Below are 61,367 nucleotides of genomic sequence, written 5' to 3'. Positions count from 1 at the left end.
ACACAGAAGTTTGGGGGGGTTTAAGGGAACAAAACCGCCATAAAATTTGTATGGGGTGAACAAATTTCACTATAATTCTTTTTTAAGATGTTCCTGCTATAAGAATGCCGCATGTCTATTTTCAATAAAAAATCTCTAATAGTTTTCGATATATTCGAAAAAATCGATTTTCATTTTGTAACTTCAATGGGCTGTAACTTTTTTTATGTGCATATTTGTACTAAGGTAAATTAAGTTCATTCGAACTATTTTTAGTCTCAGAATATGCGATTTAATTTATGACCTGTATTTTCGTTACACCCTGTAGTATGTATACCTTGTAGGAAAAGCCACATTCCCGGACTCTGTATTGCTTTGTCGCTTGCTCCTCGTCGGCAATCTTTACATCATCCCGAAATGTTTAGCTTTTCCTACTAGGTACACAATGTACTATTTTCATAAATTTAACATTTTCCATAATTTCAGATTTCTAAAATTAAATGCAGGTTCTATGAAATCTTCACGTGGGTAAAAAACAATTAACATTTCGCTCTTAAATTAATTAAAACCAATAAATGAAAATAGAAAACGCATAATAGATATTATTACTGAGATTGGCAAAATTTAGATTTTTATTATGATTAACTTTTTTAATAATCATGGTATTCTAGGTATAAAAGAAAAACAACAACTCAATAATAGTCAGATAGGTGGATTTAAAGTTAATTCATTTAATATACTAGAAGATGAGGGTGGTCATTTTTGTCTCGATTATGGTAAGTCACACAATAAATTATTTTTTCTACGACCGTTTAATATTATGCTTATTATTAACTATTTTTAAATAGATAATAACAACCATTACTTCACCCATAAGTAATAGTTCAGTACTCATGGGTCTGCCTGCATGCATACCTTGTGACATAATATATAATCGGTGGGCTGAAAAGTTCGTAGGGTAACATAGAAAGAATTTTTTTTTTGATAAAATTTGATTTTATTATTCAATATAGATATCTTCGAACACGGTACAGCGATTATAGGGGTCATACAGCTGTTCAATGCCATTTTTATAATACAATAATTCGATACATCAGTATCAGACTGCACCAACTCAAAATTTTTCAATATTGAGATAAGTATGAGGAAATGGTTAAAATATGTTTATTTATCAGTTTCAAATTACACCATCTCAAAATTCCAACCCCATTGTAAAAAATTTTGACTTGTCAACATGCAGAATCCATAATTTTTTTACAATGTCCTAGTTTCATACCGCATCACTTTGAGTTAGTGCATAATGAAACTTGATCGGTATAACTGTTGCCAGCTACTAACTCAAAATGGTCTGTGAAAGCTGTTGCACTGACCGTTACTAAATTAAATGTTCGAAACAATTCAGTGATAGAGAAAGAGAAAAACTGTTAAGTATCTACTGGAGTCTCGGTGATTTAAATAGGCAGTGAGATTTTATAGTTAACAATGTAATGCCGGTTAAGCCAAAATATCAATATAAGAAAGAAGGGAGTCATAGAAGCGAAAATATAGCTAATTACTTTGAGATGAATAATGAAAAAATTAGAGTATGTAAAGTTTTCTTTATGAGTACTTTAAACATTTCGAATAGTATAATAATGAAAAAGCATGCACAACAATTAAAAAAACAGAGCTAGGTTTTGTACAGCATGACAACCGCGGAGGAAAAAAAAATGCTGGGCGACCAAGGGTGCTAGATGATGAAAAAGAATTCGTGATCAAATCTTTTCCAGTAAATGATTCTCATTATTGCGGAGCAAGAAAAATCAAATCTCTAAACTTAGCCATCGTGTACAGACTGTACCAAGAAAAATGTAGAGCAGAACTGAAAATTCCCGTAAAACTCCATTATTGCACCAAGATTTTCAACAGGGAATTTAATATTGCCTTTTTTCAGCCAAAAAAAACCAGCGTTGTAAAAAGTATTACAGTAAAACCTGTCAATAACGGTCACTAAAAATGACAGGACTCTTGGCCGATATAAAAAAGTGGCCGCTAATACCAGGTTTTATAGTCCATAAATTTTGGTTTGGGGAACTTTGAAACTGGCTGGCTAGTTCAGGTAGCCGGTTTTGACAGGTGGACGTTAACACAGGTTTTACTGTACAACAACTTAAGTATGATGCACATATCAGAGAAAAAATAATTAGATTCGGTTAGAGAAGGAGTTGGATATCAAAAATTCAAAGGAAGATGACAGTGCTCTGTAGTTTGTTGCTTTCATCTCCAACTTTATTATCACTACCAAATGGAGATCGGAGTGATTTTCTTTTTACATGAGACGCCTATCGTGTTACAACTTCACTATGTTTGATATTTCTCACAAACCTAGCTATAGTTTTTTGTGGCACGAATGTATTGGAAGCAGAGGTGTTAATGAAATAAGTACGTATCTTTGACAGTATCTAAAGAACCATGGGACCTCAATATGAGCACATATTTTATTCCGATAATTGCCTGGGCCAAAACAAAAACAAGTTCATTGCTTGCTTGATTTTATATTGTTGTCAAAACTTAGCAATAAAAAGCCTATCCCACAAATGCTTAGTAGTTGGACATACTCAAAATTGAGGGTGATGCGATGCATGCCCTCATAGAAAAAGAAAAAAAAGATACCTAAAAGGAAACCCTCTCTATATTTTATCGCAAATGGTTTTGATGATAATTAGACTGGCTAAGAAAACTTCCGATAAAAATATCGGAAAAGAAATGAAAGGCAGAATTTACAAAACTGTCATCAGACCAATAATTACATACGCGGCAGAAACACTACCCGACAGTGCCCGACACAGAGAGGACAAAAAGTTTGCTCGAAATAGCCGAGATGAACACCCTTCGAAAAATCGATGGTAAGACTCTATGGGACAGAGCTAGAAGTATAGATATACGACGGAGATGCAAGGTGGATAACATTAAAAACTGGGTAAGAAACATAAGAATAGAATGGAATGACCACATAAACCGAATGACAACAAATATAGTAGTCAGGACAGCGAGAGACGGTTTCCCAATAGGAAGACGATCAGTGGGAAGACCACGAAAACGATGGAAAACGAGATCTTACTAGAGGCACATTGAAAAAACAGACAGAGTCATATCTATACAAAAAGAAGAAAAAGAGAAGAATAAAACTGGACGGCCTGGTACGCTACAGAAGAAATTGCCGAAGTGTATAAAGTAAAAATTTACAAAAAATTGGGAACATTTTTATACAAATGAAGCCGGAGACCAAATAAAATGGACATAAATTCAAATTCTAAGAGTTGAGAAAAACCAGCCAAACAAAATAATGTAACAGAAGTCTTATTTTGACGAAAATTATAATGTCATAAATATTTGATAAAACAGAAAGAGCCTATGAAGAACCATCTCTCACCTTCTCCAATAAACCTCATGGAGTGCCACCACTTAAAAAATGTTATTTGTTGTCGCTCTGCTCCTCGGGTTGAATACCCAGAATCCACTGTGAGTTTTTTCAGAACTTACCAACTTCTGCCGCTACTGAAGAAAGTGACAATTCAGAATTATTTTGATTTTATTATATTTTTTCATAACAAGGAACAATAATAATATTATAAGAAAAAAATACTTAAATAATTTTATTTGATTTCCATACAAATACCCTATACAAAATGCACTAACTGTTAAAAAATGATGTGTCAAGAGTTTCATAGTGCACCAACTCAAAAAAAAATCTGAATTCTTTAAAAAAAAATTAATCAAAAATTATCATCTAAAAGAACCATAAAATAAGCATCTATTTCCCAAATTTTGTTCCATTTGAAAAACAAATGGACCATTTACAACAGATTAAAAATATTTGCTCCCAGAAAAAATAAGTTAAAGCTGATTTGTGAAGAACTATATTTTTTGAGTTGGTGCACTCTGATACTGATGTATCGAATTGTATTATAGGGTAAAGACAAATTATTTGTCTTTGCCCTCAAAATAAGCCTCAATTTCGGCGATTATCTCTTCATTGGTGATAAATTATCGTTCCAGCGAGCATTTTTTTAAGGTCAGTGAACAGGTGGTAGTTGCTGAGAGCCATATCTGGTAAATAATGTGGCTGAGGAAGCAATTCTAAAACCAATTTATGAAATTTTGTAATCGTTTTCATTGATTTGTGACGCAGTGCGTTGTCTTGATGAAATAGCACTTTTTTTTCTTCAAATGGGGCCGTTTTTTTCGCGGTTTTGTCCTTCAAAAGCTCCAATAACGCAAGGTAATAGTTGCTGTTAATGGGTTTTCCCTGTTCAAGAGAGCCGATGAATAATATACCATGCACATTAGGGTGCATCGAAAAAATAAAAGTTGGAAATGTTATATCTAATAGTGTGAAAAGTGGCTAGTGTTATTTTTCAACATATTAGTATTTTTAATTTTTTTTCTAAGCGAATCTTCTGCTCCCCCAACGACCTTGAATTTTATTAAATATCTGATTTTTATGGAAATTTTAATTTATATTATTTGAAATAAAATATGTGCTAACTTGATCTAAGATCAACTAAAGAAATCTTAAAATGTTGTCAATTACAAATTTAAACGATATTTAAAGCTTTATTTGTTTTTTCAGTCTCCCAACCCCCTTGAAATGTCCCGCTTCGTGAGTCAGTGCTTGTAATTTTCACTTATGTTTGGTGCGATGCCTTACTTTGTTATTCTTGTTGTTTGTAAATTAAAGATTTTTAAAATAGATAAACCAGGACCATGGGGAATACAATCAAGTTGTGCTGCGACCGCCCCATTTTTGGGCAACCACCAAATATACCTGAAAATGTTTTACCGAAATACAAACAAGCGATAAAATTTTGTGGCTGCAAGCGGATAAAAAACTCAGCAATAAAGAGCCAGAATTTTCTGGTATTGCCGAACAGGTTGCAATTAAATTGGAGGAAATATGGAAAAGGGCATTAATTCCAATAATTTAACATATAAGAATTATTCAGCTTTTAAAAACCTATCATGACAAATATATGAAACTTATGAAACCATTTAAGAACAGGCAAAACAGTGAATTTTACAAAAATAAAATTCAGTGCTTTAAGAACAAAAGTAAAACTACACGTTTCGATCATGCAGCATGCAAATGTGACACTCTTATTACCTAATTGTCTTTGTAGCAAATCTCAAAAAGTGCCTCTGGATGAGCGCGAATTTATATCAATCAATCAAAGAGGTCTCAGAAAAATTCTGATAAGCTCGATTGATAGGGAAAACAAAAACAAATATAATCAGAGATAGCAACGGTAGAAGAAGATAGTTACCGACGTAAAGACAAAACTTTAGCTCAAGTAAAAGCAGTATTTACCAAGTTTTATTGTCAATCGAGCGTAGAAGAACACTTAACACTTGTGCATGAGTCAGGGTGCAAATATTTCGGATATGGGTATCCCCTGTCTGGTATATCAGAAAGTATCAAATCCAGCTATTGCATGTGACGAAACAGTCATAAATACTGGCGTTAAGGGTGATGCAATACGGCTGTTAGAAGAACATCTTAAAAAGCCGCTTCAGTGGTTTGTATGTCTGCGACATTCAAATTATCTACCCCTTGGGCCCTTGGACATCAAAAGAAGTTTGCCAGTGACCAAATCAAAAAACGTGAGGGTCTTCAAACTTTCTCCTATAACAATTTTTATTCAAACGACTACTTTGAGTTAATTAACTAACAAGAATATCACCTTACAGAACCACCTATATCTCTAGATTTTCGAGTGACAATCTGCGAGATTTTATTAAGAACCCTAACTTAGACCCTTTTAACATTGAGATTGAGAAATATCACTACCACAAACAATGTGTGGAATGATGTGTCAAGCTTGTGACACAAGCTTTTCTAGCAGTTTGTGGAGCGTATTCGAGGGATGGATTTATGAAAACTCGAATTGATTCCAGAAAAACTATACCTAACTATGCTAAATCGGAAGATAGTTTCGAATAGAATGCTTTTACCATATTTTTTTTTTGTAATATTTATATACCTAATTTTGTACTTTGCTTCATATTTATTTTAGTATTAAAAAACTTGGGTGACGTCAGAGAGACGGATAAGTTAGTCTATTGTGTTATAAAAAGAATATTTTAGTATGCTTTTCTTAAGTTAAATTTTTAATAGCCTTGTGAAACCGGAAACTACATATTTTCCAATTTATACCGAATTTATTTATTCAAGCTCTATAAGCTATTACATTTCGCTTACAAAATAAATTCGCATATTAATGTATTTTTTAAAATTTTTTAGTGGGGGCAGAAATTTTTTTTTATTTCAACGCAATTTTACTAAAATACTAAATAGTGTGTTAGGCAACTTTTGTGAGCTATTACATTTTCGTTTCGAAATAAAATTTTTTTTCGTCTGTTAACATTTTTTCAAAATTTTTAATTGTCTTGGGGGGCAGAAGATATTTTCCAATTTCGAAAAAATTTTACCAAAATACTTAACAGTTGATTGGGCAACTTTTGTGAGGTATTACTTTTCCATCGCAAAAAAAAATTTTTTTTCGCCTTTTTCGTTGCACCCTAATGCACATCCCAAAATACTAATGCCATAACCTTGCCTGCCGACTGTTGCTTCTTTCCACGCTTTGGAGTCGGTTCATCACGTTCAGTCCACTCGCCAGACTGTCGATTGGATTGGTGTGGGATGATGGAGCCATGTTTCATCCACTGTAATATATCGATGCAAAAATTCGGTTTTATTACGATTAAAAAGCTTCAAACACTTCTCAGAATCATCAATTCGTTGTTGTTTTTGATCGATTGTATGCTCTCGCAGCACCCACTTTGCACAGAGCTTTCGCATGCTCAAATATTCATGCACAATATATTCAACACACAGCTATCTCTAACAACTTCACTTTACGGTCATCCAAAACTATGTTGTGGATTTTTTTCTTCCGTAAAGGCCTCTTTGGGGCGTCTACTGCGTGCATCGTCCTCGATGCTCATTTCGCTTCGTTTAAACTTAGCAAACCATTTATCAACGCTTGATTTTCCTGGTGCAGAGTCCGACTAATTTTTATCAAGCCAAGCATTGGCTTCAAAAGTATTTTTTTCGATAAAAAGCAATACTTTATTAATACATGAAATTCATTTTAATCCATTTTTAAACGCTTTTATTTAGTTTAATAGTTTGCGTCAAATTTTTAGACGTTAATTTGACTGTTTTTTCTTCAATGCAAATGAATGAAAATTTGCAGACATATGCATTCGCTGGAACAATACACGAATAGTCAATAAACAAAAATTTTTCATGTTTATTAATTGTATAAATAAAAAAAACGATTTTAATGGAAAACGCTTAAATTTTCTTGTTTTTTACAATGTAAAAACTTGAAACTTTTACGGAGTGTATAGCTAATGATATGAACAACACATAATGTCACTTTTTACGTTAATTGTTTACGTTGTGCTTCATTAATAAACAATAAAGTTTCAATTTTTTTGCCGATTCCGACTACTTTTCGTGTTAGTACATCATATATGTTTTATACATATGTATTTTAATAAACATGACAATATATTTTAATTTTAAACAGTGTAAGACTAAAAAGTAAAAAATTTAAAAAATATGAAAAAAAAAATTTTAAGAAACGCTTTTCTTTAGTTACGACTGACTAAAATTAAAAATATTATAAAAAAATCGACTAAAAAGCAAAAAATAAAAAAAAAAATTGAAAAAATCTAACACATTCGTTAAAGAAAAGCGTGGGGCAAAAACCGTTTATTCGATGAACACTCGCCACGCTTTTCTTTGACGGATGTGTTAGATTTTTTCAATTTTTTTTTATTTTTTGCTTTTTAGTTGATTTTTTAAAATATTTTTAATTTTAGTCACTCGTAACTAAAGAAAAGCGTCTCTTAAATTTTTTTTTCATATTTTTGAAGTTATACTTCTTTACGGGCGATATGAGGGTGAATTTTTATATGTTAAAACCTACGATCCCGGCGCATGCGCATTATAACTTTGTTCTGATTGGATGTTCAAATGACATGTTAAAAATTATCCAATATGGCAGCTGTAGCGCAGCTGTGGTTTGGACGGTTGACGGTTTGTTTATGTATGGTTGTTGCGTTTTATAATTTGTGGGAAGAGAAACAACAAAGGTTAGTTAATAGTTATACTGCCTTTTTAAATAGTTTTCATATTATATTTTTGAAGTTATACTTCAAAATATTTTAATTTATGTATGTATCAGTCCATAAAAAGTGTGGAAAGAATATATTAGTGTTTTTAAATATATTTTTCTACAAACGTGTTAAAAATGCAATTTTTAGGACTCCCGGGGAGCGTTAAAAATGCTACTTTAAGGCACTAGTGCTTTAAAATTTTTAAGGCACTGCAGTTAAAAGTGAATTGTCAAATTGTGAAACGTCAAAATATTTATATTTCATTTATTAACATTAATATTAATAATACAACTTGCGCAATTTGAAAAAGGTGGTTTAAAAGGTTTTTTATTATAATTTTGTGTCTTTGGATTTGTCTTCCTTGGTCGTAAAATAATAAAACATCTATTTTTATATTTCACTTGTCACCGTGATGTATAATTATGTATATCTGAAAGGTAAGTTGCATGCGGCTTGATAGCCTTGTTGGCAGAGCATAGGACCAGAGATCAAAAATCGCGAGATTGCGGGTTCAAATCCCGGACGATTCATATTTTTTTTCTTTTTTTTTTTAATATTAGGCATTGTTAAGTTTTGGTTCGTTTTTGGTAATTATTGTTAATTTTTTGTACAGAACTCAAAAATCAAAGAAGAATTAAAGCAACAGATAAACGGTAACCTAAGAATGTTGTCTACAAAGGAACCAAACACGCACGTAGAAAACAAGTGGCAAGACTTAAAAGAAGCCCTAATAAAACCCGCTCAGAGTATCCTTAGCAGAGGAAATACGACAAAAAGACAAGAATGGATGACAGAGAAAATTTTAAGTCTCATGGAGGAACGAAGACAGTTTAAGGGAAAATGCAAACAAAAATACAACGAGATACACAAGCAAATTAGAGATGAAATAAGGTCAGCGAAAGAAAACTTTTACAAAAGAAAATGTGAAGAAATTGAAGAACTGCAATTAAAACATGACACGTTTAACCTACATAAAAAGGTAAAAGAATTGGCAGGTATACAAAAAAGGAAGCATCCCAATGTGCTATACAACGCAAATGGACAAATAATAACTGACCTACAAGAAAAGCTTACAACCTGGAAGAATTATATAGAAGAACTCTTTGCCGATGAAAGAGAGGATCATGATATTGGTAACATACAAGGTGAGGAAGGACCAAAAATCTCTAAAGAAGAAATACTATATGCTATAAAAACAATGAAAAATGGCAAATCACCGGGTCCAGATGGACTTCCATCGGAACTTCTTAAGCTTGTGGAAGATGAAACAGTAAATGTTTTGGTTGACCTCTTTAACTGCATTTATAAAACAGGAGAAATACCTAAGGAATGGCTTCTGTCAACTTTTGTAACTATTCCAAAGAAAACAAACGCAAAACTGTGCACCGACCATCGCACAATAAGCTTAATGGGACACACACTAAAAGTATTTCTTAAAGTGATACATACAAGAATTCACAAAAAACTAGACGCTGACATCAGTGATACTCAGTTCGGGTTTCGAAACGGGCTTGGAACAAGGGAAGCACTATTTGCACTTAATATCATGTGCCAAAGATGCCTGGATGTTAACCAGGATATATATATATATATATGTGCTTTATTGACTACAACAAGGCATTCGATAAAGTTCGCCACGAACACCTGATGAGACTGTTGGTAGAGAAAAACTTGGATAAAAGGGACGTCAGAATTATCTTCAATATTTACTATAACCAGAAGGCGAATATTAGAGTAGAACGGGAAACAACCGAGGAACTCGAGATCAAAAAAGGCGTAAGGCAGGGATGCATACTTTCACCAACCTTGTTTAACTTATATTCAGAAGATAATATAAACAGAGCCCTTGCTGACCAAGATATAGGGGTTAAAATAAATGGCACTTTAATAAACAATTTGAGATACGCTGATGACACAGTATTAATAGCAGACACCCCGGAAGATCTCCAAACACTGATAAACAGAATAGTAGAGTGCAGCGAAAAGTTCGGTTTATCACTTAACATAAAAAAAACAAAAATAATGATGGTGTCGAAATCTCCACAAAATTTTTCTGACATAACCGTACATGATCAAAGAATTGAGCGTGTTAGAAAATATAATTACCTGGGAACTGTTATTAATGAAAACAACGACAACTCTGAAGAAATCAAGATCAGAATAGAAAAAGCTAGAGCTACTTTTACCAAAATGAAAACAGTTTTATGCGGAAGAGAGCTAAGTTTAAATCTTAAAATTCGCCTCATGAGATGTTACGTGCTGTCAGTTCTTTTCTATGGAATGGAAGCTTGGACACTGAAAAAGATCGATACAAGGAAAATAGAAGCATTCGAGATGTGGATGTACCGCAGGATACTGAAAATATCGTGGACAGAGAGAGTGACAAACATGGAAGTGTTGCGAAGGATGCAGAAAGAAAAAGAACTTGCGCTTACTATTAAAAAGCGCAAACTGCAATACTTGGGACATATAATGAGGGGACAAAAGTACCAGCTACTACAATTAATTATTCAGGGAAAAATAATAGGTAAAAGATCCATTGGCAGAAGAAAACATTCATGGTTGAAGAATTTAAGAGATTGGTACAAGTGCAGCAGCTGCCAATTATTTAGATCTACGGTATCAAAAATACGCATAGCCTTGATGATAGCCAAACTTCGGAACGAGGACGGCACCTGAAGAAGGAGTTAATTTTTTGTATTGTAACTGTTAAGTAGGTATATTTATTTCGTTGAAATTATATTATAATTATAATAGAAGTATAACTTCTTACGTGCGTACAAAGTACACACACATTCTTTTTTTTTTATTTAAAAACTAACACAAGTTGCTTCACTCAAAATGTCTGACATCGTCAAAGTTATACACGCATCCTTTGAAGGTTAGAGCTATATAAAATCATATGAATTTAATACCAGTAGTGCCATCTCTGTGTCAGCCTACGAACTTTTCATCCCACCTGATATGAAAGATATTGGTGGAAACCATAGATATATAATACTCTAGATTGCGCCCTGCGATCTTAAAATGGGTGACGGTTGCGACAGAGATAAATGAGCCTATTTGGTCGGTAGTCTCTTTTTAATTTAAGGGGAATATCGACTACGTGACTATCCACTTTATCCAGTAATATGTGTTGACAGTTGGAGCGGGTGGTGACGGGAAATGGTCTTTGGTCTTCGGACGTGGATAATCGTGGTTCGATTCCCATATTAAGTTTACCTTTTTTATTTTTATTTAATCAATATTGCGTTTATTAGATATTTTTACATCTGAAAAATGGACCTAAGTAAATCTAGCAGATAATAAATGTATGTATAGTAAGTTAATATTGGAATACATAATTTGTGAACTGCATAGTAAAATAAAAGTCATTCGTTTTATTAATATAAATTCGTCCTTATTCGAATGATGTGAATGTTTGTTTTGCTTCTACTTTTTTAAAAAATTGTAACAATAGTTTCATAAATAAAAATAATTTCTAATTACTTATAATTGAATCGGTCATTTCAAAAACAGCAAAGTCCACAATTTTCAGAAACTAACTTTTTGAGAGGAATAGACTCCTTTAAGATAAACGTTGTGTGCAAAAAAGACACCAGTCCAGTAAAAACATTAGGAACAAAACTACAATATAACTCTGAATTTTGATGTCATCCATTTCATCCATCTTTCGACTATATAGTTAGTTTTCTTTGCTCTTCTGTAAAATTAGGAATATGTGACTCATGTTGGTTTTGAAATGACCGATTCAATTAATAAATCGATGGTACATTATGTTGATATTAATTATTGGTAATTTTTTACGAATATTTTTAACAATTACTTTATACTATTCTACAATTAACTTATTAAAAAAATAACATTGGCTTTTATATTTTTAAAAATCTATAGGTACCTACACAGTTTTTCTTATTTGTTATATATTTCTTTGCATAGATTTACTTTAGAGATGTAATAATATCTAATAAACGCAATATTGATTAAATTAAAATTAAAAAAGTAAAGATTGGTACGGGATTCGAACCAGGATTATCCACGTCGGAAGACAAACGACCAGTTCTCGTCGCCATCCGCTCGAACTGTCAAACCATCTAAAATACTCGACGACAGAGTAGGATAGTGACGTCGTCGATACTCCCCTTGAATTAGAAAGAGACTACCGACCAAATAGGCTCATTTATACTACATTCGCTCTCGCGAGATTTTTTTTGAGACATTCGGAATAGGAAACGTACAACACAAAAATTCCTACCTCACACTATTAACTGCTAAAATCAACTCAAATCAACTTAATCTTTCATTAAAAAAAGAAGAATTATTAGAAATAGTGGGAGTGTCTACTAATCTCATAAAATTTTGTGAAGTTTATTTCTACAAAATATTTTTATTTTGTACAATAAATAATTTTCTCATTTGCTATCAATACATTATAATGGTTTAAATAAATAAATTTGATTGGCGTAAGTTTTATGTTATTTTTATGTCTGTTTACTATTAATAATATTGGATATGAGCAGGTGCGTTGGTTTTGTAGTAACTTCCAGTCACTTCTGACAACTGAATTTTTCAAAAAAGAAATTACTAATGTCAGTGTCAAAAAAAATCTCGCGAGAGCGAATGTAGTATATCTCTGTCGCAACCGTCACCCATTTTAAGATCGTAAGGCGCAATCTAGAGTATTATATATCTATGGTGGAAACAGACTGCATAAGAGTTTTCTTTATACATATTAAAAAATTAAATTATATCTTAAAAGATGAAATAAAACTCAATCTGTTTTAAATTTAAATTACTCCCTTTCCGCAAATTTTGCCTTGAAAGATTATTTTCAGTAATCTGTATTTATTGTCGTTTCTCATTATGTGTTCGAATTATTCTAACTTTTTCCTTTTAATCGTCTATATCACTTCCCTTTCTTTCTTCATTCTTCGTAGTACGGTCTCGTTGGTTATCTTGTCCGTTCATGATATCCTCAGGATTGGCCGGTATGGCCAAATCTCGAAGGCATCAAGTTTTTTCTCCACCTCTTCAGGGACTATCCAGAATTCAACTCCCTAATATAATATTAAGAATATAATATAATATAGAAGAAGCCTTACTTTATCTCCAGATTAAGGTTGTTCTGAAGCTATTTCCTTGTGGCATTTTTATGATTAATTATTTATATGGGAAATAAGCCACAGTTAAAATGAAAAAAAAATTAAAACGTTAATAAAATTATTTTTTTCATTTTAATTGTGGCTTATTTCCCATATAAATAATTACTCCAGATTAAGGTTTTGGCCTTTAAATAGTTTGGACATGTTGTGCAATGCACTCTTAGCCTTCTCTATTTTACATTTTACTTTTTGTGAATGATCCCATTGTTCGTTTACTATTCTTACAAGATAGGTACACTGTTTTATTCGGTCCACTGGTGTATTCTTGATAAGCAGTTGGACGTCTCTAATTTTATTTTTGCTGATGACCATAAATTTAGTTTTTGGTGTGTTAATTTGAAGTCCAATCATCGTGGGTCTCTCTCTTCAATCCTGACCCCCCGTAGGGAATGTAGTGATCGACGTGACGTCGTGTATTCTCCGTCTCCAAAGATCTCTGTCTCTGGTCATTCCTTTTAACTCATGCATATGTCTCTTTTATATCCCTGTAATTTGATCGATCCATCTTGTTGGGGATCTTCCTCGTGATATTTGGCCTTCCACCTTTCCTTGTATAATGGGTCTTTCACATGTTTGCTATATTTCCTCTCATAACATGTCCAAAGTATTTTAATTGTTGTTGTACTGTACTGGAGAGTAGTCAGTCCTATGGTCAGTCCAAAGGTATCGTAGCATTCGTCTCCAACAGAACATTGCAGTGGCGTCTATCTTTCTTGTCTCCGTTTATCTGAGGCTCCAAGATTCACATCCGTAGGTCAGTATAGGTAATACTAAGCAGTTGATTAACCTCATCTTTATTGCTCTGGAAATTTGACAGTCCTTTCATATTGTGGTCATTTTTGCTGTTATCAACTTTTGCTAGATCATATCTACGTTTAATTTTATCCAGTAATGAACATGTGTTTGTAATTAATGATCCCAGATAAAAATATGAGCTCACAATCTCAAACCGGTCAATTGTGGTTATGTGTGTATGATTATTATGTAGTCTATCGACTATCATGATCTTTGTATTTGATATGTTTAATTGCAGACCAAATATTTGCCTTTTTCCTATTAGTCCTGGGCGCATCTGTTTTGAGATGGACGTTGAGAGCTGACTCAAACTTTTTTTGCAGAAATTGCTTAAAAATTACTCAAATAATAATATTTAAGTTATTCTCCCACTCAAAATGGTCCGGAACATTGTTTAAATTATCAAAATGTCAAAATATGAGGGAAAAATTCGATTTTCTATTGGTTTTTTGATTATAACCTTAAAACTATTCATTTTCGAGGAAAGTTGTACTGACATAAAGTTGCGTAATTAAATTTCCTACAATATAGAATTGGTTAGAAATTTAAAAAATATTCACCCTTGTTGCAAAATACCAATAATTCCGAAAGAACCATACGAAAACAAGTATTCGCATTTTACGCTTTTCAACCATTTATGCTACACTTAGGACCTTCATATTTTACCCAGAAAAACTTTATGATATAGTAAAACAACATTGTAAATTTCATTAAGATCGGTTTAACTAATTTTGCAAAATAAATTTTGCAATCCAGCTTTCGCAAAAAAAATTCATTTTTTTTAAATTTTACAGGACTGAAAATAAATCAGATAGCAAGTTTAGTTTTTTTTTGCTTATAGAAGTGACCTGTACCTTTCATTTACAATTTGCAAAATTAAAATCGATTAATTACCACGGCGTCAGGAAATTTTTAAAATAAACATTAATTTTAGGTGCTACGCGCAGGACAGCGTTGTTCGATTCACACAAGTTAATTTCCACCAAAATTTCTTCCAATCTTTACCTAATATATTATTTTCTTACTCTATATTTTGTTGTATTTTAATATTTTAATTCCACAAAAACCAAACTAATTTTATTATTGTTTGTGAAATATTGTTTAAACAATTGCATATGTTTAAACATAATATACTTTTATTCTCTAAGTTAAAATATATGAACAAAGAAATTTTTGCTAAAAAAGTGTTATTTCAAAGGATAGAATATGTGTTTTTATTTTGCAATAAACAAATTTATTTATTTACATCGAAATCTAATAAAAATTAAAATGTATCAATCATTATCAAAGGTCATTGGAATGCCCAATCAGAGCAAACTATCGGCTGTCCTGCGCGTAGCACCAATAATTAATGTTTATTTAAAAAAATTCCAGACGCCGTCGCAATTAATCGATTTTAATTTTGCAAATTGTAAATGAAAGGTACAGTACACTTCTATAAGCAAAAAAATTCACCTTGCTATCTGCTTTATTTTCAGTTCTGTAACATTTTGAAAAAATGAATTTTTTTTGCGAAAGCTGGATTACAAAATTTATTTTGCAAAATCTATTGAACACATCTTATTGAAATTTCCAATATTGTTTTATGGTATCATAAAGTTTTTCTGGGTGAAATATGAAGGTCCTAGGTGTAGCATAAATGGTTAAAAAACGTAAAATGCAAATACTTGTTTTTGTATGGTTTTTTCGCAATTATTGCTATTTTGCAACAAGGGTGACAATTTTTAAAATTTTTTACTAATGCTATGTTGTAGAAAATTTAATTACGCAACTTTTATATTAGTACAACTTTTCTCGGAAATGAATACTTTTAAAATTATAATCAAAAACGGAGAAAAAAATCGAATTTTTCCTTCATTTTTTGATATTTTGATTATTTAAACAATGTTCCGGACCTTGTTGAGAGGGAGGATAACTCATATATTATTATCTGAGTTATTTTCAAGCAATTTCTGCAAAAAAATTTGAGTAACCCCTCAACGTCCAAATGTACTAATATTTTTACAGATGCGGCCTGGTTTATATCCTTAAAGTGCTCTTCTCATAATATGCTCCCCATATATTGAATAATTATTAATGTGGAGCTCGTATACATCCTTGTCTGATACACCGTTTTGGACGAAATTCGTTTGAAAGTGTGTCAAGCACTTTACCTAATCCAGTAGTGTGTTCGTATAGTTCAGTTATAAGCGAAATAAGGTGTTGCAGTACGCCTACTTCTTTTAGTATTCGCCATAAGTGTCTCCACTTGACTCTGTCGAACGCCTTACGATATTTTATAAAGCATATGTTCAGTGGAACACTGATGTCCCTAGATATTTCAATAATCTGTCTTATATTCAACAGGTGTTCTTGAGTAACTCTACCTTTGGTAAATCTACTTTGCTCTTGTGGAATTTATCTTCGAAGGAATGTTTTTAGTCTGTCATTGATTATTTATATTATGTAGCATTATATTACTGCTGATAATAAAAAAAATAGTTCTATAATTGCCGCAATGTGGGTAATAGCCATCATTACATGCTCGTTGAATAAAATACTATTACAAAGTCAAAGTTTTCATCATAATAAAAACATTTAAAAATATTCCTTAAAGATATTTAATTGAAAACTTATTGAACCATTTTTCTGGCAATACCTCCATGGCTTCTACAAATTGCAAGCCAGATGAACGCTGAGGCGAAGAAGATAAGAGGGAAATCTAAAACTTGCAATTGTATACCATTTTTATTTCAAAATTTCAACTTAGGGCAGATATAGCAACCTTTGCATTCTCTGAAGAACAACTAAAAAGTGGTGAAATCGTTGCTAAGAGTGCTGGTTACGTTCTCTGAACTAAGTAAAAATTAAGAGAGTTTCGGGTTCGTATTGCAACTGAATAAAAATGGTATGTATTTTTATTTTTATTTTATATTAGTATAACTTCTTTGAGTAACATAGCTCTATTTTCCGTTGGAATTTACTACGCTGAACAGACGGGGTCGTGATTTGCAAGTTTTAGATTTCCCTCTTGTCTTTTTCACTTCAGCATCCATCTGACTTGCAATTTTTAGAAGCCATGGAGGTGTTACCATAAAAATGGTCCAATAAGTTTTCAACTAAATATCTTTCAGGAATATTTTTATTAGGATGAAATCTTTGACTGTTATTTAGCACATGCCGCTACGTATAGACTAAGAGCCGCTATAGGTGAAATTTCTTAATCATTTTAGGCACGATGGGACCCTATAACTTAAATAGTAGAACCTAAAAGAAAAGGTTTAAACACTGTGCCGTCACTTTTCAGTGGCACATGCGTCAACAGTGGCGCATCAAACTTTCCATTTATGGACGGGATACATAAATTAAAAAATACCTTCCTCAATACCAGAATTCAATTTTTTTCATTTATTTAAGTTCTACCCACCACCCCCTTCCCCCTGCTCCGACTATCATAAAATTTATTTTTCGATTTTATTTTTTTTTTGGTGGGATCAATCAATTTTAAAATTTCAAAAAATTCACACGCATAGTTAAGGCTTTTATAAAACACGTCCATTTTTATATACCTGTAGGTTGAGTGTACATAACCTCAAAAAATTTTTAATTTTTTTTTTTGGAAAAAAATATATAACTTTTTTTTGTTGATAGCTGGAGATCTAATTTTTTCTTATTCTTGTGTAATTTATCAAACACTATATCTAATTTTTTTCAGATTTTTGTGTAACGCTGGTCACCTTCAAAAATCCAAAAAACTGTTTTTTAAGGGGGTTTTGGGGGGTTTGAACGTGTTTCTCCCATTTTTAAATATTCTAAAGGATTCAGTTAAGGAGTTCAGTTATTATGAAGTCTATATTATGAAGGGAAAATCCCCCAAAACCCACCAAAAAGCAGTTTTTCGGATTCTTGAAGGTGGCGAGCCTTACAGCAAAATCTGAAAAAAATTAAAAATATAGTGTTTGATAAAACACACAAGATTAAGAAAAAATTAAACCTGCAACTATTCCCCAAAAAATTTCTTGAGGTTATGTACAGTACACTCTACCTACGGGCCTATAAAAAATAGACATGTTTTACAAAAGGCTCAACTATGCGTGTGAATTTTTGGAAATCTTATAATTGATTGCATCCCAGTAAAAAAAAATAAAAACGAAAAATGAAGTTTGTGATGGTGGGAGCAGGGGAAGGAGGTGGTGGGTTAAAATTACACTGAATCTTATGTGTTAATCACATAGAACTTAAAAAAATAAAAAAAGTTGAATTCTGTTAGTAAGGGAGGGTAACTTTTAATTTATTTATCCCGTCCATTAGTGGAAAGTTTGATGCGCCATTGTCGACGCATGTGCCACTGAAAAGTGACGGCACAGTGTTTAAACCTTTTCTTTTAGGTTCTACTATTTAAGTTATAGGGTCCCATCGTGCCTAAAATGATTAAGAAATTTCACTTATAGCAGCTCTAAGTCTATACGTAGCGGCATCTGCTAAATAAAAGTCAAAGTTTTCATCCTAATAAAAATATTTCTGAAAGATATTTAATTGAAAACTTAGTGGGTCATTTTCTTGGTAACACCTCCATGGCTTCTAAAAATTGCAAGTCAGATGGATGCTGAAGTGAAGAAGACAAGAGGGAATTCTAAAACTTGCAAATCACGACCCCGTCTGTTCAGCGTAGTAAATTCCAACGGAAAATAGAGCTATGTTACTCAAAGAAGTAGTACTAATATGAAATAAAAATAAAAATATATACCATTTTTATTCAGTTGCAATACGAACCCGAAACTCTCTTAATTTTTACTTAGTTCAGAGAGCGCAACCAGCACTCTTAGCGACGACTTCACCACTTTTTAGTTTTTCTTCAGAGAATGCAAAGTTTGCTATATCTGCCCTAAGTTGACATTTTAAAATAAAAATGGTATACAATTGCAAGTTTTAGAATTCCCTCTTATATTCTTCGCCTTAAAATTAAGTCAAAACATAAAGTGAAATTTACGCCGATGTGTGTAGTATACAGGGTGAGGCAAATAAAGGGCCTATTAGAAATATCTCGAGAACTAAAGACAACAGAATCATGAAAATTGGAATAAAGGGGTTTTGAAGGATGATCTATTAAATGAAAATATTTTCATCTCTTTGCAACTTCCGTTTATGAAGTTGCTTATAACTTCGTTTTTTTAAATGGGACACCATGTATATTTTTTCATTTTGGATTCTCTTCGATGTCTTCTTTCTTAAAATATGAGGTTTTGTAATATTATACAGGGCATTTTAAAAGATAAGTACGTTTTTTTATTAATTTCGTAGCAAAATTAACACCCTGTAGAATTGTAGTAGTTCTAAAACTCTACTTACGTTCAAATGATTTTTAATATAGTCTGCTATTGTTAAGAATCATTAGGAAAGCTAAATTTTTAATTTTAGTATACAGGGTTGGTCGAAACTAGGAATGAGTATTTTCTGAGTTTTCTTAAATGGAACACCCTGTATTTTAGTATTGTAATGAAATTAAATTTTATGGTACTTTTTTATTTCTTAAGCAGTCCCTATACCTAACTGCTTTAATTTGTGCTTAATTGTTAATCGCACCAACAATCTTAACTACGTAGGTATTTCGATAGCTAAACCATTATTGGTAATTTTAAGGACCAGTCTGGATTAATATGAATTTATTTGTGAAAAATTATTTGGGATTGAGTATTTTCACGGCCAACCTAATAAAATTTTACGTATTTTTTGTTGCAATTAATGTTTAGCTTGAATCACCGATAACTCACAAATTAAAGCAGTTAGGTATAGGGAACGCTTAAGCAATAAAAAAGTACTATAAAATATCATTTCACTACAATACAAAAATATAGGCAGTTCTATTTAAGAAAACTCAGAAAATACTCATTCCGAGTTTCGACCAACCCTGTATACTAAAATTAAAAATTTAGCTACACTAATGATTATTAACAATAGTAGAGTATATTAAAAATCATTAGAACGTAAGTAGAGTTTTAGATGTCAAAGTACTACAATTCTACAGGGTGTGAATGTTGCTACGAAATTAATAAAAAAACGTAATTATCTTTTAAAACACCCTGTATAATATTTCAAAACCTCATATTTTAAGATAGAAGACATCGAAGAGAATCCAAAAATGTAAAAATATACAGGGTGTCCCATTTAAAAAAACAAAGTTATAAGCAACTTCCCGTATAACCGGAAGTTGCAAAGAGATGAAAATATTTTCATTTAATAAATCATCCTTCAAAACCCCTTTATTGCAATTTTCATGATTGTGTTGCCTTTAGTTCTCGAGATATTTCTAATAGGCCAGTTATCTGCCTCACCCTATATGGTATACAATATACAAAATGTATATACACATCGACGTTTGTTTCACTTTATGTTTTGACTTAATTTGTTTGAAAAGGAATCGTGACGCATGGGAAAAGTTATAGCGGACGAACTTATAACAACCTATGCATTCTCTGAAGAACAACTAAAAAGTGGTGAAATCGTCGCTAAGACTGCTGGCTGCGCTCTCTGAACTAAGTAAAAATTTAGACAGTTTTGGCTTCGCATTGCAACTGAATAAAAATGGGATCCATTTTTTTTATATAAAATACTATTACGTTTAATTTTGATATTAGTTTGAATGATTTTTTATTTATAGTTGCTGTTTAACATGGCGAAAGGTTTACCACAGCAAGATGAACATCTTCATTTATACGAACCGGCTCGCCTACTAGATGGACACCAAAAGCCATACAATGTAAAAACCCAAAAAGTAACTAAAAGTGGTGTAACTCTCCGAAGTAATTTCTGGGATACTGCTGGTGTGGGTATCGATAATATTGCTATGGTAATTACTCCAAATTGGCGAACGCTAACAACGATTACAACGGTGATAACGACGCCGACGCCTAGTACAGTGACGGACTCAGACAAAGCTTTTGCATTCCATGCTTTAAACGTGCCGCTTATCCTAGATTGGCGAACTGAATTGAATCCAATGTTTCCACCGACTACAACGACTACAAACCCTCCAATGGAGTTATAACGTCTCTACCGCGTATATCGTATCGTTGATTGATGTATTGGGCCATAATATTAATATTTCAATCAACGGTCATTACGTTACAGATTAACTAATACAAAAAGGCCGACCAATATACCTGCTGTTACTTTTTGCATAAAGGATCAGGCAACACTCCTTATGGAAAAGTGGTCCCGGTCAAATTTGATGAAAGTTTGGTCAATGATACTTCTTGATGTGTAGATTAAAAAAGTCCATAGCACCTCGGTCTGAATAACTACTATTCTCGAGTTACAGACTTCTGAAGGTATTGGATTCGAGTGCTCGATTTACGTTAAGTGCACTAATTTACGGTCAAGTGAACGAAAATATTTATTATTAGAAGAAGAGAAACTCATGTTCTTCATACATACTTGCGTGTTGTATATGAATTCGTGGTCAAAAATAGTTGGATCGTATTTTAGTCTTCAGAAAACCTCCGAAAAATCTTCAGAAAACTAAAGAAGTGCGGTATAAAAGGTGCTGCTGGATCGATATAAGCATTATCATGTTTTCATGAATTTTTCTTAGTTATGGAATACCAGCAAAACTACAGTTCCGCCTTATCTTTAGAAAACTACTGAACAGTGGCGGATCTAGGGGGATCCGGGTAATTCCACTCGTAACATGTTCCAGAATAATTAAAGAAAAAATTGTTGAAACATAAAAAATACATTAGTTGACCTGAAATTTGTGCCGCATATCAGATATAAGACATGTAGAGAACATGGACTTGATTTCAGTACAAAAAAAAACAAAGTAAATGGTAGTTTGTAAATGCTAAATATTAATTACAATTTCTTATGGAAAAATCGGGTTTAAATCATCTTCGACTATTCGTATGTTAACATTTTGCTAATTTCGGTTAGATGCATCATACGTCGTGTTAACTAACGACCTATCAGGAAACTTAACATTGGGTTGATGTCATGCAAAGCCTAAAAACCATAACACACTGGTGATATGAGCACAAGTACCTACAGTTCTCGCACCAGATTGACAGGTACAGTAGTACCCGTTAATCGGTTCTTCTACAGGCTCATCTTCATCATTATCTTCATCAACCGTATAGGAAATGAATACTTGGTGTTTTGTAGTTTGCCGAAACCGAGAAAATATTCGAACTCTTATGAATCCCGGTTCATCCATATTCTCATCAATTTAAAACTCTTCGTCATTTTTTCTTATTATTTTATCTTGTATGTAAGATGGTACCAGTTTAATTTGATATATCCCAATCGTAAGGTCTTTTAGGTAGTATAAGTAAAAACAGGAAAGTTAGCAAAATCATGATTATGAAGCCTTCTCCATTGACCATTTCTTCTATATGATTATACCTAAGTATGAATATTATAGTTGTTATAAAAATAACCCCACAAAATTATTCTCCATAATATTTTGTATTAAAAAGCTCATCATCATTGGCTGTAGAACCCCTGGTGGACCTCGGTCTGTTCGAGAATCAACTTCCATTCCATTCTATCCTCCGCCTTGGTTTTCCAATTTCGTACTCTTAACACCCGTAACTCATCTTCTCTGGTCCTTAAATCATACTCTGAGCCATGGGCACCCATACCCATGGGCAGGGGGGCCGTGACCCCCTGGATTTTCGGGTGCTTTGAATATATATGGTTATTCAAAGTATACAAAATATAATGTGCAACATCTTCACGTTTGCCACCCCCCAGAAATTTTTATATGGGCGCCCTCGCTCTGGGCTTACGTCTTTTCGTCATACTATCCGCTATTTGGTTATAAATGTGTTTTGATGGCTCCATCTCGTTCATTTTCGTTAAATAAAGTTATTTCATTAATTCTGGAACATGTTACCCGTGGAATTACCCCTATCCCCCCTAGATCCGCCACTGTTCATTAGTTTTCTAAAGATAAAGCCGAACTGCAGTTTTGCTGGTATTGCATAACTGAGAAGCATTCATGAAAACATGATAATGTTTATATTCTTCTTTAGTTTTCTGAAGACTTTTCGGAGGTTTTCTGAAGATTAAAATACGATCCAACTATTTTTGATCACAAACTCATATACTCTGGGCTAATTAGCAAAATACAAGGAAAAGTTATTTACCATAAATTTTATTGCTGGAATCGAATCTTATTATTGTATGTATTAATAATATAGTTATGCAAAGTCCGCAGATAGTGTGCTACTTTTTTTATAAACAAAATGGCGCCCGAAAATCGTGTTTTTCTCAATTTTTGCTCTATAACTCCAAAGATTTTAACTTTACAGCAAAAACAATTCAATAACAAATAACAATTCACCGTAATTAAATTCTGCATGGAGACGTGTTCTTTTCTGATTCACTTCGACGAAAACTTTCCCCGGAAAAAGCGGATTTTTCCAACAAAATCTTTAATTTTCAACTAAAATTTTAGATAAGTAATTGTAAATCAATAATTAAATAACTTGGTAATGTAAAAGCCATTTTCGTATAGATTATAATTCCATAAGCCAATGGAAATTAAATGGACAGTTTAGCAACAATTGAATTGTTAATTAAAAATTTACGGTCGCTATAATAACGACAATAATTATGATGCATAAGAATAAATATGATTTTTTCATAAAAAGATACTATACCTATCTATAGGCTATTGATTATGTACTATAGAAAGGAACTACAACGTTAACGGGGTTTTATTATTTCATATGGTCAATGAATCTCTATATATGAAAAACCGCGGAGTGCTACCATTTAAAGGGGTGCGTTTTTGAGAAATGGGTGAATTAGTCCCTGGGCACAGGTTACATTAGCGTGAGTTCTATGCACTTTTGGTACAAACACGTCTACATAAAAATTGTTTCTGGTTAAATTTTCTATCTAAATATAACTTTTTAAAGTCAATGATACTTTTTTTTACAAAAATATATTCAAAAGAAAAAGCACAAAGAAACCCAAAAGTAAGAAATTTTGTTTTTTGTCCCATAATTTTGTCCACGGGGATATAGGTAAAGACATTGCTTTACAGAAAAAAAAACCTACATATTTTCTCTTTAAAATGATGTTTGGTAGAGGTCATTAGGATTTACAGTTTTCAAAATATGATTTTTCAAAATTCGCCACTCACATCAATTTTGGGCAATTTTCCTTGTTATTTCGCAAATATTGTTCTGTAACTTTTTTCTACGTAACTTTAGGTATATGCAATGGTTAAGAGGAATAGAAATCAATTACCTTTAAAACGGTCTACTGTATAATGTTGTACGACTTCTTTTAAAAGTTATCTTTTTCAAGACTTTATACTTTTAACGAGTTTTTATATTTTTTACGATTATTTTTTAATTTCTTATTATAACTTTATTTTTCTATATGGTATATATTATATAATAAAAAGGAAAGCCTATTCTGTTTACTTTAAAATGGTGTATTATAAAAAATTCTAGGGTTATTTTTGAATAAGATATGATTTTTCAAATTGTAATAAGTACATGCAGCGATTTTTGATCTTAGGATTATTTTTTAAATTCCTCATTATAACTTTTTTATGTGATTGTGTGTTATGATTGAATCTTATTTTTTATAGGTAATAGTTTGGATCCACTTGACTCGGCCGGGCAAACTTCAAAATATGGATTAATTCCAATATTTACTGTCAAAGCTCCTGCATCACAAGCTTTGCTTGAAAAAATAGCATATAAATGTACCAAAGGATGTACAAAAAACTGCGGTTGTAGGAAGATAGGAATTAGTTGTTCAATATTCTGCAAAGGGTGCATGTGCATGAGTACTAATTGTGGGAACTCTACGATAACTGGGGTGTCAGAGAAAGATATTGAAGCTAATGCTAACGAAGAGATGGACTTTCATTTTGAAAATTTTTTAAATGTCAACGATTAAATAATTTTAACTAAAGTGATGTTTTCTAAGACTAATGTTTATATAATTTTTGTAAAAGAAATTATTTTCAATAATACAGGTAAAAAAATATCAAAGAATCACTCGGTTTCCATTACATATATTTAAATATAGATGATAAACCATTTTAAAGAACAGAAAGTAAGCCCTCTTTATTGAGCAACATATTCATGTACAAGAAAAAAAAAGTTATAATGAGAATTTCAAAAATAATTTTAAAAAATGTAAAAAATAATATTTTTTTTATATTAGGTATTATATAATATATAATATAATATTATATTATATATACTATATATAATATAATATTATATAATATATAACATATTATATAATAATTATTATTTTAATTAATAATCATTTTATTTTTATATTATATTATAAAAAATCGTTAAAAGTATAAAACTTTGAAAAACCATAATCTCTTTAAAAAAAAGTCGTACAACGTTATACAGTAGACCATTTTAAAGGTAATTGATTTCTATTCCTATTACGTGTAGCATTGTATATACCTAAAGTTACGTAGAAAAAAGTTACAGAACAATATTTGCGAAATAACAAGGGAAATTGCCCAAAATTGCTGTGAGTGGCGAAATTTGAAAAATCATATTTCGAAAACTATATGCTAATTACCTCTACTAAACAATATTTTAAAGAAGAAATATGTAGATTTTTTTTCTGTAAACCAATGTCTATACCTATATCCTCGTGGACAAAAGTTATGGGACAAAAAACAAAATTGGTTTCTTTTGGGTTTCTTGTGCTTTTTCTTTTGAATATATTTTTGTAAAAAAAAGTATCATTGACTTTAAAAAGTGATATTTAGATATGAAATTTAACCAGGAACAATTTTTTATGTAGATATGTTTGTACCAAAAGTGCATAGAACTCACCCTAATGTAACCTGTGCCCAGGACTAATTCACTCATTTCTCAAAAACGCACCCCTTTAAATGGTAGCACTCCGCGGTTGTTTCATATATAGATGTCCATTGACCATATGAAATAATAAAACCCCGTTAACGTTGTAGTTACTTTTAGCTATCTTATTTTGAATATAATCAATAGCCTATAACGTACTTTACAGAATTGAAATTGGAATATTTAAGCCGCCTCAGGAATATTTTAAAATTATTAATAATGTTTTGGCTTATAAACAAATAGAATATCTCGGAAAATATTTAACTAAATTAAATTGTGGAAACGGTATTCGAAAAACAGCGGCAGGACGCTTCTTGTAAAAGAAAAAACGTTTAATTATGATGAGTAGTTCCTGAGATATAACCGGTCAAATTTGACCGGAACTTACGGCAAAGATATAAACAATAGGATCATAATTTTCAAAATATCACCTTTTTATTTTTGTCCTCTTTCTCCACACCAATTTTCATATCTTTAAAATACTCATAACATATATTATTATAATAAAAACTATCGATAATACGTGTGAAAATTGCCAAAAATAGCAAAATTCCAATCAAAAATTAGGTTGGAGAAAATGTAACCCCTCAAAGTTCAAAATCGATATACGTTAAAAAAATGCATTTTCTCGGCTTCCCATGGAGCAGTTTCCTTCATTCTTTTTTTGTTCCCTAATAACTCGAGTAGAGCTATCGAACCAACGCATTATTAAATGTCAAACTTGCTTTTGTTTTGTTATAATAGATTAATTTAATTATAAGAACAGAAAACTACATATTTTTCCAGTTGTAGGCTTTTTTTTGATAAACTTATTACAAGTGTAACTTTAAAGTTAAAAACATAAATATTCTCATTTGAAAGCTGTATAACTATTTAAACAATTTTTATTAAACAAATTAAAATTTTGTTATAATAAATAAATTAATTTATTATAACGAAACAAAAGCAAGTTTGACATTTAATAATGCGTTAGTTCGATGGCTCTACTCCAGTTACTCGGGAACAAAAAAAGAATGAAGGAAATTGCTCCATGGGAAGCCAAGAAAATGCATTATTTTAACGTATACCGATTTTGAACTTTGAGGGTTACATTTTCTCCAACCTAATTTTTGATTGGAATTTTGCTATTTTTGGCAATTTTCACACGTATTATCGATAGTTTTTATTATAATAATATATGTTATGAGTATTTAAAGAATATAAAAATTGGTATGGAGAAAGAAGACAAAAATAAAAAGGTGATGGTTTGAAAATTATGATCCTATTGTTTATATCTTTGCCGTAAATTCCGGTCAAATTTGACCGCTTGTACCTCAGGAACTACTCATCATAATTAAACGTTTTTCTTTTAAAAGAAGCGTCCCGCCACTGCTTTTCGATTACCGTTTTTACAATTTAATTTAGTTTAATATTCCCCAGATATTCTATTTGTTTATAAGCCAAAAAATTCTTTATAATTTTAAAATATTCGTGAGGCCGCATAAATAGTCCAATTTCAATTGTGTAAAGTACATTAGATAGGTATAGTGTTTTTTTTTATGAAAAAATCGTAGTTATTCTTATGTATCATAATTATTGTCGTTATTATAGCGACCGTAAATTTTTAATTAACAATTCAATTGTTGCTAAACTGTTCATTTAATTTCCATCGGCTTCTGGAATTATAATCTATATAAAAAGTGCTTTTACATTACCAACTTATTTAATTATTAATTAACAATTACTTATCTAAAAGTTTAGTTGAAAATTTAAGATTTTGTTGGAAATTTCCGCTTTTCCCGGGGAAAGTTTTCGTCGAAGTAAATTGGAAAAAACAAGTTTCTATGCAGAATTTAATTGCGGTGAATTTTTATTTGAGTGCTTTTGGTGTAAAATTAAAATCTTTGGAGTTATAGAGCAAAAATTGAAAAAAACACGATTTTCGGGCGCCATTTTGTTTATAGAAAAAGTAGCACACTATCTGCGGACTTTGCATACCTATATTATTAATATATACAATCATAAGATTCGATTCCAGCAAAAAAATTGTTGGTAAATTACTTTTCCCAAAAATGGCCTATTCTCCGATAATTAGCCCAGACTAATATACAACACGCAAGTATGTATGAAGAACATGAGTTTCCCTTCTTCTAATAATAAATATTTTCGTTCACTTGATTGTAAATTAGTGCACTTAACGTAAACCAAGCACCCGAATCCAATAACTTCAGAATGCTGTAACTCGAGAATAGTAGTTATTCAGACTCAGGTGCCATGGACTTTTTTAATGTACACATCAAGAAGTATCATTGACCAAACTTTCATCAAATTTGACCGGGACCACTTTTCTATAGGGAGTGTGGCCTGGTCCTTTATTGTTTTAATTCCCACATGAGTTTATAATTAATAAATGTTATATCTAAAAGTACCTACCTGAGTTTTATTTTCCACAAACAAAATTTAAGCTAACAATAAAACACAGAAATCTTTCGTTTTCAATACTTCCACAAAATATATTATAGACCAGGAATAATCTGTAAAAAAACGTGTATTTTTGGATGTGAGAGGTGGCATTCGGATTTTTGCAGATGAAGTTAGGTGACACATTCAGTAATAATAATTGACTTATGCTCCTTCTCAAATATGCCCGGAACATTAATAAAAAAATGAAAATATTTAAATATTTCGAAAAAAATCGATTTTTTCTGCTTTCTTTGCTTATAATTTTAAAACGGTTCATTTTGGAACAAAGTCGTAGAAAAATGAAATAAAGATAATTGAATTTTGTATGATATACGGCTGGTCAAAAATGTCTTAAGGTATTACCTTTTCTGCAATATAGCAATAAAAACAAAATAAAGGGGCAAAATACGCCTGTTGTGATTCAATGTTTGTTAACCACTTTGGTGGCACCTAGAACCTTAGTAATTCGCTTAGAAAATTCTGAAAACTTACTTAAATGGTCTACCAACTTTCATTAAAATCGACGTAATAGATTTTGCATAATAAATTTGCAATTTAAATGTTTTTAAAAAAGTTAAAAATTTTTAAAATCTTTCTGAACAAAACGTAGACCATTTAGAAGTTGGCTAATTTTTTTACATATAAAGAGGTGCTCTACCTATCTAATACACTTTACAGAGTTAAAATCGGATTATTTAAGGGGCCTAAGCAATGTTTTAAAATTATAAACAATTTTTTGGCTTATAAACAAATAGCTTTGTTTAATAATAAAAAAATTAATTTTTAGCAATGCAAATAACTAAAACCGGTATAATTTGACTTAAACTTTTAAATTCAGTCAGCAGAATTGCTATTTTATTTTTTAATCAAAAGTTATTCTCGTTCAAAAATTGCAATTTTTCGATTTTTTTTAATGTTCCACCGCGTTTATCTCGAAAACTATGCATCCTACGAAAAAACATGAAAGAACATTTTTTGCTTAGAATTACCCAAGAAGTACAGAAAAATATTATTTTGCGAAAAATCGATGTTATGTAATTCCTCAAGTTCTTTGTTTATAACAATCTTAGCGACATCCGGATCAACTGTTACCCAAAAAATTCGTGTTCTACGGGCCAAAATACATAAAAAACTTGGGTAAGCCCATCTAAATAAAGGAGTCCGTAGCACCCCCTCCTGGACACAGCACTAATTTGTTTATAAGCCAAAAAATTGTTTATAACTTTAAAACATTGCTGAGGCTGCTTAAACAATCCGATTTCAATTATGTAAAGTGCTTTAGATAGAAAATTGACAAATCTTTGTATGTTCTAGTTTTTGTTGTGCAAGATTTTAAAATTTTTAAATTTTTTAAAAAAAGTTTAGATTGCAAAATTATTATGCAAAATCTAGTAAGTCAATTTTAATTAAATTTGGTGGACGGTTTTAGCCAATGAACTGCCAATACGGATGGAATGGTCATGTCCCATTCAAATAGTGAAGCAAGATTGACACCAACATACAAGAGAGAGGTCCTAGAGAGAGACAGACAAGGTGTTGGAGAATTTGACAGGCCGTGTAATTTGAGTTGCCTATATAAATGGACCCGATTGAATCAGTATTTACAGTTCGTTGAATATTTTAACTTATATTTTAACTTGGCTAAGGCCTAATGCTGATTGGCAGTACATATTTCAAAATTAAACCACTTTTTTGTATTTAGGGGATAAATAGAGTACACAGTGCCATACTTGGTGTTTAAATACTTTTCAGAATTGTTATTTGTATTTATCAAAACAAATACCTACTTTCCTAAAGTATTTGGGAGTTAAATAATTTTAAAACTATTTAAATACTAAATTAGTGACTGTTTTATATAAAGTGAAGAAGTAGTCCTTGATTATGTTTTTATGTTATTTTATATTTAAAATTTTACTTTTATATTTCCCCGATTTAAGTTGATATAGGCAACTCAAATTACACGGCCTGTCAAAGTTTCCACCACCTTGTCTGTCTCTCTCTAGGACCTCTCTCTTGTATCGTGGCTGCATTAGTTTTCTTTGTGCCTATTCCATCCGTATTGACAGTTCATTGGTTTTAGCACATTACAAAAATGTTCTTAGCGAATTAGGAAGGTTCCAAGTGTAACCTAAGTGATGGAAACACATTGAATAAAGACGGGCTTGTTTTGCTTCCTTATTTTATATTTATTGCTACTTTGCAGCAAGGGTGTTAAATTAAGACATTTTTAGACAATCGTAGCTGATAGAAAATTTAACTATCTTTGTTTTATTCCTATACAACTTTGTTCGAAAATGAATCGTTTTAAAGTTATAAGCCAAGAAATTAGAAAAAAACCAAATTTTTTGAAATTTTTAAATATTTTATTTTTTTTTTCTTAATGTTTCGGGCATATTTGAGAAGGAGCATAAGTCAATTATTATTAACGAAGTTATCACCTATAGACCAGGGCGCATCTGCAAAAATATTAGTACATTTGGACGTTGAGAGGTGACTCAAATTTTTTTGCATAAATTGCTTCAAAATAAATCAAATAATAATATTTGAGTTATCCTCCTCTCAAAAAGGTCCGGAACATTGTTTAAATAATCAAAATGTCAAAAAATTAAGGAAAAATTCGATTTTTTTCTTGGTTTTTTGATTATAACTTTAAAAGTATTCATTTCCAAGAAAAGTTGTACTGACATAAAAGTTGTGTAATTAAATTTCCTATAATTTATAAATTTATAAATTCGTTAAAAATTTAAAAAATAGTCACCCTTGTTGCAAAATAGCAATAATTGTGAAAAAAACATACAAAAACAAGTATTTGCATTTTACGTTTTTCAACCATTTATGCTACACTTAGGACCTTCATATTTCACTCTCAAAAACTAAAATAATACTGTAAATTTCATTAAGATCGGTTCAATATATTTTGCAAAATAAATTTTGAAATCCAGCTTTCGTAAAAAAAATTCATTTTTTCAAAATGTTACAGGACTCAAAATAAAGCAGATAGCAAGTTGAAAATTTTTTTGCATATAGAAGTGAACTGTACCTTTCATTTGCAATTTTTTAAAATTTAAATCGATTAACACCACGGCGTCAGGAATTTTTTTAAATAAACATTAATTATTGGTGCTACGCGCAGGACAGCGGATAGTTTGCTCTGATTGGGCATTCCAATGACCTTTGATAATGATTGATACATTTTAAGTTTTATTACATTTCGATATAAATAAACAAATTTGTTTATTGCAGAATAAAAACACATACTCTATCCTTTGAATAACACTTTTATTAGCAAAAAATTTCTTTGTCCATATATTTTAACTTAAATAATAAAAGTTTATTATTTTTAAACATATGCAATTGTTTAAACAATATTTCACAAACAATAATAAAATTAGTTTGATTTTTGTGGAATTAAAATATTAAAATACAACAAAATATAGAGTAAGAAAATAATATATTAGTTAAAGATTGGAAGAAATTTTGGTGGAAATCAACTTGTGTGAATCGAACACCGATGTCCTGCGCGTAGCACCAAAAATTATTGTTTATTTAAAAAATTTTCTGACGCCGTGGTAATTAATCGATTTTAGTTTTGAAAATTGCAAATGAAAGGTACAGTACACTTCTATAAGCAAAAAAAAATTCAACTTGCTATCTGCTTTATTTTCAGTCCTGTAACATTTTGAAGAAATGAATTTTTTTTGCGAAAGCTGGATTGCAAAATTTATTTTGCAAAATATATTGAACCGATCTTAATGAAATTTACAGTATTGTTTCACTGTATCATAAAGTTTTTCTGGGTGAAATATGAAGGTCCTAAGTGTAGCATAACTGGTTGAAAAACGTAAAATGCGAATACTTGTTTTTGTACGGTTTTTTCGCAATTATTGCTATTTTGCTACTAGGGTGTCTACTTTTTAAATTTTTAACCAATTCTATATTGTATGAAATTTAATTATGCAACTTTTATGTCAGTACAACTTTTCTCGGAAATGAATAGTTTTAAAGTTATAATCAAAAAACGAAGAAAAAAATCGAATTTTTCCTTCAATTTTTGACATTTTGATTATTAATACAATGTCCCGGACCTTTTTGAGAGGGAGGATAACTCAAATATTATTATTTGACTTATTTTCAAGCAATTTCTGCAAAAAAATTTGAGTCACCTATCAACGTCCATCTCAAAACAGATGCGCCCTGGACTACTAACTTTATCCGCAAAAATCCGAATGCCACCTCTCACATCCACCTAAAAACAGATCCTTCCTGGTCTATTACAATTTAATGTCATTACAGCTGTTTCGGTAGGTTGCCTTTTAGGCTATTGATTCGAAATAATAATTGATGTTCAAAATAAGAGAACTAAAAGGAACTACAACGTTAACGGGATTTTATTGTTTCATATGGTTAATGGACCTCTAAATATGAAAAAACCGCGGATTGCTACCATTCAAAGGGGTGCGTTTTTGAGAAAGGAGTGAATTAGTCCCTAGGTACAGGGTGCATTAGGGTGAGTTCTATGCACTTTTGGCACAAACGCTTCTACAGAAAAATTATTCCAGGTTAAATTTACCATCGAGATACATATCACCTTTTAAAGTCAAAAATATATTTTTACAAAAATATATTAAAAAAAACAAGAAAAAAGAACACGAAAGAAAGCAATTTGGTTTTTTTGTTCCATAACTTTTTCCACTGAAATACAGGTTGTGTACTGCTTCGCAGAAAAAAATCTTCTACTTTTTCTCTTTAACATAACGTTTAGAAAAAGTCTTTTTTATTCAGAATTTCCAAAATATGATTTTTAAAATTTCGCCACTCACAGCATTTTTGGATCATTTTCCCTATTATTTCGCAAACAATGTTCTGTAACTTCTTTCTACGCAGTTTTAGTTATATATAACTGCACATTTAGTAGGAGAAGAAGTGAATTGCCTAAAATGGTCTGCTGTAAAAGGTTCTGACTATTTGTAAGCAACATATAATTTTTCGAAGTTTTATACTTTTTACGATTTTTGATATGTTTTACGATTATTTTTAGATTTCTCATTTTAGCTCCATTTTTCCTTCACATTTAGGTATATACAGTGCTTAACACAAAAGAAAGCCTATTTTCTTTACTTTAAAATAGTGTATTGTAAAACATTTTAGGACTATTTTTAAACAAGATATGCTTTTTCAAAATGTGACATACACACATTCAATATGTCCCACTAACTTGGAACCATATGGAAAGCCCTGCATAGCCTAAAACCTAAGATGCAATCATCAGATATTAAATTTTATCAATAGTATGAGGGTATGGTACCTATGTTAAAAAATATGAATGTCGCTCAAGAGTAAAGTAACTTTATATTTCATAATATGGACAAAAGTGTTATTAAGAAAAGCTAATTTTTTAAAATTATCTTCTGATATATGTATTTATATTCTTCTTATTGAAATAAAAAATTCAAAATTTTTTTCAATTACGTATACCCTTGGATACCTTGTTTAAACATAATCATAGAATTTTTTAAAATATGTACACCATTTTAAAGTAAAGTAAATAGGGTTTCCTTTGTATTTAGCAATGTATATGTATATACTTAAATATAGAAGAAATAAAGTTATAAGGAGAAATATATAAGAATGTTCGTAAAAAAACAAAAAGCGTTAAAAGTATAAAATTTTAAAAAACCATAACTTGCTTAAAAATAGTCGTATAACCTTACATAATAGACAATTTTTATGGTAATTGACTTTCCTCCTAATAAATGTACCATTGCATATACCTAGAAATGCGTAGAAAAAGTTACAGAACAATGTTTGCAAAATAATGGGGAAAATTACCCAAAAATGCTGTGAGCGGCGAAATTTGAATAATCATATTTCGGAAACTCCTAGGAACTTCTACATAAGATCGTTTCAAAAAGGAAGGATAGACTTTTTTTTTTCTGTGAAGCAATGGCTATATAATACCTACATCCCCGTGGAAAAAAATTTCGGGGCAAAAAATAAAATTGCTAACGTTCGTGATTGTTTTGCTTTCTTTTTGAATATATTTTTGTAAAAAAAAAAATGTTTTTGACTTTAGAACTCGATATTTCAATAGTAAATTTCCGTGTTTGTACCAAAAGTGCATAGAACTCGCCCTACTACACCCTGTGCCTAGGGACTAATTCACCCCTTTCTCAAAAACGCACCCCTTTAAATGGTAGCACTCCGCGGTTTTTTAAAATATAAAGGTCCATTGTGCAGATAAAACAATAAAATCCTGTTAACGTTGTAGTTCCCTCCTACAGAACATAATCAATAGCCTATTTTTCAAGTGATGTATTTTACTGTGTGTCTGCATTTTAATGGTCAAAGAGCTGTGAGACATTTTTGAGTAGGTATTTTAGGCAACCTGAAAATTTTTCAGGTGACTCTTCCATGATAGCCTAATACAAAAATGCCGGTGTGGCTGGAGGGCAGCGGTTATTTTCCCCAAAAATCCCCCCAAATTTAAAAAAATGGTAAAGATTGTTGTTACAAAAAAAATCATTGACGTGACTTTAAAGTAAATTTAAATATTCAAATATAAAGAAAATAAACAGGCCAGGCGATTTAAGGGCGATTTTAACTCTGCAAGATACTTGTATGGGCGCCCCAGGATTATTTTCAGGGGATGCATCTGAACTTCAGAAGATTTCATCTGAATCTGTAGATACTATTAACGAGTATAAAATACACAACTATACATGCAAAACTATGTACATTCCTTGCGGACAGGGAGGTGCAATTGTTATTTTGACAGGGTATTTTTTAATATTAAAAATAAAAATTCTACAAAAGACAATTTTTTTGGTAAAATTTTCCAACTGCCAGGTGATCAAACAAATTACGCGTGCATATAAAAGAAAAGCGCTATAGGTAAGCAGCAGTGTGAAAAAGAGCGTATACCGATAGCTGTGTGCGTCCTCTGTTGTAGCTGAGCGAGTCCGTTCGCTCGAGAAAAATCTCGTGACCTGGCGATATCCATGTTGTTATTCCTCGAAAGGTTAGAGTATTTATTATAATATATTATAGGTTTTTAAGTAACTTTTTCTTAATTAAAGAAAAATAATACGTACTATACAATAGATTTTGCAAATATGATACAAAAAGACAAATTTATTATTATAAATATATATGTAGGTAGAAAAGTATGAAACTATAAACTAAATTAATTCTCTGTCCGAATCTTGTACTTCTTCTTCAAACTCCTCAGTTGAGCTTAAATATTCATTCTCTTCTTCCTCGTCAGACTCCCCTAGAGTCTCAAATTCCTCTTCTACGTATCTCTAAATAGTTGTAATATATATTTAGAATTAATTAAAAATTAATAAGTGATTAACTAGTTGAGTTGCTACGTATTGTCCGTCCTTTTATACGAAGTCGAAGCCTGGACAATCACGGGCGCATCTGAAGAAAGACTTGCCGTTGTTGAGATGTGGAGTTATCGAATAATGTTAAATATATCATGGACACACGTAACAAACACGGAAATATTAATAAAAATGAAAAAGGCAAAAGAAACACTCAACACTATGAAGGAAAGAAACATAGCTACTTTGGTCATACCTACACTAAGAAATAAAAAGCGTGATGTGATTGGTGATATAAGGAAAAGTAATAAGCATTGGTAATTTTTCATTAATTCTAAATACATATTACAACTATTTACAGATCAGGTAGAAGAATCTGAGTCTCGAGGGAAGTCTGACGAAAGAGAAGAGAATGAATATTTATTTTAGCTCATTTTTCTTTCCCTCATAATGTTGAGTATTTCTTTTGTCTTTTTCATCTTTCTTAATGTTTCCGTGTTTCTTAAGTGTTGTGTCCATGATATTTTTTACATTATTAGATAACACCACATCTCAACAATGGCAAGCCTTTCTTCAGATGCGAACGTGATTGTCCAGGCTTCTACTCCGTATAAAAGGACAGAGAATACGTAGCAACTCAATTAATTAATTACTGATTAATTTCTAATTAATTCTAAATCCATATTACAACTATTTACAGATCATGAAGAAGAGGAATCTGAGTCTCGAGGGGAGTCTGACGAAGAAGAACAGAATGAACATTTAAGGTCAGATGAGGAGTTTGAAGAAGAAGTACAATATTCGGACACCGAATTAATTTAGTTTATAGTTTTATATTTTCTACCTATATATTTATAAGTAATAATAAATTTGTTTTTTCTATCATATTTGCAAAATCTATTGTATAGTACGTATTATTTTCCTCTAATTAAGAAAAATTACTTAAAAAACTATAATATATAATAATTACTCTAACGTTTCGAGGCACAACAAGATGGATATCGCCAGGTCACGTGATTTTCTCGAGCGAACGGACTCACTCAACTACAACAGAGGACGCAATAGCTATCGGTATACGCTCTTTCTCACACTGCTGCTTACTTACAACGGTTTTCATTTATATGCATGCATAATTTGTTTGATCACATGGCAATTGGAAAATTTCACCAAAAAAAACCTGTCTTTTGTAGAATATTTATTTTTAAAATTAAAAAATACCCTGTCAAAATAACAATTACACCTCCCTGTTCGGAAGGAATATACATAGCTAAGCATGTATAGTTGTATATTTTATACTCGTTAATAGTATGTACAGATTCAGATGAAATCTTCTGAAGTTCAGGTGCACCCCCTGAAAATAATGATGGGGCGCACATGCAAGTATCTTGCAGAGTTAAAATCGCCTTCAAATCGCCTGGACAGTTTATTTTCTTTATATTTGAATATTTAAATTTACTTTCAAGTCATATCAATGATATTTTTTGTAATAACAATTTTTACCCTTTGTTAACTTTAGGGGGGACTTTTGAGGAAAATAACCGCTACCCTCCAGCTAGACCGGCATTTTTGTATTAGGCTATCATAGAAGAGTCACCTGAAAAATTTTCAGGTTGCCTAAAATACCTACTCAAAAATGTCTCACAGCTCTTATACTATAAAGTCTCATAGACTGAATAGGTTGGGAAGTGGGGAGCTGCTTGTGTCAAGATAGTCATTTAGAATTAAATATGCTTAAAATTTTTTAATTTTTTTCTCTTCTTCTTCTTTACGTGCCACTTCTAGCGGAGATTGGAAATCATCATGGCCACTGCGACTTTGTTAGCAGCGCGCCTAAAAAGTTCATTCGAACTACACCCGAACCATTCACGTAGATTTAGAGCTTTACAATACGATACAATATCGATACTTTTTAAGTAGGTATTGAGTATTGTATTGGTTATGCCAATGAAGTATCGCACCAAGTATCGATATCGGCAATACTTTCTTATAAAAATATCGTATTGATATTGATTTCGATATGATATCGATACGATACTCGATAAAATATCGACATAAAAATTAATAGTAAGTATAATAATCCTTGATTATTAGCTAATCCTAGATTATTATACATCTGAGCTGTGTAGGCTTTTTATGCCCACTTTTTTATGCTTGGCAAATGGACATTATTCTAAAAATATTACGAATATATCTTATAACTTATAGATTCTTATAAAAATTAAAAATATGTCTGAATGCTTCTTTGAAAGTCGACTAATATTTACTAATCCTGTAGATATTATTTAAAAATAACTTTTCAAAAGATGGGGAAATTCCTGGAGATACGGAATAAATCGCAATTCAGTATTTGTTGAAAATTATTTTTGCGTCATCATCACTCACTTCCATTATATTGCCACAAATGCCACATAATACATTGTAATCATAACAGTAATTCACTCACTCTCAAGAGTTTCAAGTTTAGGCACTCAAGTGTAAAATATTCTAACGGGTTGCAGATCATCTATAATTTTATGTAAATAATTATGATCTAAATACATATTCCACGAAATATAATCAAACAACTGTAGCGTTTACTTTTTTCTCGATATCTAAATTTCAATAATATCGAGGCGAGCTTATCGACAATACAAGAGTATTGTATTGATTTCAGATAATGAGTATCGTATCGACATTAATATGGCCAAGGTATGTATTGTATCGGTATCGTATTGGTTTTCGATACGATGTCAATACAATATCGATATTTTTATTCTTCTCACACTTCGTTTGCCACTAATTTTGCCCTGCATGATATTTCTTAAAATTTTGTACGTTTCACCCCTCATAATGTGCCCCAAGTATTCCATCTGTCTAGTTTTATCTCATTTATAATTTCGCATCTATTGTTTAAAGTTTGGAGTACTTGCGTGTTAGTGCGGTCCATCCATGATATTTTGAGAATGCCCATATAGAACCACATCTCGAATGCTTCGATGCTTTTTATGGTCGACGGTTTTAGTGTCCAAGCCTCAACTCCATATAACAGGGTGGAAAAGACATAACCCCGCAGCATTCGTATTAGTAACTTTATGTTGATATCACGAATGGAAAAGAGTTTGCGCATTCTATTAAATAGTGATCTACCAATTTCTATTCTGCATTTAATCTCTTTTGTTTGATCAGTATCGTCTGTGATCCAAGCACCTAGATATTTATAACAGGATACACGCTCAATCGCTGTATTGTCTATTACAAGATTAGTTCCGATGTTCTTTGATTTCGCGATTATTAGTACGTTCTTTAAAGGAAAAATATTGCAAAACCTCTAAATTTTTAACAACCGCTTGAATTGACATCAAATTTTGCATACACATAGGCAAGTCAAAGAAAAAAAGTGATATTGTGCCGATGTGTGCTTTTGCCCTAGGGGTGATTTTCAGCCCCTTTTGGGAGTGAAAAATATATGTTCGAAATAAGTCCGGAAATGGATAAAAACATTAATTCTTAGCAAATTTTGTTCTATAGTTTTTTTTCTAGTTAATACTTTTCTAGTTATTTGCGAGTGAGTATGTTCATTTTTCTACAAAATAACCACGTTTTCTGACGGTTTTTCGCAAATAATTCAATAAGTAAGTATCTGGTCGAAAAAAAATTCTTACCAAAAATATAGCACGGAAAAAAGTGAAAACATGGTGTATATATTTATTAGGTCAATATACCTAGTAGAATAGAAGCAGAGTTATAGCTAATGAAAAATGAGTTCATATTCGTCAAATTCCAAATCGAATATTTTAACGTGCCATAACCAAAAAACCAAGCATTTTTTTGGGGAAAACTCATTTTAACTTTTTTAAAGTGTTTAAAGAATGCTTATTTTTGTTTTTTAAAAAAAATTTTAGCATTAAAAGTAAAAAAGTTACGATCAAAATAAAGTTGGTCCCTTTTTTTTGATGAGAAATCGGGAAAATCGCCCTCTAGTTAGCATTTCTAATGAACTTAATTACCACCTCACAAGTTTTCTACTCTCGTATGTATTGATCATATGATCTGTAAGTTTCATCGGTTCAAAGTCCTTATTTTTGAAATAGTGTAGGAAACAGAGGTTGAACCTTGCAAAATGGACACAAGTCGGGTTTTATTTTGTATTTTTGAGAATATTTTGTATTTTTTTGTTTTTTTGTAAGAGAAAAATTGGTTAAGATTCGGTGTTTCCAAATTTAGTCCTTTTAACTAGAGCTCTTTTAGTGTAGGAAACAAAGGTTGAACCTTGCAAAATGGACACAAGTCCGGTTTTATTTTTTTCTGGCATATCAAGGGGTGCTTATTATAAGACTAACTTTTTCTGAAAAAATTTCGACCCGGAACCCCCCTTTTCACCCCTTTAAAAGGGGTAATTTATGGTTTTTGCAGAACGTAGCCCTTCCTGTACCTTTTACAAAAAATTTCTTTTATAGAAATATGAAGAGGACTATATTTTCTACGATTTATTTCCAACAGCATTTCTCTATCATCCACCGTTTAGCAAGGGTGGCGCCCCAAAGTTGACAAGTTTTTAAAAAAGATGTTTTTAAAAAATATATATTTTTCCCTAACTGTAACGGAAATTAAAAAGAAATGCTGCGGAAATTATTCACAAATAGATGATTGATTTTTTGGTATAGGTCTCACTTAAGGGTAATTGCCCTTTTTTTAATTACAGGGTGTTACATTTTAAAAAACCCCTTTTTATACCATCTGAACCGTTCATGCTAGAGTAAAAATACTTTCAGCGATTACCCATGTACTGGTGTTATTTACAAATTTGTATAATGCACCCCCATTTTTTCCCCGGAACCACCCAAAAAAAAAGAAGAAGTAATAAATAAAGTGATTTTCTTGGAATCCTTTACACACAATGCCCTTCATTAATATGCTTCATATATCATTTTGTGCAAGTTATTATTACCCATGCACGGACACTAAAAGCCATTTTCCTGTGCAACCCCTGTAGCCAAAAACAATAAATAAAATGGGGGGTTGAAATTTTTTTTTTGTTTTTTGCTTTTTGATCCATATGGGCATATGCTTCATCAATAGTGCTTTTCAAAAATATATATGGTTATTGCAACATCCCTGCGCAAACCTCCCCTATCCTTGAAAATATACTGCAGAAACTACCCCTATACCTTATCCAGCATGTTTTTACGATTTTCTCATTACCTATTCATTTTTTTTAAACAAAACTTATACAAGGTTAAAGACCACTATTTTCTCTAAAAATTAGGTCCTATTCATTTTTTTCGTTTAAGCAACCGTTACAGCACAGTGGCGCCGTAAACCTCATATTGCTTTGACGGGCTCCAGTTTTTGTTTATTTTTTCGTCATCTGTTTGTTTTATTGATAAAGTACTTATGTAAAATAAAACAACACAGTGTAACCTACAAATCATGACCTATGCACATTTTACATTCTTTGCTCCCCAAAGCTACAGTGGTGGCCCAAAATAAATTTTTTCATATTTTCGCCACCTACACGCATTTTATTGCGTTAATGCTACCTTAATAGCACAATATTCACCCCTAAGTGGTCGCTAAGCAGTGGCGGATCCAGGGAGGGGTGATGGGGGCGATCACCCCCACCCCTCTCAACCCAAGTGATATTATATTTGAAGATTATAGAAATATTCATTTATTTTTATAGAAATACTTATATTATATTAATATTATTTTTATAAGAATGACTTTTTATGCTTTAGCGACAGTGGCGGATCCAGCATCGTTAAGAGGGGGGTGCCAATTGGTTAAATTTCTATAAAAATAAATGAATATTTTTATAATCTTTGAATATAATATCACTTGGTTTGAGAGGTGGGGAAGTGATCACCCCCATCACCCCTCCCTGGATCCGCCACTGCGTAGCGACCACCTAAGGGTAAATATTGTGCTGTTAAGGTAGCATTAATGCAATAAAATGCATGTAGGTGGCGAAAATATCCAAAAATTTATTTTGGGCCACCACTGTGGCTTTGGGGAGCAAAGAATGTAAAATGTGCATAAGTCATAATTTGTAGGTTACACTGTGTTGTTCTATTTTGCATAAGTACTTTATCAATAAAACGAACAGATGACGAAAAAAAAAACAAAAACTTGAGCCCGCCAAAGCATATATGAGGTTTACGGCGCCACTGTGCCGTAACGGTTGCTTATACGAAAAAATGAATAGGACATAATTTTTAGAGTAAATAGTGGTCTTTAACCTTGTATAAATTTTGTTTAAAAACAATACATAGGTAATGAGAAAATCGTAAAAACATGCTCGCCAAGGGATAGGGGTCCTTTCTGCAGTATATTTTCAAGGATAGGGGTGGTTTTCGCAGAGATGTTGCAATAACCATATATATTTTTGAAAAGCACTATTGATGAAGCATATGCCCATATGGATCAAAAAGCAAAAAACAAAATAAAAATTTTAACCCCCTATTTTATTTATTTTTTTTTGCTACAGGAGTTGCACTACGAAATTGCTTTTGGTGTCTATGCATGGATAATAATAACGTGCACAAAATGATATATGAAGCATATTAATAAAGGGCATTGTGTGTGGAGGATTCCAAGAAAATCAATTTATTTATTAATTCTTCTCTTTTTTTGGGTGGTTCCGGGGAAAAAATGGGGGTGCATTATACAAATTTGTAAATAACACCAATACGTGGGTAATCGCTGAAAGTCTTTTTACTCTAGCATAAACGGTTCAGATGGTATAAAAAGAGGTTTTTTAAAATGTAACACCCTGTAATTAAAGAAAGGGCAATTACCCTTAAGTGAAACCTATACCGAAAAATCAGTCAATTATTTGTGAATAATTGCCGTAGGATTTCTTCTTAATTTCCGTTACAGTTAGGGAAAAATATATATTTTTTAAAAACATCTTTTTTAAAAACTTGTCAACTTTAGCGCGCCACCCCTGCTAAACGGTGAATGATAGAGAGATGGTGTCGGAAATAAATCGTAGAAAATATAGTCCTCTTCATATTTCTATAAAAGAAATCTTTTGTATAAGTTACAGGAAGGGCTACGTTCCGCAAAAACCACAAATTACCCCCTTTAAAGGGGTGAAAAGGGAGGTTCCGGGGCGAAATTTTTTCAGAAAAAGTTAGTCTTATAATAAGCACCCCTTGATATACCAGAAAAAAATAAAACCGGACTTGTGTCCATTTTGCAAGGTTCAACCTTTGTTTCCTACACTAAAAGAGCTCTAGTTAAAAGGACTAAATTTGGAAACACCGAATCTTAACCAATTTTTCTCTTACAAAAAAACAAAAAAATACAAAATATACAGAAAAGTAAAGCCGCCTTTTTTATGGTTTAAGATTTTTGGTATCTCTAACAATTTTTAAGTTATATTGAAAAAAACATTTTTTTTTAAATTAAAATTATTTAACACTTTTACTTTAAAACCAAATTATTTCAAAAAAAAGCACTTCGAATCGATGAAACTTAGAGATCATATAAACACAACATTAGCACAGTAACTTGTGAAGCGGTAACGATTAATATCATTTAAGTTGCTAATTGGGGGTGATCTTCCTAATTTTTTTTCCAAAACAAAAGGGACCAACTTTATTTTGAGCGTGACTTCCTTAAAAAAACTGTAATGTGTTTTCCCCAAGAATGCTTCATTATTTGGATATTTCATATCGAATTATTCGATTTCAAATTTTTCGAATGTGAACCTATTTTTCATTAGCTATAACTCTGTTTTTGCTAGGTATAGAGACCTAATTTATACACCGTTTTTTCTTCAATTTTTGTATAGGCTATAGTTTTGCTAAGAATATTTTTTTCGAAAAAATGCTTGCGTTTTGAGTTATTTTGAAAGAATTTTAAAAGAACTTTAAAAGTATTATTGATTTGGTGAAAAAATTCTATAAAACAATAGTTGTTTGAAATTAGTCAGTTTATCCATTTGGGGACTTATCTTGGACATATATTTTTTCACCCCCAAGATGGGCTGAAAGTCACACCCAGTGGAAAACCACACATTGGCACCATATCACTTTTTTCTTTGATATGTTAGCTATGCGTGTGCCATATTTCATGTCAATCCAAGAGGTTCTTTCAAATTTAAAGAAAAAACCGTGAAAGAATGTACTATATCATAAATTTAGTATTTTTCAAATTAATTGTCAAACCGTAACTGCTACAGTATACAATGATGAGCACTTTAATAACCGGCAAAATAGCTCAAAAGATGGAAACCATAATACATTGCGAAACAAAAAGAGATGAAACTAGTGGAGGTGGAAATTATCGTTATAAACGTATTAATTAACATTGCATTACATAGTTTCTCACATTTAAGGAGTATTCGGAGTATTTTATAAAATTCTACTCTCACAGTGACAGTTGTCCTACTCATCTGATACGTCTAAAAGTGGGAAACTATGTTATGTAATGTTATTTTAGACGTTTATAACGATAATTTTCACCTCCCCTAGTTTCATCTCTTTTTGTTTCGCAATGTATTATGTCTTCCATCTTTTGAGTTATTTGCCGGTTACTAGCGCGCTCATCACTGTATATTGAAACTTTGAACAAGATGTTGTAGTTCTACTAGCGTTCCCGATATTTTTTATTTTACTGATTTCCATAGATTCTAAGAGATCATTAAAAGAATGATAATGATTTCTAGAACGTGATGTGGTTACATATAATTTGTTTTTCTACTATTAAACGTCCTTTTGTGTTCTGCTATATGTTTGTCAAAAGTTCCGCCAGTCTGACCGATGTAATTTTTTTAAAGTCACCACATGTCAGTTTGTATACACTACTCTGTATTTGTTTTTCTTTTGGCTCTTATTTTTTTTTACTGTATTTGCGTAAATTTTTGATAGGTCTGAAAACTGGTGTTATTCCTTTTTTTTATGTGTGGGGCTATATTTTTTTGATATCTTGCCTGTACCTATATCCTTATTTTTGCCCCCACACCAGATTTCAAAACAAAAAATATTTGAGATATATTAATATCAAGAAGAGCCAAAAGAAAAAGCAGTTACAGAGTGATGTGTGCAAACTAACATGTCTGTGGTGATTGTCAAAATCATACATCGGCAAAACTGACAGAACCTTTGGCCAACGTATAGCAAAACACGAAAGAGCTTTTAATAAGAGCAAAATAGATCAGTGTTTCTCAACATTTTTTGGGCCTTAGCCTTTCTAAAACTTTTATGTACCCCCCTACTCCTCTGTAACATAGAGTAAGTTTTATGTATGGTAACTCTCAATTACCCCGGAAAGGGCTTGAACGATTTTTATAAATTTTAGTGATAAATGGTCTTCTAATGCAGTGGGTAGTAAAGTCGTAATTACATTATTGTCAGATCTTCCGTTTTTCTTAAAATCCAGTAAACTTTCTATTTCAAATAGAACACCCTTATATTTTTTGCGTTTTGAAGTCCTTTATAAATACTGATTATTATTTGTTATGTAATATGTACTCCCTATACCTAAATGCCGTAAGTTCGGAGTTATTGCTAGATTTATGTATTTTTTTTTAATTTAGAAATAAATTATAAAGCTTTAAAAACGTTTTATATAGTTTTTTAGTTAGATGAATAGTTTTTAATGTATTCGCAAAAATATATAAGAGGGGTGACTTGAGCGTTATAAATAAAGAATTATAGAAGCTATACATTTAATTTTAGAAAAATCTTTACTTATATAAGGTTTGTTGTGTAAAATTTTCTTAACTTCTCAATGGTCGTTAGTTTTTTTTTATTTTTATATTCGTAGGTATATAAAAACAACTCATTTCGCAGTTTGTTTTTGGAAAACCAACTTTTGGAGTAGAACTTTTTGATATTATGTTTTTTATTATACATTGATTAATGAAATTATAAAAAGTTCTATCTTGTTTGATTGTTTCCGTAAGTAAAACTCCATTGACTGTAGATAGGTAATTAAATAAAGTTAATAAAGCAGAGTAGGTGTATAGAATCCAACTATAAAATATAATTTCCGGTTTTCCAATTGCGAAGAAAAATATATGCCCCTGTGAGCCTCAAGTTTACAGAACTTCTTTTTATGCAGGAAGAAAAACGGGAGTGAATGCTTTGTAAAGTTGTTAGTGGCTATAAATAACTTTTTTCAACTATATGTGTGCGGGATACTGAAACGTTTCAGAATGTAGTGAGACATTCGTAGTCCATTTACTCACGGTTTTTCCTCAAAATTTTAAAGAACTGCTTGGATTGACAGGAAATTTGGAATACACATAGCTAACATTTCGAAGAAAAAAATGATTAGTATTGTGTCGATGTGTGATTTTGCTCTGGCGATAAGCTTCAGCCCTTTTAGAAGGTGAAGAAACACCCGTATAAAATAAGTTCGGAATTGGATAAACTGGCTACTTATAAGCAATTTTTTTCTACAGCAGCGTTTTTTCACTAAGTCGATATTTTTCGAGTTATTTGCCGGTGAGCATGTTTATTTTTCAACAAAAGAAACACTATTTTAGACGGATTTTTGCAAATAACTCCAAAAGAAAGTATTTTATCGAAAAAAACATTGATAGCAAAAATATAGCTTATAAAAAGGTGAAAACATAGTGTATACATGAGATCTCTAGACCCAGTAACAGCAGAGTTGTTACTTATGAAATAATATAGGTTCATATTCGTCAAATTCCAAACCGAATATTTCAACGTGAAAGAAACAAAAAATTAAACACTTTTCGGTTAAAAACGTTTCTTTAAAACTTATTTTAAGTATATAAAAAAAGCTAAAGTTTGAAAAAAATTCCTTTTTTCGCTAATATTGTAGAAATTATTAGTGATACCAAAAATTTCAAAGAGTAAAAAAGTTTTAATGAGTTTTCCCTGAAAAGTAGGGATGGCGGGTTTTCGACAAAACACCGGTTTCCGGTTATACCGGTATTTTCTTGCTTACGGTTTAACATGGCGGTTATAACCGGCCAAAAAAAAACGGTTTTTCCAAAAACCGGTTTTCGGTTTTTTTAATCCAATAGGTTACAATCTAGAGAACTTAGAAATATCTCGAGAACTAAATTAAAGAAAATTATGAAAATTATAATGTAGGAGTTTTGAGGTGTGAACTATTTAATGAAAATATTTTGGTCTCTTTGCTACTTCCGGTTATACCGGAAGTTGATTGTAACTTCGTTTTTTTAAATGGGACACCCTATATATTTTTACGGTTTTGGATTTTCCTCGACTTCTTATTTTTAAAAATATAAGGTTTTGTAATACTATACAGGGTAGATTAAAAGATAATTACGTTTTTTTATTAATTTCGTAGCAAAATTCACACCCTGTAGAATTGTAGTAGTTTTACATCAAAATCCGTTTATATGTTCAAATGATTTTTAATATGGTCTACTATTGTTACCAATTATTACTATAGCTAAATTTTGAATTTTAGTATACAGGGTGGGTCGAAACTCGGAATGTGTATTTTCTGAGTTTTCTTAAATGGAACACACTATATTTTAGTATTGTAATGAAATGGTATTTTACGGTACTTTTTAATTTCTTAAGCATTCCCTATACCCAACTGCTTTAATTTGTGCTTAATTTTTAATCGCACCAACAATCTTAAGTACGTAGATATTTTGATAGCTCAACCATTATTGGCAATTTTAAGTATCAGTCTCGATTAGTATGTATTCATTTCCGAAAAATTATTTGTGATTGAATATTTTTACGACCAACCTAATAAAATTTCAGGTATTTTGTGTTGCAATTAATGTTTGGCTTGAATCACCAATAACTCACAAATTGAAGCAGTTAGGTATAGGGATTGCTTAAGAAATTAAAAAGTATCCTAAAATAACATTTCATTACAATACTAAAATACAGGGTGTTCCATTTAAGAAAACTCAGAAAATACTCATTCTGAGTTTCGACCAACCCTGTATACAAAAAAGGAAAAATTTAACTATACCAATATTTCTTAACATAGTAGACTATATTAAAAATCATTTGAACATTAACAGAGTTTATTATGTCAAACTACTACAATTCTCCAGGGTGTGAATTTTGCTACGAAATTAATAAAAAAAACGTAATTATCTTTTAACCTACCCTGTATAATATTACAAAAACTTATATTTTAAGAAAGAAGAAATCAAGGAGAATCCAAAAATGTAAAAATATACAGGGTGTCCCATTTAAAAAAACGAAGTTACAACCAACTTCCGGTATAACCGGAAGTAGCAAAGAGACCAAAATATTTTCATTAAATAGTTCACACCTCAAAACTCCTGTATTCCGATTTTCATAATTTTCTTACCTTGAGTTCTCAAGATATTTCTAATAGGCCCTTTATCTGCCTCACCCTGTATATGTAATAATAGGAAGAACGCATTGATCAAATGTGTTCCGTTTAATAGCTATCGAGATATTGCTATTAACCCTCAACTCGTATGGTGATATAGTTAACCATCTAAGTTATGTTGGGTCAATGGTGACCTGCGACTATAAATCCTGCACGTTGTTACATACAGAGTGAGCCAAAGAAAAGAGTCCACCTTGATATTTGGCAGTAGTTATTAGATTTTAGGGAAATGCCGAAACAGGTCGATTTCTGTTCTAAGGGAGACACATTTTTACGATACATACATATGTCATTTGTCAATCCCCTCCATTCCACGTCCTCAGTACCTTATTTTTAAATGGGGAATAGGGGCCGTATGGTAGTTCTCTTCAGTAATATAAACATTATCATAATTATTTATAGCAGGTGTCCAAAAAAAATCTTAAATTAAGTTTATTGGCCTTCAAAGGACTATTGTATAAAATAAAAAAAGGATTACCTCACAATTTCAATCCATTATTACAATCATACATAACTATCAGATTTTTCTTAGTAAAACAGCAGTCTTAATATACTAACATCTACCACATAGAATCTGGAGTACCACAGGGTAGTACCTTGTATCCCATATTGTATTTATTGTACACGGTAGTCATTCCTACTATAGAACAAACAACAGTATCAACGTTTGCTGATGATACAGAGCAATAATAGCCTCCCATCACAATCCTGCAGGATCCTCAAGAAACCTAAGAACAAACCTGAACAAAATAGGAGTATGGCTAAAAAAGTGGAAAATACAAGCGAATGAACCCAAATCAACACACGTCACTTTCACGATGAAAAGAGATCAGTGTCCACCAGTGAATATAAATAACAGCCAATTAGCACAAGCAGATAGCGTGAAATACTTAGGCATGCACCAAGACAAACGCCTCACATGGAGGATACTTTCAACAAGCAAAAACAACTAAGACTTAGACTGCAGCAACTACACTGAATTATCGGCAGGAAATCTAAACTAACCGTTCAAAACAAATTACTTGTATATATGTTATAGTCAAAGCCCGAATTTCAGGCACTCCTAGGTTTGACTAGGCAATCCTCAGGTCTGACTGACGGTCTTAGTCAAAGCCCGAAATAAATTACAGTTTCGGCCTTTGACTAGTCAAACCTAGGAGAGACTAAGTTGGTCAGGCAAAGGTCGAAATTTAATTTTATGAAATCGGGGTTTGACTAGTCAAACCCCGATCAGCTATTAAAATGTCGTAATTTGTTAGATTAGGTCTAATAAAACGTAATTTTTTAATTGTAATATTTATTATTTTTATACTGTCGTAATTAAAATAAAAAAATAAGAGTTTATGTTAGACAGGTGTCTTTCAATTTTTTTGAGTGATGTACCTACCACAAAATTCTTATAATTATTTTTGGTACCACCTAACTAAAATACCTATGGCGGTAGTTAATCTAATTAACTATAAATATGATAAATTTTTGCTGTTTTGCGGTTTGTGTACCACTGCACACAATGATATGTACCACCATTGGTACATGTACACTTCGCGTCAAAAAAAACTGGTACACTTTTTTTTCCCAATGTAAACCTGTGTTCAGACTGGACACAATGGCTCGTGAATCACGGCGTTGTTGCCAGCACAAATAATGGAATTGCACTAAATCTAAATACAAAAAATATCGTTTAAAAATCATGGTGGTGAATCGTAAAACGGGCCATAGGTAACTCAATGTAAAATTATAAACTGTTAAATTCCTGCTTCCCTAATCATTTTACAACAAAAGTCATGAGAAGCTATTTGTAGGGGATTAAAATCTGTATTAAAAACCAAAGCTAAAATATTGTTCTAGGATTTAAACACATTCCAACATTTTGAAAAATACCTACATTTGCCACAGTAAGCATGTGTGTAAAAGTTAGGCCCACGTTATTATTTACCTGATTGTTCGCACATTATTGACTGAATAAAACATCTTTATAATTATTACTTTCTCCTCAACTGAGGCTATGTTATCAATTTTATTATTTTTTAAACAAGAAATGATAAAATAAAAATTTTGACAGTTCAAATTGTCAATATTTATAATAACTTCACTGTGACCGAACGCAACCGATACACATTATGGTAATGTGTGTGGCCTAACTTAATATTTCAGCAGTTTCGAATTTTATTGTAATACATAATATTTAAGTTCCACACTTGTTCACTGTAAAAGTTATTCATTTTGTATTAATTTCAAATTTTTATTTTTGCAGTGTGTTTTATTTATTAGTATCCCACAACTTTACGAGAAACCCTTTACATTTCTCGATTTTAAATTAAACATAATAATTTAATGTCATGTCTAGAGTTATTATCTGTCATTCATGTTATATATGTCATAAATTATAATAGAACACGAATTAATTTATGGGTACTTAATTGAGATGATGGAACATTACAAAATTAACAACAGAATTTTTTAGGATGCATGTTTAAATAAATGAGACTGACTAATCGAGAATGCTCGATATTGTTTTAATTTTTAGTAAACCTACTAAAAACTTTCGGTCTGCCGCACAGCCCTGCTTTTACCTGGTTTGATATAATATTTTAGTTGAACTGGCAACGTTGCCTAGAAATAAGAATGACATATGTGACAAGACCAATTTACACAACTAGAAAAACACGATTTTCGGTTATAAGACTTGTACCAGTTTTTTTTGACGCGAAGTGTACCACAGATTGAGAAGCCCTGCGTTAGACCTTTTACACTTACATAATTTTGAAGAGCAATTCTTATTGCAGTAGCGTTTTTTAAAGCCTTGTCCCCCAAATTTAGATCTTTTGTACTAATTTCTCTTAGAGACAGAACGTCTTCGAAATTAAGAAAATTTTCTTTGCATTCTCTTATTTGTTGAAAAAAGTGTGTTTATTGTTCCGTATTTCGTACCAACTCTACATTAACCGTCAACTGTTTTATCTGTATGATACCCAAAATATTTAGAGTATCTCCTTTAGCTCTATCAAAGCTGGGAATAGGTATGGTTAAAGTTTATCTGATCGAAATTGGAGGAATTTTTTTTCATAAAGACCTTGGCCATAAAGACCTTCAATCGCCTTTCCCTTTATTTATTTTAATCTTTTCTGTCTTTGCACAACGCATGTCTATACCATCTGATTACAAATTATGCTCGAATATGCGTCAGAGCTCTCTTTTTGGCAAATACATACAACAAACCACACCTGAAGAAGTAATCTGAATTGTTTGACAATTTTCTTCCTCCACTAGTGACGACGGTTCAGGGCCTTCGTTAGTACTATGGTGATCCTTACTTTTGATAGTGCTCAGCCTACAGGTGGGTTGACATTACGAGTGTATTACTTTTATGCAATGCATAGATACAAATGTACCTACTGCTTGAGTTTGAAAATAGATAATAAAATATCTGACAATAGCACGGGCAAAATACGTAAGCGTAACCCGCCTTAATGCTATGAAACAATTAAGTGAAAAAATTTCCTGCAATTTCGAATGGAAAAACTATAACAATACCTATCCTTAGCTTTGATAGAGCCAAAGAAGGTGCTCGAAATATTTTGGGTATCTAAAAGATAAAACAATTGACGGTTCATATAGAGTTGGTACGAAATAAGGAACAATAAATACACTTTTTTGAAGAAATCGAATAAGAGAATGCAATGAGAATTTTCTTAATTGTCTCTAAGAAAAATTAGTACAAAAGATTCTAAATTTGGAGGACAAGACTTTATAAAATGCTACTGCAATAAGAAATGCTCTTCAAAATTATGTGTAAAAGGTCTAATGTATTGTGTAACTCTAAATGCCATAATACGTCAACATCAACATGTAAGAATAAACACTAATATAAAAAAAAATTATTTCGACAATATAAGAATAAAATTAAACATTAAAATTAAAAAATGACGTTTTACTAAACCTAATTACGACATTTTAATTAAATTACAAATTACGACATTTTAATAGCTGATCGGGGTTTGACTAGTCAAACCCCGATTTCATAAAATTAAATTTCGACCTTTGCCTGACCAACTTAGTCTCTCCTAGGTTTGACTAGTCAAAGGCCGAAACTGTAATTTATTTCGGGCTTTGACTAAGACCGTCAGTCAGACCTGAGGATTGCCTAGTCAAACCTAGGAGTGCCTGAAATTCGGGCTTTGACTATAACATATACATCAATTCTAAAACCAACCTAGACATATGGAATCCAGCTATGGGGCACAGCGTCACATTTAAACTTAGAAATACTTCAAAGTTGCAAAATTAGGTTTTAAGAATAATAGTCAATGCCCCCTGGTACGTGCCAAACACAGCAACAGAAAAAGATTTAGAATTCCCCACCATCAAAAGTAAAATAAAACCACGCAGTCAAAAATATCAGGATAGAGTGAATACGCTTGTGAACTCCCCTCGCGAGTGATCTATTTAACATCATAGGTGAAGTGCGCCGATTAAAAAAATTTAAACCAACGGACCTGATAAGCAGGTTTAACTAAGTGTACTCGGAATATCAAACAAATAACGGTTTTAAATAAATAAGTTAATTATGTAAAGGAAATAATTCACTAAAAATATTTCCTATATGTCCAATGTAAATATCCGATCATTTACTTATTGTCCTTTAATATTATATATGATAAGTGACAGATTGTAAATATACTGGGAGTTTATAAAAAAATGTTTATGTTATTGAATAGAGAATTGCATACCCTATCAAATGAGCTACCACACGATCCCTATTCCCTATTTAAAAATAAGGTGTTGGAGATGTGAACGGGAGGGGGATGACAAATGACAGATGTATGTATCGTAAAATTGTGTCCCTCTTAGAACAAAAATCGACCTGTTTCGGCATTTCCTTAAAATCTAATATCGAGGTGGACTCTTTTCTTTGGCCCACCCTGTATAATATACATTATATGCGAAATATGTTACGTTATAATTAGACTGTTTTATTAATTAAACGTTTAGTAAAAATAAAAAACAAGGAAAGAAATGGATACAGATTGTAAATATACCTCATTATTATAAATTAAAAATAAATTTTGCATTTTTTGCACGTGTACATCAAAATTAACAAAATAAAAATAGACTTATTTACAACACGCCAATTTGGATAAATATATTTTTATTAAATAAATTTTTCCAACTTATTTTATATTCGTCCTGTGAAAAAAAAAGAAGTAAAGAATTAATAATTTTAGTGAAAATGTCAAAAAGTCTGGAGTGTTTTGTATCTTGAAATAATTTGAAAACTTAAGTTTAAAAAAAACAGTCGCCCGCACGCACTATGGTTGTACTGAGAGTAGTGTAGATAAAAAAATATGAAAAAAAAATTTAAAAACGCTTTTCTTTAGTTATGGGTGACTAAAATTAAAATAAAAATATTATAAAAAAAATTAAACTAAAAAGCTAAAAATAAAAAAAATTTAAAAAACACATCCGTCAAAGAAGAGCGTGGCGCGTATTCACGAATAACCGGTTTTCGCCCCACGCTTTTTTTTAACGAATGTGTTAGATTTTTTAATTTTTTTTTTTATTTTTTGCTTTTTATTTGATTTTTTTATAATATTTTTATTTTAATTTTAGTCACTCGTAACTAAAGAAATGCGTTTCTTAATTTTTTTTTCATATTTTTTATTTTTTACTTTTTAGTGTTACACTTTTCAAACATTAAAATATATCGTCATGTTTATTAAAATATGTATAAAACATAATATATGATGTACTAACATGAAAAGTAGTCGAAATCGGCAAAAAATTTAAAACTTTATTGTTTATTAATGAAGCATAACGTAAACAATTAACGTAAAAAGCGAAATGATGTATTGTTCATATCATTAGATATACAATCCGTAAAAGTTTCAAGATTTTACATTGTAAAAAACAAGAGAAATTAAGCGTTTTCCATTAAAATTGTTTTTTTTTTATTTAAACAATTAATAAACTTGAAATTTTTTATGACATTTCGTGTATTGTTCCCATACGTCTGCAAATTTTCATTCATTTGCTTTGAAGAAAAGGCAGTCAAATTAACGTCTAAAAATTTGACGCAAACTATTGAACTAAATAAAAGCGTTTAAAAAAATAGGAGAATTCATAGCTGGCCAGTGCCGAACGCCTATACAATATTGGTTAAATTGTCAAAATAAATTTTGTTGGGTCAATATTGACCCACCATACCAGTTGAGTGTTAAATATGTCTCTTAGTGATCCATACGCCGCCCAAGCGAGTGTTATTCGTCGTTGAAATTCACAGGTCTAATTATTATCCTTGCTTATTCTGATCTCATGACCGAAATATATGTACTTTTTTGTCAATTCGATGACTTCATTTTGGATGATTTGGTGTTCGCTGGGAACTAAATTTGTCATAAATTTGGTCTTACTGAGATTCATTTTTAGAACTATAGTTGAAGATACGTTTCCTAATTACTTTTGTAACATTTGTTGCCTTCACTCAGATTTCGGTAATAAGTACTATATCGTCGGCAAAACGATTGAGCATTTCCCCATCTATTTTTATCGCTCTATTTTCCCACTTTAGCATGTTAAAGGCGCATTCAAGGACCGTTATAAATATTTTAGGTGAAAGTGGGTCGTCCTGTCTCACACCTCGCTTGATATGAGTTTCTCTGGTGGTATCACGTAGTTTTACACGCATTGTGGCGTATTGGTACAATGTTTGTACTAACTTTGTAACCCGGTAGTCTTCTCTACTATCGCGGAAATATATCAGCACAATATTACTTTTTTATTTGAGAAATTAGAGACGCATATGCCAACTTTCATGAAAATCGAAGCGGCAGAGCCTATTTACTTTAAATCAGGTCCGAGGCACTACATAATTTTCGGGCCCCAACAAAAATTTAATAGTAATAATAATAATTTTTTTAAATTATTTAATAGAAATATAGTTTTACCGGAAATTTAATTTTTTATTAACAATAAATAAAAATTATATTTTTTAAACAATTCATCATCATAATCATACATCTCCAAGTGGAGCAAAGGGCACATTGTGGTGTTTCAAGTAGCATGAGGAATGATGGTGAGGTTGCTAGTCTCACGCATCATCTGTTGAGTTCCGTCCAATTTTGTTTACTAGTTTTCTCCATTCTCTTCTGTTTTTTGCTATCCTTTTTGCATCGTTCCTTGTTAAATTATTTTCTTTGAGTTCTTTCTCTAGTGTTCTTTTCCACGTATAAGATGGTCTACCCATTCTTCTTTGCCTTGAGCATTGTAATGTAGAGCTTGCCTAGCAATATTTGTTGCTGGTTTTCGTAAGGTGTGTCCTATCCACTTCCATTTCCGTTTTTTTATTGTATGTTCTATCCTTTCTTCATTTGTTATTCTCCACAATTCGTCATTAGTAATTTTGTTTGGCCAAAATATTCTCAGTATAATACGTAGGCATCTGTTAATGAAGGATTGTATTTTCTGAAAGAATTTTTTATGGTGTTTCCATGTTTCTGCTCCATATAACAGGACAGACTTTACATTAGTTTCAAATAATCGTAGCTTTGTTCTTCTGCTGATGTTTGTCGAGGCCCATATCTTGCGCAAAAAGTTGAAAGCGTTTTGTGCGAAGCTTATTCTTTGTGTTATGTCCTTTTCTGTGCCTCCTGCCGTGTTTAGCAGACTGCCCAAATAACATAAATCTTTTACTTCTTCTATTTGTTTCCCTTCCAAATATATATTGTTTCCGTTCGTTTCCCCATTTGATAGTATTTTCGTTTTTTTGGGATTTATTTTTAAGCCGCTTGTTTTTGCTATGTTGTTCAATCTGGTGATTTTGTTTTGCATGTGTTGTCTGTTTGATGTTATGAGACATATGTCGTCAGCAAAATCTAGATCCTCTAGTTTTGTTAATGGTGACCATTATATACCTGTTTTTTATCTTCAGTTTGTTTCATTATCCAATCTATGACTATAAACAATGTCGGTGACAAGATACACCCCTGTCTTACTCCTTTTTTGATGCTTATTTGTTGGGATAGTTCCCCTTCATTTTCAACTCTGGCAAAACATTCGTCGTAGAAAAGCCTTATTACTCTTATATATTTGTGTGGTATTCCATAGAGTTTTAATATCCTCCACATCATATTACGATTTATTGAATCAAATGCTTTTTCGAAGTCTACAAAGTTGATATAAAATTCCTGATTCATTTCCGCTGATTGTTCCAGGATGATTCTTAGGGTATTTATATGGTCAATACAGGAACTGTTAGGTCTGAATCCTATTTGGTTAATTCTTAATTTTTCATTTATTCGATCTTTAATTCTCTCCAATATTATTCTGGCCATTATTTTGGTAGCTACAGTGAGAAGAGTGATTGGTCTCCAGTTTTCGCATAGTGTGAGATTTCCTTTCTTTGGTAGCTTTATCATAACTCCTTCACCCCAATCTTTTGGTATCTTTTTCTCGATCCAAATTTTTTTAAATAGTAAGTACCTAGTACATACCCACTGAGAAATTTAAGTATGATTTTATCAGTTCTGCGGGAATTCCATCAACACTAGCCGTTTTGTCGTTTTTTAAAAGGTTTATAGCATACCTTATTTCGTCCTTCGTAAATTCGTCGTTTCTTATGATTAATGTTTCGTTTCTCTCTGTTTCTTCCATCTCTATTTGTGATTCAATTCCTTCTTCATAGAGTTCTGCGAAGAATTGTGTCCACCTTTGGGCAATTTTTTTTTTGAGTTGTGAGTGTTTCTCCTTCTTTCCCCATTAGTTTCGTTCTTTGCTGGCTCTTGCCCCCTTTAATTTCTTTGCTTATTGAGTAAAGTGTCCTTGTGTCATGTATTATCGCCGCTTCCTCTGCTTTTTCTGCCATTTGTTCCATATACAGCCTTTTATCTGTTCTGGCTTGTTTTTTAACTTCTTTATTTTTTTCTGTGTATTTTTCCTGCATTTCTTTTTGTTTTATCGGGTTTGTTGTTTTGATCAATTCAGTTTTGATTGCTCTTCTTTCCTTGATTTTTGTTTTAGTGTCCAGCGTTATCCATGGTTGATCAGCTTTCTCCTTGCACCCTAATATCTCTTTCCCTGCTTCCATGTACGCGTATTTATATATTTCCCATATACCTTCAATGCTAGATTTTCCTACTTGTTCCAAGTTCCCCACATGCCTCTCCAACGTTTGTTGGTATTTGTTTGTTATGCTAGAGTCTCTTAATTTATTTGTATTGAATTTTCTATATTTTTTGTTTGATTTATAATTAGCCTTGAGGCTAATTTTTATTTTTGCTCTCACTAATTCGTGGTCTGATGCACAGTCGGCTCCTCTCATTGCTCTCACATCTTGTAATGAATTTTTCCACTTCTTTTCAATGAGAATGTGGTCAATTTGGTTCTTAAATTTTCCTCCTGGTGACGTCCATATTGTTTTATGGATATCTTTATGTTGGAATAATGTTCCCCCAATCATCATGTCGTTTGTCGAGCAAAGTTCTATTAATCTCGTTCCATTGTCATTCCTTTCTCCCATGCCATGAATCCCCATTACATGTTCCTTTCCATTATTATTAGATCCTACTTTGGCGTTCCAATCCCCGAAAACGATTTTTATATCCCGTTTATATGTTTTTTTATTTTTTCTAGCAACATATACATCTGGTCGTAGAACTCTTCCTTTGTTTCATCTTCTTGTTGATTTGTTGGAGCATACACATTAATTATTATTAAGTTTCTAAATTTGCTTTGAAATCTTCCCCATATAATTCTCTCAGAGACATTCTCCCACTCCACCAATGCTTGGGCCGATGCTATATTTAACATTAATGCCACCCCTTTTTCTTTGTCTGAGTTTATATCTTTGCCAGAATAGATGACAGTAGTTCCACACTGTAATTGGATTCGTCCTGACCCATTCCATCTAGTTTCACTGATCCCTAGTATGCTTATGTTGTATCTACCCATTTCTGTTGCTATTTGATGTGCTTTACTTATTTCCGCCATTGCTCGTACATTCCAATAACCTATAAATATGTTTTCCCTTGTATCAATTTCTCCTTCTATTGATTTCCAAGTTTTGTTTCTTTTCCTTTTTTTCTTGCTATTTACCCTATTTCTCCCCACCTTGTCTGTTTGAAAAACCATACTCATATCCATTTCGCTGGATAATTTTCTGGTTTTAATCTTAGTTTTTTTGCTGGATGGGTTACTTTCATCATTTTTTCTCTTTGGTCATTTTCGCTGTGTGGAGATCTATCACTCATTGTTCTGGCTCTAGTTTTATCTACGGGAGTTTCTGTAATATTTTCCTTTCTTTGTTCATCCGTTGGCCATGTTTTGACTTCTTCTATTCTGTATTCATCTCCGTTTATTATTAGATTGTCATATTTAATCTTCGCATTACATCCTTTTGTTCTTGCTTCTTTCATGTGCTTTAAAAGTATTTTTCTTTGTTCCAAGATGGTTTTTGGGTAATCCTCATTTACGAACCATTTTGTTCCTTTTAATTTCCCGCTTGCCTTTAGGATTTCCATTTTTTTACTTCCACTTGTTAGCTCAACAAAGACCGGTCTTTCCGAGTTGTTAGTTTTACCGCCTAATCTTCTAATTTCTGTTGTTTCTTGGTCTGCTCTGCAATGTACTTCCATTTTGTTCATGACTTCCTTTTTTTTAACCAATTAAACATTGTTTAACTGTTTAAAGTGTAAGAAATACCGTGGAATTTCTCTACTATAGCATATAAAGTCCTCACGTAAGCATATTATAAACCAGCGGCCCCACCACTATACAGCAGAAAATATTATTGGAGAGTAACAGACGGGGAAGACCGACAATGGATCAAATATTTACAGTCCAGCAGGTCTTCAGCAAATCATGTGAACACGACATTGATATTCACAACGTGTTTGTAGATTTCAAGCAAGCATAGGACTGTCAAAAAGAACAGACTATAATATATTGGCTGAATTGGCATACCACACAAGCCAATTAGACTCAATAAAGCCACAACGGATGAAACTCAGGCATGTGCACAAGTACAAAACCACCGGAGGGACTTTTTCAAAATCTCGTATGAATTTAAGCAAGAAGATGTTCTGGCCCCAGTACTGACCAACAGAACCGTTCAACTGTCCGCTTATATCGATAATATATTGAGTAGAAAATCAACAGGAGCACAGAAAAAATAAGCAGAGTTAAAAACGCAAACGAAAAGGCTAGGTCTGGAAATTAACAGAGAAAAAACCAAAATAATGGTACAGACGAGAAGAAATATAGTCCCACAAAATATTATACATGAAGATGACATTGAAACGGTTGGAAAGTTTACATACCTGGGAGTAGAAATATATGCCGACGGATCAGAAGATGAAGAAATTCGGAAGAGAATAACGCAGGTAAACAGATCTTATATTACCCTCTCCCATATATTTCGGTCTAATAGTGTCCACCAAAATACAAAGATGAGAATCTATAAAACCTTAATTCGACCAATCGCATGGTATGGATGTGAAGCGACTGATGAAGAAATTCGGAAGAGAATAACGCAGGCAAACAGATCTTATATTACCCTCTCCCATATATTTCGGTCTAATAGTGTCCACCAAAATACAAAGATGAGAATCTATAAAACCTCAATTCGACACATTCGAAAGGAAAGTACTGAGGAGAATACTAGGACCTCTGAAGGAAAACAGAATCTTAATTCGATACAACAACGAGCTTTATCAATTTTATAAGGAAACACCCCTATCAGACTTCATTAGAATACAAAGATTGCAATAGACCGGGCATGTAATAAGATTGGGAGAGGATAGGCTACCAAAAAGATCAATTAATAGGCCAATCAAGTTAGGTTTTTTCTAGACATAACGGAAAAGACGAGGTTTGACAGTTGATATGTGTAGTATGAGATATTACAAAAAGACTACCATCTTGGGATTCATCAATTTTTTAGTGGAACATTTTTTAAATAAACAATCAAAACGTCAAACTTAGTTTTTTGCTCATAACTTAAAAACTTGTTTATTTAGAAATTTGACGTTCACAGATAACTTTTTCAGAAAAAAAAGATACATCGAATGAGATACGCTAAATGAAAATCGGTTAATAAACAAAAAAGTTATTGCAAAACGGAAGACAAAATCACTGGTTTTAAATATTGTTAATAACAATTTTATTGTTTATTAGAATATGTCTTAATATAACTAAAATTGAGGGCATTATGGTGTTTGAATGGTGTGCAAAAAATGGTCCAGATCTGTTAAACAGTTTTCGCAAAATTGAATTTGTTTATAAAATTTTTTGAAAAACGAGCTAATTTCTGAGGCTGGTCCAGTTAATATGGCTGAATGTATCTCAATAATCCGGGGCTCATTTCCTTCGCTAAGATGTATACTAACAGCGTATGAAAAAAAAAGTAAAAAAAATACATATACGTACACAAAATTATTTTTTAATAAATAGCAGTTTTTAAGCTTATAAACAATTACAATAATTTCGTAGAAATTAGATCAAATTAAATGGCAATAAAAAATACGGAAGGCTGGTTAAAATACACTTGTAAAAAAAATTTTAGGTCGTACGACCCTTGGGGTCTGAGATAGCCCCTTTTTTTTAATTCACTGTTACGTTAATTAACAACACTAAGATCTGAAATTAACCAATATTTTATAAGAAAAGTCAAAGTTTTTAACAAAGTTCTTAGCAAGAAAAAATGTTAAAAATTGTTTAAACAGTAGTGTTATAAACAAAAAGTATTTTGCGTTCCGACTAAAGTAAAAAATAGCGGGCGTAGTCGACTGACTGAATAGTGGGCGCGGTTGGCGACCGGCAGCAACTCCTAAAATTACGTTATACCGACCACAAAAATCAACTTTAAAGTGAATAACAAATTTTCGTCATTGCTTATGTTTTCGAGGTCTCCGAATCCGAATATGAAGTTAATTTTTTTCTAGAATTAGTGGAACATGTTCAAAAATAAAATTTTATGCCAAAATGCGATAAATCAATTTTGATGATTTTTCAATTTTAACTCACTGTATTTTTGGTCGCTGTAAATATTTCCTTTTGAAAATTTTACTGTGTTATCTTTGAAGCATTTAGATAACAATGAGATTTGTTCAAAATGATTAAACACATTAAAAGAGAAGTTGTTAATTTTTAAACATTTTGTCGTCAGATTTCTTTAGTTTCATGCTTACTTAAAAAAGTTGAGTGACAAACTTTTAAGTTTATAATTTTAACTAACACAGAAATAAAATATAATTTATGAAGAAGTTTTCCAAAAAAATTTAATTTAAAATATGCAATAGGAAAAATGTTATGTGACTTTATATACGAGCGGCACACTGGCACACCCCCAAAAA

At 31.6% G+C, this 61,367-nt stretch overlaps 1 protein-coding gene across 1 annotated transcript; it reads left to right on the top strand.

The window, feature by feature from the left end:
- Nucleotides 1–655: 655 nt before the first annotated feature.
- Nucleotides 656–25,444, top strand: LOC126888786 (uncharacterized). The gene is made up of 2 exons (XM_050657157.1): nt 656–755; nt 20,743–25,444. The coding sequence occupies exons 1-2, from the start codon at nt 726–728 to the stop codon at nt 21,127–21,129; spliced, it is 417 nt and encodes a 138-aa protein (XP_050513114.1). The 5' UTR covers nt 656–725; the 3' UTR covers nt 21,130–25,444.
- Nucleotides 25,445–61,367: the final 35,923 nt, after the last annotated feature.

Source organism: Diabrotica virgifera, chromosome 7, assembly GCF_917563875.1.
Source record: "Diabrotica virgifera virgifera chromosome 7, PGI_DIABVI_V3a".
NCBI classification, from domain to species: domain Eukaryota; kingdom Metazoa; phylum Arthropoda; class Insecta; order Coleoptera; family Chrysomelidae; genus Diabrotica; species Diabrotica virgifera.
Note: the sequence above shows the minus strand (reverse complement) of the source record. Positions and strands in the feature narration are given on the sequence as shown.

Excerpts from the sequence above, each read along its gene's own strand:
- LOC126888786 (XM_050657157.1), top strand. The coding sequence starts at position 726 with ATGAGGGTGGTCATTTTTGTCTCGATTATG. Across the intron at positions 756-20,742 it reads TCATTTTTGTCTCGATTATG|TTGCTGTTTAACATGGCGAA; the intron begins GTAAGTCACACA and ends TTTTATTTATAG.